We start from the raw sequence: 72,089 nt of genomic DNA on the forward strand, positions 1-72,089 counted from the left end.
TATCTCTCCAGTCATTATTGGTGTTTTAACACATACAGCATTTTCACTGTTTTAGTTTGAAAGTATAACACATAAAACATTTGCTGATTAACATAAGAGCCAACTATTTTGCAGTTTAATCTCATGTATGTATAAGAATCTGAATTACCGCTCTTGCTATCCCATCTGTTTCTCTAATTGCTGCTGGCTTCTTCACAGGGATAGAAAACAGTAATTTAGTTGCATCATTGTTAACACTGGTGATTTTTGCTGGCTGAGACCAAATATGCTGCGTTGGTAAAAAAGCCATAGTAGCTTTCAGATCCTTAGGCTTAGATGGTCATTTAATGCTGGACAAAGGTGGAAGGTGGCCAGCACTGGAAACTCTAGATAAATTTATTAAAGTAAGAGACAAAGGCTGGCTGGGGATTGGAACTAGATAATCTTTAATGTCTCTTCCAACCCTAACTATTCTATGATTCAATGATAATATAAGCTTTCATATATCACCCTGTCAATATAAAAAATATTGTTAGGAATCAGAGCCTTTAATCTCATATAGTAAAGCAATCCTCACCAGGTAATTTCACTTGTGCAGCTGTGAAGAACATCGATGATTCTTGGAAATGATCAGGAAACATTCTGTCTGGGAGCCGTAGGCTGGGGTCCTCTGATCTAAAGATATGTAAATAGGTTTGTGATTTTACATTTATCTTTAGAATGCTCTCTTCCTCCTTCTCATACTGCGTTTAACATTTTCTTCCTCTATCTCCCCTCTTTGGATTTTCTATTTCCATGCATGAAATATACTTTTGTATAGATAGAGGTTTATGGCTTGATATGCAAGTGGTAGAATGTTTAAATATTGTGATAACAAGAGTGGGCTTCGAAGTGCACAAACATAGTGCTAAGTCAGAGTGGTTGTCTGGTTCAATACAAGTCCATCAACACTGACATAAGCACTAGAGAAACTATCTATACTTCAAGGAACAGTCATATTTCAGACTTACATCCTTCACCTCAAGTTGTTTTTAAAGTTAACAACAATTAAAAAAAAGGAAAAAATTAAGTAAGCTTTTTAGTCATTGCTGGGTACTAAACTGATACTTTCTTTAAAGGGGAAAATTATCATATTCTGTCAAAGGAATTGCTCGACAGAGAGTGCATATGTCTCAAGTTGAAACTGATATACAGTGTAGAAAAAAGATCTCAAAGTATTTTTGCTCTTTCTGCCAATGGATGAAGAAGACTTACATTAGGCTTGATAAGTCTGTTGCTTGCTTTTGATATGAGAAAGAACAAAGTTGTTGATTTGGCAGTGAACAGAGCTGTTCTTGAGAAGGCTTTATCTTTTCTGTTCGAGGTTTCAAGTGACAGTTCAGATAAAAAGTTCTTTTGTATCTCATGTAAGGATTGACTTATACCTGACTTAGTCTTTTATCAGGCCAGCAGGACTGTGAAGTGTAAAAGCATCTGCTCCAGAGTGTTCACTGTGGCAGTGGCATTCACAAGATTGAGAGACCCTTACAAGAGCTACCACACACTGAACCAAGGAAAAGGTAACAGCTGGGCAGATGAAGCTCAGTCCAGATAACTTCACAAGGTAATTGGTAGGCTAGATGCTTCAAAACATAATGAAATGCAAATATTTCTCTGGGAGCAATAGTTGCCAGGTTTCTTTGCAGTCAAGCAGTAAGATTTCCAGCCCATTGTAACATCAATATACATCACAGTACATCACAGCATCAGTGCGCAAACAAGATGTGTAAAGAAGGTATTTTTCTTTTTCTTCTTTTTCTGTTTTCTATGTGACAGTGTCCTATGACCTGAATATGGTAACCCTTATCTCAAGAGATATTCTCATTGGTTTTCTGGGACTCCTGTGTTTACAGTTTTGAGATCGTATCAGAGGGTACCCTAAATGTAGGGTTTGGGTAAATGGCTTGACTTACAGCTCAAGCCAGCTTAGAAACCAAGCCAACATAAAAATCTATGGCTTCTTTACTGAATTGATTTCTCAGTGGAAATACATAACATGACAATTTTGTGCTTTGCACGAGCTGCCTTGAGACCTCTGTGTAGATTTTAAAGGTTTAATATGGATCTATAAAACCCAAAATATTTTGGTTTCTGGTTATTTGATAAACTGTTTCCCTTCTATGGTGCAGCAGGAGACAGTGAAAAGCACTGCAGTAAACTTTCTTCAGTCTAGCATAGTAAATAATACTTCCAGATCAGGGGGCCACCTTCAAAGTGGTATCCACTTTCAATGCAGAAGAGAGCCAAGGGAATGAAAATGGGGGGGAAAACACAGAAAGGGTGTTTTTTTCACTCTATATTAGCTCAATTTGTACTGTGGTCTGATACTTTGTGTAATGCAAAATTTCTCCTTGATAAACTGAGGAAAGACTGCAGCTTTCATTTCTTAAGTGCTGTTCAACATCATGAAAAAACTTGTTCATTACAGCATTTTTGAGACTGTTCAGAGCTGACCACACACATTAAGAATCCTCTGAGTACATATGAAGGACCGGGGTGCATCTATACATGAAATCCCAGAGGATCATATATGATTACTGAAGCTATGGAATTACCACTTTTTTGGGTATCTCCAGGACCAGAATATTGAACTACTATATTGGTTTTGGGAGAAATATTTTGTTTCATGAAGTCTGCTAGAATTTAATGTTACTAGTGATTTGTTAAGGATTTAACAACCATTTTGGATCTCTCCGTACTGGATTCAAGAAAAGAACCCCCAGGAACACTAAGTCATCTCAATATATTGCAGACTCCTACAAGCTGAAATGTCTCATAGACTCCTTTGCAGATACTGACTGCACCTCCATTGACTATGGTGGCAGCTCAAATACCCTTTACACATGCAGATAGTTAAATGCAGATGTTTTAGTCTCAAGCTTATTCCATGCCTACACAAAGAACATGGAAGAAGCCTCCAGAATGTGGAAGCACGCTTCCTCTATAGAAGGAAAAGCAGGTCTGCATGTAGATGTGTCCATGGAGAGAAATGAACTGGTAACAGGTTCCACATTCCTCTGTGTGGAAAGTATCATATTCCTTATCTCAAACTATTTTGATTAAACCAGAAGCTAAGATTCCACCCAGTAATGTTCATTAACAGTTTTCTTAGTTGCATAACACTTGTTTTTAAAATTAAATCAAGCTATTTTTCTCTGATGATCTTTGTTTAAACAGTAATTAATTTTTTATTTAGTAGTAACACACAACAATCCTGGGGTCTGAAATCAGATGACTTCATAAACAACTTGCTCTAACTCCAATTTCCAAGCTGCAGATCCACTACTGACAAGCACTTTTGGCATCTATAACCACACCTGCTTATGATAGAATCATAGAATGGTCTGGGCTGGAAGAAACTTTAAAGATCATCTAGTTCCAACCACCCTCCTGTGGACAGGGACACTTTTCACTAGACCAGGTTGCTGAGAGCTCCATCCAACCTGGCCTAAACACTTCCAGGGATGGAGCAACTTATTGAAGGGAACACTGCACAAATTTGGTCTCTGGATTTCAAATTACTACGGCATTTTTAATTCATAGTGGTTAGTAAAGAGATATGTACACATGGTAAATGTTCTGGTATTGATGGCATTTCCTCTCTTGGCTATAAGAATTAGGAACTGCTCAATAATTAAAATAAGTTTGTAAATTTGGTCAAATGAGACTACATGTTCTTCCATATTTCATCTTTGATTTCATCCATTTTCTCTCCTTGTTTGGAATGTAAGATCCCATAAAAGTATCTGCTTCTCCTGTTTGAATTTCATTTATACTCCTGTTTTTTTTTCATTAAAAAGGATTCTGCAGTGCCTTTAACCTTCTACTAGGATAGAAAATGCTACATTATGGAGACACCCAGCAGGAACTTACATCCTCTGCTTTAATGGGGAACCTGCATATTTTCTCTGAATTTTCAGGAAGGATTACTGGTCATAAAGCAGCTTAGGAGGTCAGGTAGGTTCTCTCAGTCTGTGGCAGCTCTCTCTCTCACTGAGTACACTTGAGTAGAAAGAGAAATCCTGAGGCCATATGCACTCAGCAGCAACAAATCACATCCTCCATCATCAGCCAGTGCAGGATCCACAACATCTGTGTCACTCTTGACACATGCTTGTCTCATCTTTCTCAAAGGTTTCCAGCCTCTCCAGAGGTCTACTGTTTTTCACCATTAGGAAGCTTTTACTGTGTTTGACTGCTTTGTTCGACTATAAATTTATGCTGAATAAACCTAAACAATAAACTGAAAGCAAGTTGCGCTACTTGTTCAACATATGCCAAGGAGATGCCTATTTTAAGTTGTTCCATATTGTAAAGTAGCTATTTTGGGGTAGTTCTCAAACTATAAGGCATTGTTTTATTTCATTCACTTGTTTTATTTCAGCCACATTCACCTCCACTTCATAAAATGCTTGATTGCTTTTCACAGACAAATACCTCAAAATGAGAATTGGTGAAGGATATTACTGTCTGAGACTGTTTGATTCATCCCTCATGTCTTGTTATCCTTTCTCACTGCTTCACTTGTAAATTGGCACAACAATTATTTGCTCATCTCTTGGTGATACTGTTATGTGTTTTCAAGACAAATTATGTATTTGCTTTTCATTCAGACATTACTTAACCATGCCACTCCTCCAGGCTGCAACCACAGAGCAGTGAGGCAGCCATTCAGTTACACTTTCAACTCTTACAAAAGTCTTAGCATAGTGGAAAATAATGCTGATAATGGAGGAGCTACAGTCTATTCATTACATCCATCCATCTTTTTTTCCAGTACTATGGGAGGACAATATTTAGCTGGAATGAAGGCCTTTATATTATGTATTGTCATTTTTATAGGCCTATATCTAATCCTTATTTCAACAGAAAATAAAAAAGATACTTTTCAAATTATCAGACTCAAGTTTCTAAATTCCCTGAAATTACAGTTGAAGCTAGCAATGAGAAAGTACACAGGACTGATATGACAGAAAATCTAAATGTGATTGTACTTGTCTGTTGGTATCTCTCTAATATCTTCATAGACCCAATTCTTATTTTCATCACCATGAGATAGTCCTGAAACAGGTCTACACACTGATCCCCTGATCCTTAAGTATCTCAAAGTTATGCATTTTTTTTAAGATTTATAAAGTCATTGCCCATTTCTTAACTTGTCTGAAGTTTCAAACCTTAAAATTCTTCTCTGACAGCGATTTCATGCACAGAGAGAATATAAAATATTTTCAAATTGTTATCTCTCCAGTGTTAGAGAGTAAAGACACCTTTTAGGCAAGCGCATTTTAATAGCTTTTATTCTATGCCATAAAAGAGCATTTTGGATTTCATCTTATTTAAACTCTTAATGATTTAGAATCTTTCATCATGTTTTCTCAGCCACAAGTTTCACTGGCATAGCTAACTACAAAAGTCATCTGATTTCTTCTCATGAAAGTTCTTATGTCACATGCTCATCACTCCTTAGGACATAGCTTCTTCTCAAACATCTTTAATGAATAGAAAAAGACTTAAGCAGGTGCCTGTCTTTAAGTATGAACATAAATCTTTTGGTTAGCGGAAACTCAAGGCTCTGGAAGGATTTTGTTCATTAGAAATTTTAGAAAGATAATACATATTTTTGCCTTGTATACCAATAACACATAAACTTCAAGACAATTAAAATAGAAATTTGTCATGGTTTAGTTAGTCAAAATTGTAGGCAAGCCTTTCTCTTTCCTGAATACTCAGCCAATAAATCAATGCTTATTTACAGCATCAAATTCTAATTAGTAGTATAGTTCTGTACTATTGTAATTACATATTATTAAAACCAGGTAAAACTTTATTCATTAAATTAATTTTCAGGAAAAATAAAACAAAACAAAACACCCTGTTTTTTTTGATACTGGGTAGCTGCTTAAATGCGCATGTGAATCCTTGACTAGCTGCACTAATTTACTTATTCTTGTCTTTGATCAGTTTTATCTGAATCAGTTTTTTCCTTTTCAAGTCATTATCTTAAAGGGATTTTATCACTGTTTTTCAAAACGTTATAGATAAAAATAGAGCATTATCTGAGAAGTTACTATCAAAAACCAGGAAATTTTCTAGTTTGCACTTTTTTTTGTTTGTTTCTCTCTTTAACCTGATTAGTTTTAGATATGATCAATAACAAGCACATCCAATTAGATATTCTTATATTCAGATGTTGGTAAAATAATTAAATAAATTTGTTTATCTGCTGATAGCAAAATGAGGTAACACAGATAGTGTTTTTTCCCTGTGCCTTTGAATGAATATAAATTAAGAGAATGGGATTCTTTGAGACATAAGTGCAAGTTATTTTTAGAGTACACAATCATTAATTTAAGATCAGCTTAATAAAACACCTCTAAAAGTTATCACTTAGGAGACATCATTAAATAGCATATGTTGGAAAGTTGGAGGGTTTGATTGTTATTTAAGGGACATGTGACATATCTGTACCCCATAAGAAAGCAGTGACTCTGAAAAGACACATTTCAAGTAGAAAATCAGTTGACAGTGAATTCCCAGTAGGACTCTGTGGAGGAATATTCCTGTACCTGTAAACAAGACAGAAGGACAGAAGAATAGAAATTAGATTTTAACCCTGAATAAAGGGGATTTAAGGAATCCAGCTTTAAAGAGCATACCAGTTGCAAGAAACAGAATCAGTTATACCAGGATGAAGATGTCTTCAAATAGGAGACTTGCATGCATTTAGGGATTTTTTTTTTAATTTTTTTTTAAAGAATATCAGGAGATTATCATATATAATGCATAAGTATAATATTAAAAAAAAGGAGGTACTAAAGGGCTACAGAGAAGATGTCAAAGCTGTTTCAGTGATGATAAGCTGAAGACAGTGCTCAGAATACAAATGAAGACACAGCCCTTCACAGTTACAGTGACTAGTCATCACAGCAGCTAACCATTTAGTTTGTTGACTCTCTATCTCTCAAAGCCTTCAGATCAAAACTGGATATTTCTGTGGAAGTCATCTCAGTCAAAACCAGACATTCAAGTCTGCAGGCAGTGAGGCGAGATGACAAGAAGTTTTAGCTAAGCCTAGGGGTAACTTTGTTGGACGAAATTTAGTAGTCTGTAGAAGATGCTACCACAATGTTAACTAACCTAGCAGGCTCCTATAAATTTGGACGGTATATATTAGGAGCTTAAATACATTGCCCTCTTCATCATTTTATAGTTTTTGGCAGGTAATGTTCACGTGTCATGGACTGCAGGATGATAATTAGACATTCAGTATCATTTCAGCAAAGAGCACTTCCTCTGAATCATTCCTGTACTATATTTGATTTGTGTAATTGGATCAACACTAGATAAAGCAAAGCCATCCTCATCCATGTGGTGTTTAAGGCACAAATGGAACTTTAGGCAAAAGCATCAGTTAGGCCTCTATTGGAAACTTTGCTGTATTACATCATAGGCACTGCTCTGAGTCTTGGGGGGTTTAAGCATTTTTTGGGGGATGGACATCTTTGAGGAAATCTGCCGTACAAAACTGATCCTACTTCTAGTCATCCCAAGAAAATTCTCGGATTGGAAAAATAATCCCAGTGGAGTTAAATTTGAAACTGTTAGAAGTTAATATGTTGTGATGTCCGGGATGTCTGAAGGTACAAAGGAAAATAGTTACAGCAAATGAAACCACAAGAACCTCCCCTTAGAAACAAGATTAAAAACATGTTTTTACGAGAGTTTAATTTACTTTTCAACTGCTTCCTGAAAGCTGTGGTATCAGTAGTCTTGGCTGATGTTTTAAAATCTTGCATTAGAAATCCCAAGAAAATGATGCCACTTGGTATATTAGAAATTATTACAATTTACTTCACTCACTCTGCAGGTAAGTAGGGGGTTTTTTTGTTGTTTATTTATTTTAGCTCAGAATTCTCCAAACCCTAATTGCTCAAGGAAGGTAATGTTAATTTATTGATCAAGGATGAAAGTGTCATTTGCTCAGTTTTAAATCATAAACTCTTCAAGCTGCTCTTTTATGAAGGAAAGCAAAAATGAGGGAAAAGAAAGTATAAAATTACTTAAAGTAGTAGATAGAAATTAAAATTTAATCTGACAGAAAATTAAAGTTATATCTGAGTAGAAAAGCAGAAAAATATGCATTCATATCTATGCTGATATTTTTATATGGAGTTGAGCTGGACAATGTATTATTTCAGGATTTTTATAAAACTGCATCTCGGAGCACTTGTAAAAGTGTATATATTCACTTACACCAACAAACTTAAAAGAAAAAAGTTATGTAGGATTAATTTTTTTTTATAGCCCGATAAAAATGCGCAAGGTATTTCAGATATGAGCCACCTCTTTCTCTTCAAAAAGTTAGCAACCTCTCCTTCATTCAACTGAGGTGAGACTTGTTTTCTGTGGGTAGAGAAATATCATCATTGATGCAATATACTGATTTTTTAAGATATTTATTTCTCACCCAGATTAAAAAGTATGGCCTAGAAACTCTTCTGGATTATTACCATTTTAAAAAGTGTTTCATGTTAGCTTTCAGGAATCTCTTTCAACACAGACCAGTAATTTCTGAAAATACATTTCTTAGTATACATGTTCAAATTACAGCTAGCAGTGGGCCAGAGCTTTTGGTCATGCAATACCCTGAAGATGCCAGCGTGCTCCTTAACTCCACAGTGTGGATGCTGTGTGTATTTGAGTACCCCAATGAGGAGGACGAGGAGCCAGTCGTGTACTGGAGGAAAGGCCTTGACTTCCACAACCAGCAAAACCTCCAGTCGAGCCCCAGCACAGGTGGGCCACAGGTACACATTACAAAAAACATCGTCAGGGGATTCTCCATCTTGAAACTCAGCAACGTTGACCAGAACGCCAGTAACTCCTATTTTTGTGACGTGATGCTAACACAGAAAATCCAGGGAAAACGTGGAAATGGCACCAAGCTAACAGTGCATGGTAAGGAGTGTTTGGGAGTGATAGAAAAAGTCTTGATGTGTGCAAGGTGAATTAAATTTTCATTCAGCCTTACCCTCTTCTCTCCCACTGCTTGCCTCTGCCAGAGGAAGGGTGTGAAAGACCAGTCTACAGTCATATGAGTAGGGGAGGGTAGGTAAGCCTTTTGTTTGAACTATTTATACTGCTGGACAGACAGTGAGTTTCTGTGGATCTAAACCAGTTCACTGTGAAGTAGAACTCTGACTATATATTTTATAGAATTCTAAATGTTTACATATCAAAATATATGGCATTTGTTAAAATTATGTATTTATTTTAAATACTTAGTCTCCTCCACAGACATTTGCTGAGTTTTTACACCATATTTAAAAACACCCAAATCAAGCCCATTATAATAATTTTTATCATTTTCTTCAGTATTTATAGGCAAATGGTCTCTTGAAAAAATGCAGTTTGTGCTTTCTCTTCCAGTTACTCAAAAGCTGTACAGTCAACTCACACAGCAGTGTGAGTGTTTTTAGAAAGAGTGTACATGACAGTAGGGATATGTGGAAGCAGAATTTTCTTTCTGTTTGATTGTAAAATTATTTTCAACAACTTATAACTTTTCCCCATCTTCTAATTATGAATGCAATTCCCACAATCTTGCTGGGCATATGACCTCAGTGACCAAGATACACCATTTCACATGAACCAAACTTTCTTCACATGGACCTTCCAGACAAAAGGGTCTAGCAAGTCCTAAATGCCACACAGCATCTCTCTCATTCCACATGTGTTTAACAATCACCCAAAGCAATTCTTCAGAGTCCCTAAAAAACCAGAGGAATCAAGGAAATTCTATTGACTATTGTACCATATGTTTGTTTTAGCTTAAAAAACAAAAGGAAAAAAAAAGTCTGAGACTTAGTAAGATAACTATCATTTACCTTGCTTCTCCTACGTAATATTTTCCCACTTCTTCTGAACTGGGAATTTTGTTCACTTTTCATTGTATAATTAATTTACAACAGATCCAAAAATTTCATGTCTGGACTAAAAAGAAGAAAAGAGATCTCTCTAGAGAAGCTTAACAAGGCTGAAAAAACAGCATAAGAAAATGTGATGAAATCAAAGGCAACAGTGCTTTTTCAGTCAATTTTCACTAATCCTTCAAATGAAATCTTATCAGAAAAGCAACTGTTTTTTTTCTGTTTCAAGTACTTAATTTTCTTTCTCTTTCTTCCAGATTTCAAATGCAAAGACTGTATAAGATCGGATGAGATCTGGTGGGGTTGGTTCCTTCTTCTTGGATACACCATCTTTGTCACCACAGTTATCATAACTTTTGGTGTAAGTAATAACTTCAGAAACAAATAATACAAACATAAAGATGGGTAGCATCCTCTGATGGAAAGAAACGATAAGCAGATTAGCCTGAATATGCACGCTTCATTTTATGTTAACTAAAGTGTTAGAGGTATAGTCCACACCCTATGAATGTTTTGAGGACACAGCCTTAAAGTAAAAAAACATGAAGCTGTGACACATAGAGAAATTATATGGTTTTTTTCTGAGCTTGCTGAAAATTGGGAAGCTATTTTCTATGTTGCTGGCTGATCTTCTTACTTTAACCTGCAAACAAAAGAGAAAACAAACGCTTAAATGATTAGCAGTTTGAAAGACATCCTGCTCCTTTCGTATTTCTGGGCTCCAGCTCCTAATTTCATGGGCTCCCCGGGCACACATCAATGTCTGCTCATCTTTTGTCTTACTCATGTTCTGACCAACCAACCAGTCATGCAAGGGTTTCACGCCCACTTCCACTCACTAATTGGTATGGGCCACTGCCGGACATTTACCTGTCCAGCAGTGCAGCACCCTGACAACTTGAAAACTTGAAAATATTTTTGCAACAGAAAAAGAAAATGTTTGTGTACAAAATTGTCTAAACCCATGGAAAGTTCTTACGCTTCCCATAGTATTTTAAAAATCCTTCTCTCTTTTCTATTTGTGGCTCTGTTCCCTACTTCAGGAAAAAACTTCATAATCATTTTAATCAAGTACTTTTTATGGAATCAAAACCTAAAAAGCCAGTTATTAATGAATAGCTCTACTTGGGAATATCCCTCATGTAAATGAAACCATTTGGAAGGAAATAAATCTGTGCTGAAGCAATCTGAGCTATGCCTGGAACTCAAGGCAAATCAGCATCGCAAGTCTTTGAAACCATGGATGGCACTGCATTCCTGCCTAACCCTCAACAGTACAATGTGCTTTACTTACATTTACAAGTAAATGTAAGTACTTGCAAGTGTAATTCCAAGATTATAATTTATATGATACCTCAAAAACTCCTTCTGCTTCACCGACAGTGTCTCTCTTTAAAGCTACTATAGAAGACTCCCTTATAAGTTAACAAACATGGGCTAAATTGGACTAAGAGGGAATAGGTACCAAACTTAACAGGCTTAGGGGAAGAAAACTTAGCTCTTAAGGAATCAACACAGTTTTAAACCATTAGCTCTTCTATGTCTAGAAAGATGGATCTTTCAGGGAACCAATGATTTCCTTCACCTTGTTCTGTCTTCCTCAGCTTGTGCTAGTTAAAGGTACTACTTAAAGGGGCTACTTCAGTGGCACTGAACCTGGCATTATGGCAACAGCTCCCTCTCTGCTGTTACTGATGCACAGCCAAGGAATTCATTATCAGATAAGACTCAGCACCAGTGACATAAATTACAAGATTACAAAGACATTTACGGTATCTGATTGCCATTCCAGGTCAAATAAGGTTTGGGTTTTGTTTTCCTTAACAACCAGTTTTTAAGTACTGTTACCTCAAAGCCACAACAAAACCAGAAATGTTCAAGAGTTCAGGCCGTAGGAGACAAGATATGAGAGAGAGATGTGATAAACAGTCAAATCTTCCTAAAACACAATAGCAGTGGAAGCCTGCCGGAAGCTGTATTGCATCTGAACATACAAAGTGAGACAAGTGAGTCTCTCCTAAAATGAGTCACTGTGAGCACAATTAGCAAGCGGTAGCAGCAGTAGCAGTAAACTGGGATGGAGTTTAACTTTCTTCATAGCAGTCTGTATGGTGCTTTGTTTTGGATTTGTGGTTAAAACAATTGCTATCACAGCAGTGATTTGGCTGAACAGTGCTCGCATGGCATCAAGGCTTTCTCTTTCTCACTCTGCTGCTCCAGAGAGGAGGCTGTGGGTGGGCAAGAGGTTGGAAGGGGACACAGATGAGACAGCAGACTCCAAATGACCCAAGGACATCCCATACCATATAATGTCATGCTCAGCAATAAAAGCTGGGGTAGGGGAAGAAGAACAAATGGATTATTTTGCTTTCGAGTTCCCCATTGCTCATGGGCAATTTTTGCTCAATGGAGGGGGTGAGTGATTTCCCCTGCACAACTTGTGGGTTTTTTGTTGTTTTGTTTTGTTGTTTTCTTATTTTTTTATTTTTTTTTTAGCTCTCTCCTTCACCTGTTAAATTGTCTTCATATTGACAAATTAGGTTTTTTGGTTTTGTTCCTCATATTCTCTCCCCAGTCCCACTCTTGGGATGGAGAAGTGAGCAAGCAACCAGCTCTGCAGATGCTTGGCTGCTGGCTGGGCTCAACCTACCACGTAGACCAACACTGAAATTCATAAAGTTAGGAAGTTTATAACTTTTAAAGGTCATTTCTTTACTAAATGACAAATGTGCCCTGTCATGAAAATGTACATTGTGTCAAAATCAGAGCGTAAACTAATGAAAGTGGGACTAGATGACTCAAAGGTCCTTTGGCCCTTACAGTCCACTGCTTAAATCCAGCATGTCATGGCTGGTTAAAGCCTTCAGGGAGCTTCTGTACAGACCTCAGGAAGAAGTCTGACTTGCCTTTTCTTAGTCTAAAATCCACTCAGCTGTTGCCTTGTTTCTTACTTCTGCCAAACTTTCTCAGGGATTTCAAGTTCAGACTAGGGCACACCAAGGCACTATCCCAACGAAACCTGTGCCTGATAACTGTGTCATTACAGTGGCACTTGGGGATCCTCCCCAAAAGAAGACATCTATCTCCAAAAAACCCTGTCTATACTACCTAAGAATTAAAAATGAATGAAAATGTCTCTCCCAGCTGTAGGGATAGACACAGTTTTGGAAGAATTTGTAATAGAAAGTTAGGAACTCTGTTTTCACTAGGAAGGCTTTCTGCCTAAACACTAACTCTTTCTGGAAAGCAGTTTCAATGCTTCCCTCCCCTGTCCCCACACAGCAAGAGAAGCTCTCAGACTCTCTGTCTGATATGTGAGAGGAGAAAGATAGCCCTAACAGACATGCACAGAGGTCTTGGGAAGGAGGGGGAGAAACAGAGAGGATAAAAGAGGCCCTGAGGGGGCAGGAACTTCCTTTTTTTCCCCTGGAGGCCCAGTGCACCGCATCCCATCGTAAAAAAGTGGTCCTTGCATCTGAAATAAAGCTTTTTTTCAATCCTTCCACTTCCTTGGCATTCTTGGGAAGAATACCTGAGCATGTTTACCTTACACAGCACTCCTATTCCCTACTGGGAATTGGACAAGCATTACATGAAATCACTGGTACACAGTCAGACATACTTTCAGCTTGTTTCTTGAGTACAATATGAATTGCCCTTACTGTGATGCCTGTAAAGGCTTAGAATTCATCATATAAGATTGTAATTCACTGAAATTAATTGATCTAATGCTGTTAGGTATTTGTTCTTAATAATTTTAAACCAAAATGTACCATAATTACTCTGCTGTATCATAATGGCACACATCTGACCATATTCCACTTATTAAGTTAGAACCAAATAAACTATAAACCAAAAAGGTATTAGTAACTTAGTTTACATATCACTAACATTTTTACTACTAATAATAATAGTAATTAATAGTCTGACAATTTATGAAGGTGTAATTAAAGTTACTATTTTCACATTTCATTTTGACTGCAATATGGATAACAACTTTTAAACCAATTCAGAATAAGCAATGGACTGCTATACCAGTAAAGGTAGCCATCTGTTCTCTAAACTGCCTAACAATATATGTTGTTGTGGACTATTGCAACAGATTCATCAATGCTGTACAAAGTGCAAGAATGAGTCAAGAAATACAGAGAGCAGTGCTACCCTGCAAAGTGAATGGATTTATGAACAGCCACCAAGACCAGTTAATAATGGGTTTAATCAAGAATATGAAGATATGTCAATAATAAGAACTTTAAGTGACACTGGAAGGAAAATGATATGAAAAAGGTGTGTGCAGTAACCAAGATATGAGCATGTGTGGTGTGTGCTACTCCTATCAAGGTAGAAAAGAAAATACCCACAAATCTCTTCAGTAACATGGAATGTTTTTTGTTCACGTATTTTTTCAAGTTAAAGAAGTTTTCACTCCATGCAGCTACGACTGAAATGGTCTTTAGTGTATGTAACTATCATCAAAATACTGTAAATGCTAAAGGTATTCAAACCTCTTGTCAATGCCAACATATCTGACCTTATACACTGGGGTTTTTTCTATTTCAAACACAAGAACACAGTCACAATTTTATTTTTACCCAGGTTAAGGCAGCTTCTTTGATTTAAAAATGCAGTTCTGTAACACAGTATCTGCCCACTGTAATGACAGATTGACAGAGAGGAATTCCTCACATGCTCCCAGTGCACTGTCTGGTTTATTTCTAACTCCTTTCATATCCCCCACATTTACAAATCCCTACAACTCCTTCTACTCTTAGCTATTTAGCCAGCTATGCCACCTTGTAATGCATGTTCCAACAGAATGAAAATACCTAATGTGGTTTTAAAAGTCGTAACTTACATGTTTTTAAAGAAATACTAATTACCGAAATAATCTTGACAGGTAGATAGGCTACATAGTTTACTGCTGTAGGGCTTAAGTTTATTGCTTATGTGTCATATCTAAGACTGTAATAGAAAGTACTTGGATCCAAAATGTGTCTTCTAAACTTGACTTACAGTGCTTAAAATAGTTGTGGAATCTAAGTAAATAACAACAATACAACTAAATTGCATAGAAGGAGATTACCATAATTTGCATAGTAATTAAGTACTTGAGGAAATGCAACCTTGGTATAGTTATGTATGTGTGACTTGAAGGAAATGAATACTTTGACAAAATATTTAAATTACTGCATTTTTTCCCCAGTCAAATATTTCAAGCTGAATACTGTGTTTCAAATTTGCTTATCACTGTAAATATATTTTGTGAACGGAAACAGTTCATAGAATAAAATGACAAAAGTTACAGCCTTATACATTAATTGTGTAGTATGAACTGGGTATACACTGCTCACTGGATTCAACTTCATCACTAGCCATTTTTTGTTAAATATTTCCTTTCCCCATCAGTAAAGATGCCAAATAATTACAGGAAATTGATCTGACCATTTGATTGCTTTTGGTGAAAATGCTGGCTACTACGCTTAGAGTGAAACATGACTTTCAAAGGGACAGATAGGCTGTGTTTGAACATCTGGATAGAGGGAAAGTTATGAAGAATTTTTTTTTTAATTATTATTATTATTATTTTTATTATTATTTGGACATTGAGACCTAAACAATGGTCTTCCCTCCTCCTCTACCTAAACTGGGAACTAACTCCATCTGCAGTCATACATATTTAGGTTTCCAGAATGAGTAAATCAAACTTTAATTGTGGGTGTAAATACATAGTTCATTTCTTTTCCAGCAAAAAGAAGCACTTGAAATTTCCTTCTTTGAAACTCTTTTAAAAATAAAATCCTTACTGCATCCATACATGTCTCTTAATTTTAAAGGTAAAATTATAAATTGGGTTAAATATTAAGGGGTTAAATACAGGGAATGTTTATATATTTAACATAGAGTTTTAGAGGGCAAAGATACAGACATTCCATCCTTTTAAATGTGAGGTGTGAACTCCATCTGAGCCACAGATGCAGTTCTGTGAAGAACTGAAGGCAACAGTCACTGAACCAAAGTCACCTCCAAGTACATGAAGCACAAAGAGGTCAATGTATTCAGTAAAACCCTTCAGCTCTGACCTTTTGTCAAAAAAACAAGAAGAATTCATACCTAATCTAGCAGGCACAGCTAGAAGGTGCATTTAAAAAACCATCTAAATTCAGATAACATATATACTTAGATTTAGTTCTTTTCTTTCCACTTTATAACACTGCCTCCACTTCAGATCAATGGTCCTTCAAATGAAGGTCAATGGGATTTCTGCAGTTTTTCACACACTTCTCAGAAGCAGCTGAAAGCTGCTTCCAAAGAAATTGGACATAAACTTCTACTCTGAAAGGTTAAAGATTCAGACAGTTCAGGGGAACTGAAAAGACATATTATGTAATATGTTCTACCACCTAACACCAACAGCATGAAGACATTATTTGTCATGTTCCAGTCAGCAATGCTATGGATTTTTATGGAAGCCTAGCACAGAATGAAACAATAGGACAGAATTCAGAATGAGTTTAGAACACAAAAATTCTTAATATTAGATGTGTGAAATATCCCTTTTTTTTGATTTACACTTTTTGTTTTTTAAGTGCACATTGTAGTGTTAAGAAAACTAATATTTATATGAAATGGGGATCCTGCAATAAGTCAAAGAATCACAGAACTACTGGTTATAGGGGACCTATGCAGATCATGTATTCCAACACCCCTACTGAAGATAGAGTAGGTTGTCCAAGACCTTGTTCAGGCTTTTGAATACCTACAAGGAAGGAGATTCCACAGCCTTTGTGGGCAACCTACCCAGTCACTCTCACACTAAAGTGTTTCCTGATGTTTTGACGGACTCTCTCTTGTGTTCCATGTTGTGCCCATTGCCTCTGATCCTGTCCCTGAGCACCACTGAAAAGAACCTGGCTCCATCTTCTTCAGGTATTTATACAAATTGGTAAGATCCTCTTGATCCTTCTCTTCTCCAGGACACACAATCACAGCTCTCCCAGCCTCTCACATATCAGACGCTCCAGTCCTTAATCATCTTCATGGGCCTGCAGTGGACTCACTCCAGAAATTCCATAACATTCTTGTACTGGGGAACGCAGGACGGGACAAAGCACTCCAGATGTGGTTTAGCCTCTTCCGTGTAGAGAGGAAGGATCACCACCTTTGAACTGCTGGCAATGCTCTGCCCAAGGCAGGGCAGATACTGTTGGAGATGATAATCTTAGTAGGACTCAAGTTTACCTTCAAATCTCTTATATACTCTGATAGGAAACATGTAGAAAAGCTAAAGGAAAATAGTAATTGAAACAGTCACTTCCAATTACTTCATCTGATATTAAGGATTATTTAATACATCCTGAGCTAGGAGTTCAACAATAATTACAGATTTCAGGATGCATTGTGTACAAATTACATTAGAGTGTGGAAAACTGGACAGAAAACACTTCACAGACTTATTGGACCTCAGAAAAATATATATGATAATAGCATGCATGCCATATAGTTTCCCTAGAGAAATGAAAGAAGATGAGAAAAAGGATTGAAATTCATCTTCATATGAAGAGGGAGGTAGGAGAAAGGATGGGTATTGAAGTTCATATGAAGAACTGCTCTTGAAGAAATAAAGTACTTGTTTAGGTATCAGATATTTATAGAAGTACCTACCTCTGGATGATGAGCATTACTGTTTAGCCTAGTACTCACAGCCAATTGCCATCTGTATTAGCTAACAAAAGAACTGTTGCATATTTACAGTGATCTTCATTTCCAATCTCTACACACAAAGGTGACGAAATTTTTCAAGGTCAGAGCACAGTTCAGAGTCGAGTCTTTTTAGGAAAACAGAGCTCTTAGAAAATACAGTACTCCTCCTGAATATCCTAGACAGAGCACTGATACGTTCACATAAAAATTCATGGTATTTCTGAAACATGAAAATTATGAAATCCAAGAACACAAGCATTAATTGAATGCTACATCCCAACCACTATCCAATTTCCACACAGGAGTGAGTTTCTTTCATTTCAAGGACTGAAGTGATCTTCCTCAATAGCTCTAAAAAGAGGTGAAGCTGTTCTGTTTGACTCAGCATGCAGAGAGTGAAGTTTTAACTGAAGACTTGGGCTTAGTACACCTGGGCATGCCCTCTTTACCTTGTGTCATGAAAAAGAGCCTAAATTAACTTCATCAGTTATGGACAACACTAATGGCTAAAGACAGACTTACATGGTCTTTAGAGTACTTCTACGTTTTTTTCCTTTCATAGTAAGTTTTTCTAGAATTTACTTGCAGCTCCATGAGGAGAGATGGAAAACTATTGTATTTTCCTATTCTCACATTGAAATGCCAATTTTCTAGTCTCAGTAGGTGTCATGTTGTCTATCCTTATCAAAATTATAATTAAAATGTAAGGCACCAAGTCCTACACAGCTGTCCAGTTCATAAATCTGGAAAACCATTTTCTTAATGCTTCTCCATCTTTCCCTAGTACAATTATAATTGCACAAGTTCTCTCCTTTGTCAGTATACAAAAAATCTTTTTCAAATTTGCTGTTCCTTTGTTGCCTATGAACATAAAATGGTGGTAACTGATCTGTCTAGAGGAGAAACAGTGTTGCCATATAGCTTGCATTCTTGAACACAAGTCTTTCTTTAAGAAGATAAGAAATTCTCTAAGAAAAAAATTACTCCCTGACCAAATAATACCTAAATCATGTGAGACACATCTCTGGAGTATAACAGGATCTCAGACTAGCTTCCTAAAATCAATAAAAGTATTTCAGCATAGAAGGATCTTTGCTGCCTAAAGCAATCTTTATAGATCAAGAGAGAAAGATACAGATGCAGCACAGAAATTATATATTCTTAATAGTCTCTTAGGATTTGTACATCTTACCTAAGTATACTTCAGCACAGAATAATTAAACAAGAAAAAGTGTCTTAGCGTATCCTTAGCATTATCTGAAGTAATATCAGAACAGATATTAACATCATGCTTTGTCATTAAAAATACATTCATTCTCATGATAAAATATTACCTTAGCCCATCTCATTTTCTAGATTTGACTATTTGTACTAATGATTTTCAAAAGTATTCATAAAATCTGAATCAAAAACCCAAATAAACCAAAGCAAGGGTTTCCCAGACAACATAGCTAGAAGAGCTAGCAATGTTTCAGCAGAAACAGAACCTTCTATTCAAATTATAAGTATTGTTTGCAATTATATTCATAGCAACACTTATCAACAGCATCATGGTACAAAGTAGGTAAGAGTTTTTGCAAATTTCATTTCCCTCAACCTTCTAAGATATTTGTAACATATTTTTGAAAAATAGTTATGCAGCCTACTTGTGTAGCAAGTCCACCAGAAAATTCTGATGAGTGCAGGTTCTGCTTTCAGCCACACAAGGACCACACCTAAAATGAATCTAAAAGAAGCAACAGAATCTATTTAAGAAGTATTCTTGAAATTAAAAATTCATTTATTTCATTGGGGTATATTTTGACAAAAAGAGATCACTAACTGATTTTCAACTCCACTTATTTAGGACTTGTTAAAAAGGACTTCCTAATACCTTAGGCTTTTGTGAGAAACACAAGGTAGCAAGGATTCTTTTTCAGCACAACTGATTTATGATGTTCTAACAGAAAATTCTAGTTACTAGTCAGCATAACTAGCTAGAAAAGAGCCACAACAACTGAAGAACTTGCAAAGTGGTAAAAACCTCAGAACTTCGTCCGTTCAAAAAGGCTAATATTCACTCCCTGAAGAATATAACTACTGTTGAAACAAAGCCTAAGCAACTTTAATCTTGTTGGATTTCTCACTGTTTCCCTCAGTGAAAAAGAGTTGTTTAAAGATTCCACCAGAATTCCAAAACAGTCTCTGATTCCATTGAATCAGAGACTTCGACCGTAGCAGAGCAACACGAAATAAGAGAAATTTTTAGCAGCATTATCTACGATTGCTATTCATGCTGAAAGTTATCCTCTATAAGTGAGAATGCAAGTGAGCGAGGCACAGGTGCCTTGGTAGACCGAAGGTAACTTATTGCAGCTTTACATGCAAAAATGCTGTCCTACAGATGTGCAAATCACACAAGCTATCCTGTTTTCACTGTATACAGAATCTCACGCATCCAGAAAGAGTTGCTGTTCTAAAATGAAAGTAAGGGGCCTTACATCAGCCTTTTCCTTTTTTTAATTTCTTTCATTATCAAAAACAGTAATAAAATAATTCAATCCCTGCTCATGAATCCTAATTTGATGCAATCTACATATGAATATAAATCTGGTGGTTGCATGCTGAAGAGGCTTTCAAACAGCTATAGAAGGTTTTTTTTTTTCCTTAGCCACAGGTTTTTCAGTTGTTCTTAGGAATTCTAAATTTCATACATGCTTAATTCAACCTTCATTTTTTTTTAAATTTTTTACATATTACTAAACCAACTTAAAATCCATACTTATAAACCAAACACTCTTTGTTTTTAAATAAACAGTTGTGAATTTTAGCATTTAGACATTAAGACTGAAAATCCTGAACTTAAGGTATAGCATTCCAAGAAACTTATAAATGAACTCTTGACAAAAGATTCAAGAAAATATATTTATTCAATTTTGGCAGAGGAAGAAAACGTAATAAATATGACAATCTGACACCCTTCTTTACAAGTTATTTTTATATCACACTTCTGCTACAAATTTCAGTGTTTCAAATTTTAAAAGAACACATTCACTGAAAAATTAAGAACTTTTAATGTGAAAAAATATACAAAATAAGAGTGCAAATGTTTTATTTTTTGCGGCTAGTGCTTAATCTTCAAGTCCTTTAGAACACTGCAGGAAATGCTTTAGATCAGTAACATTGAGAGCATCCAATTACTACTCACAAGTATGTTAAGTGAATAATATAGACTGCAATTTTTCATGATATGACATCAATTTGTCTCTGAAATAACATTGAAAAAGACTTTTCCAAATTTCTGTTATTATGATAATTTTACAAATCCCCCACTGAAATCCCCAGCTGAAGCAAAATGAATCTAAGTGGAACCTCCTCAAAACAAGACATCCACCAGGCAAGCACTATTTCCATTCTGACATGTTTATACAGTTCTTTGGAGTGCAACTGACACCTTCTCAGCAGAAGCAGATTCAAGTCCATTAGGATTTTTATTTTCACAAACAGCAACCGAGGCAGCAATCCCTGAGATTCTCCATGAAGCCTGTAGCTGTGTTTTGACAGCCATCATGTCTCACTACTTTTTTATGTGCCATCTATTCAAACCAGTTTTCTTTCAACAAAAAACGTACAGCATCGTCAAAGCCATTTTGGTACAATGATTCCATTTTCTCCTGGTCTGGTGGGAACAAAGCTTGATTAAGTCTTACCAGGTTGGCCAGTGACAGCTGCAATAGAGCAAGAAGGTACAAATTAGTTTGTTAAAGCAACTTATCTAGATGTGACTGTTCTGTCACGTGTTTCATGTAGCATATGCAAAACCAAAAGAGCAGCAAGGCTGTGTCTTCACCAGGAAATTAACCACGTCCAGGTTCACTGCTGAGCGCCAAGACAAACTGGCACAAACACCACATACACACTATTAAACTCACAGCATCCAAAACAGACTGTCTGCCTGTAAAACTGTCCAAAGTTTTTGAAACACTTTAAGTCTGGAAACAATCCCAAAACTGTCTGGCAGAGTGGTAGCTGGCACATGCTAAACTTGTGCAAGGAATAATATTTTGACAACTTACTAGTGCAAACAACCACATCCTTGGGAACATTCCCAGGCAATGTGTACATATGAGTATAAACGTAGCTTGTATTACCAACAATTAAGGACAACTCAGCTTTTTAAGTGGTCACTCCATCATGTATAAATATTTTGGAGCTTTATTCTTGAAAACAGACTTTATTAAATTATGGCCAAATAAAAAATATAATTAAATTCAATAATGTTCTGAACATTTTGTTTATAAAATTAACTTAATATTTTCGTCACATACTTTATTATACACAATTTTGCTAAACAATATCAACATCATCTTCATTATTTAAAATAAGCAATTACTCAAATTCATTCTAGAAGATGGAGGAGATTAAAAGAGACAAAAAATTGTTAACATTCCAATATAGATAAATGAAGATATACAATTCTTCAATTTATGAGGATTACAATATTGCTGAAAAAAAATGGTTCTTAGTGATCATTCTTACAGTTTTAAGAGCTAGAGATGCTTCAAATCAATTAGTTTAAAATGTTTCTGAGATTCTGCACAAGTCTGCACATGCATGACCCCAGAAGCAATTAATTTTCTACTCTAAACTAAACTAATCACCAAATAATTTTTCCTCCTCTAGATACACTAGATATTAGATACAAATTATGACCAAGAAATACACAGGAAGTGATTGTGTATATTTTCGATATATACTTTATGACCTTTTGCCAAGCACTACCATGCTTAAAATCTCTCTGCGAAACATTATAAAGATGCAGAAACTGGTCCAATTTAGAATGACATTACATAACACTAATTTTACTAAAATTAAGAAAACATTAAAAACTGTCTAAAAAGAAACCTAAAGTACCAATTATTGTTAATATTTATTGTTTCTTTCTAATGGAATATTGTTGACCACTAGGTCTATCATTATTCAATATTTTCTTTCATCATGTCAAAAGAAGCAAGACTAGTTAAAGTGTATGAGACAAAGGTTGCAAAGACAGAAATGTCAACAATGAAAAGGAGGCAATAAAAAATAGTCTTATCTTATATCTCAACATACGGAAATGTTTCTGAAACTTCTAACAAGACTTCTGCAAAAGTCTTGTGGTCACAGGTGTTCACAAGCTCTCTTGAGCAATGTGGTGACAAGTCACTGCATACCACTTCAAATGTAGAACTTAAACTTGTATTTTAAATTCAGTTGGAGCAATAGAGTTCAATAAGTATGAAGAAATGTTCTGGAGTTCTCCTTTACTGAGGTATTCAATTTGGTTTTTTTCCTATAAACACTGTACCTAGCCATAGACTGATGATATGTAAAGCAAGCCTAATATTATTTACACTTAACAGCCTGTTATAATGTGCTCAATTTTGTACTAGATCAATGATTTTCAAACTTCCTTCTTTATTCTACATTTTCCTTCCCTTGTGTCTAAGAAAAGGTTTAACCTCCATTTGCAAACCAGAAAATGCCAAAACTTTACATAAGTTGATATATAACACAAAATAGACACTTAAATATAAACATAAACTTAACTGCAGAAGTACCTTTTATTCCTTTTAAGGTAATTAATAAACAAGTAACTCACCATCATATCTTGTTTTGCTAATTTAACATAAAGATCCACACGTCCTTTATCTTGTGGACAGATATCCAATCGACCGCTGAAAGGAGAAATCGTCACAGTTCTTCCAAAAGGCAAGATAGGAAGGCCATTGGTAAGGCCACCATCAACCCACTTCTATTGGGAAACAGAAGTATTTTCCAAGTTACTCTAGTACAGTACGATCATAATGGAATACTTTTTCCTTCTTGACCTTGCCTCCTCCAGTCCACTCTTAAGAAAATGTACCGGTTTCCTTCTAAGAATACAATGGATAATATCGAATATGTGGCATAAATATCAAAGAACTGACAATGTACACACAGAGTTATGAATCAATGACCATTTGACATAATGTGCATATTTGTGTGTAATGTATTTATCAAGCTCTGATAATGCTCGTTGATTAATCTAATAATAAAATGCCCCCTGCAGAATTTTTCTCAACACACACATGAAAATATAAGACTTTTAATATTACACATGAATCACATTAAATGCTGTATATTCCTCTAGAACATTATTCTGATTGAAACGAGGAGCTGCACAATCTGTAGGTGCAGGTAAACTGACTGCACAAGCAAAACCACACATCACTCCTACCCTCTTCTGTGATTCTTCTTCCAGAGCCTCATGTCTTACATACACTACACAAGACAGCAGCAGCTGGAAAGTGGAGGGTAAAGGTGGGAAGGAGTTGAACAGCTATGACATAGGAGGGAGCAGACAGGAGTTAAGTATAGTGAAGAATGAGATCTAGAGGCACAAATCTGATCTTTAGAAGGACCACGGCCAAATTCCATTCCAGTATAAGCAGGACAGCTGTGATATTTCTGGCTAATATATTTTATATCTTCATATTTCTTTCTATGCTTACATGCATAACCCAAAACCCAACAGCCCTCTGCTGGTTAGATGCATTCACTAACATCATACATGAGGTCTGATGACCAAAAGCATCTCACTGAACTTTACACATCTAAATTCAGCTAGTAATTCTACACTTCTTTTATCATCCAAGGGAGAGAAAACAGTAACAAAAGTTAAAAAAACCCCAAATCAACAAAAAGCTCTCACAAAAAGTATATGATTAGGAAGTTTTTTATGACATTTAAATGTTTGCACAGTCTCCCCACACCACCCTCCTTCTTCACTATCTCAGATGAAGTTTATGTTCCTGATTTCAAAATATAAGCTATAAATATTAACATTCAACAGTTTCTATGGTCCTTTTCATCCTGTTACTTCATTGTATGCTTTAGCACTTGACTCTTGACATTACCTTATGTCAGCACCCACAATCCATCACTGAATTCCTTCACTTTGCACAAACATCATATTTCTCAATGCTTAGGATTGAGATTGTTTTGTCTTAGAAAATAAGGCAAAAAAAGAATAAAATTCCAGAACGACAGCTATCTTTCAGATTTCTCAAACTTCTATTACAGCACTGCTGTGATAGCTGTGAGTAGAGCTGCAATATACCATAACATTTCTAACACCACAGATTTTTGTGTGTATCTATAAATAGTAGTTTATTATTGATTCATATGCCATGTTCCTTGTAGTAGCGAGTGGCTTTTTGTTGTATTTCCTACCGTGAAAAGTACAGTGGATGCCCTGTCTAAGCCATGTCAAAGAAAATGTAACAGATGACATTATTAATGTTTTTCACAAGTCTAGCTTAGCACTGCTACAACTTAAAAGTTCTCACACTTTTAAAAATTTTGATTATTTATTTTTCTCCCCTCTCCTCTTATGTAACTTCAATATTTATTTGAAAACCAAAACATTTACTAGGGCATCTCAGTAATTTTTATTTAGCACTAATTTCTATAGATTCTGTTGTTTTATTTTCTTTCAAGCATTTCGGAGAAACTGCTTTTCAGTCAAAAATACTTTATCTCCACAGTCCCTTGCGTTTCATAGTTATAAAACATTTATTTACTGCAGACAAAAAAAAGTGATGTCCCAGCTTCTTTTAATTTCATTAATCAGTTCTTGAAAGATGCTTCTTAGCTGATGAGACAAATTCCTGGTAACTTCTGAATTAGCGTCACTAATATCTAGTACAGTGTAAAGACAGAGAAAGTTTTGAAATAACGTGCAATGAAAACCAAACCAGCCAATGAGAACAAGGATGTGGGCTTGACCTAACACAATCTACCCGTTTATCAGTTTGGTTTTTACAAAGCTGTTCCATAATAACTACAGTCACACAAACTACAGACTCATCATCAAATACAGTCAACTCAATCATCTGCTCATCTTTATCTGTCTTAAAAATTAACCTTGTCATGTCAAAGGACACCAAACTAAGTCAGAGAAAGATAATTTCACACGGAGCAGGTTTGCACCGGTGTTACTGGAAGCCTAGTCCAAGGGTACCTGAAAAACCCAACCCAGGTAATAAACTGTTAAGGCCACAAACAGACAATAAATTCTCAGATGTTATCTGACACTTCTTTCTTTGTCATATTATTTTTAGGCTCATCAAATCAGAAGAAAACATAATATGAAGAGATTAATGTTATGTTCACCATAACATGAAATTTAGCTCATACATCTCAAGATTGTAGCCTGCAAGCATGCACACTAGCAGGTAAACTAGCTAAACCCAAAGTGAAGCCAAATGCTCCCCAGAAAGTATTCTTCCTAAAAAGAAAACTAAAGTGCCATGAACCGTAAACTGAATCCTAGGGTTCAGTCTCCGTAGGCAGTATGGGCAGGCTAGCAAAAGGTTTGGTTATTTTCTGATACTATTTCAGCAAAAGTGCACCATACCTGCTTACTTACTTACTTACTTATGATGCATAATGGTAGTAGTAACATAGCAGAGGTAATATAGTGAAATACATTTCAAAAACACTCCCAGATGATGTGGTGCTATGTGTGCAGGTGATATATGTAGCTCAGAGAAGATCCAGATCAACTGTTCTAAAGCACAGACAAGGCCTGTAGACTCAGGCACCTAGCAGGCAGTAATCTGAATTCCATGCTACCAGGGACTTATGGCCTAAGGAATTTACCTCCTGAAACCAATGTAAATGCAGACAGATAGAGCTCTGGTCTGTTACAGTCAAGCTTTCAGGAAGCTTGAAACATGATGCTATATGATAGGTGACTGTGCAGAGCCAAATCAATATCCAATCTATCTTACTGACTTAGTGCTTACCATGCCTGGAACATGATGTTACATGCCATGTATCTGGTTCTACCATGTGTGCTTCTGGGCCCTACTACACACCCACATATCCTCATTCCAAACCAAGGAAATACTACTGCAAGAGAGAGCCCAAGGTTTTGTTCTTATCCCGCTCTAAGCACTTGGGACTAAAGAATGGAAGTCACAAGCATCTACAGGTAACAGTTTTCTCAAAAAAAAAAAAAAAATTCAATCCACAAATGCATTGTTTCACAGAATATGAGAAAAGTCAGTGTAGACATGCAGAACTAATCATTCCAAAAAATAACAATAAATGAAAGCAACCTCATTCCCAGAAACTCTTTTCTGCATCTCACTAAAGGGGAGCAGTAAGAAGCTTTGGGAATGAAAAGAAGCTTTCAACTAAGAGAAGAATCAGTTTCTGTGAAACTTTCATTGATTTAACTTTTGAATGTAAAAAATAAACATAGGCAGCAATGAGAACTGTCTCCTAGAAAAAAGGTTGCAGTAAATACTACAGGGCTAAAAAAAAGGTCTAAAAAGGCTTCAGTAAATATTAAAATACCTATTCAATCATAATAGAACTGTTCATCCAATAAAATGGGGTTTAAATAAGTTTTGGACAAAACTCTGGGCCAACTTTTCAATTTCTTAATTGAAAGGATACCACAAAAAAAATTAACAATGACACTTTTTTCCCTTTAACTAATGGCAGAATGAACCTAAAAATCCAAAGATCCCCTCTGAAATGGCACAAGCAACATAGAGACTCCAATCAACAAAAAATTCCAGACCCTGGGAAGCTGTAAGCAGTCTCCATTTAACTCAAAGAGTCAAACAATACTGATTTAAACCCTTCAAATATTTCAGCTGATATGTATTGTCATATATATAATTCTCAAGCTGAAAAGCTTTCTGACACAACAACTATTAGCTAGGGGAAAATATATATGGTTTTGTGTGGCTTTTTGGCAGGGTGGCTGTGAGGATTACAGAGGTTTGAGAAGAATCATTTGTATGAATACAAGGAAATAAAGGAAGAAGTATCACGTAGTTTTTCTCAGAAAGAAATAGCTATTTTCATGCTATAATAATTTCATGCTAGAATAATTTTCTAAAATTATTCTTAGAGTGTTAATATATTTATGTAAGATAGACAAAAACGTTCTTGGAGCTAAATTAAGAAAACTGTGAAAAGGTTTTCTTATAATAGTGTACACCCCTGAAAAGTTTATTCTTTAAATGCTTTTCCAAACGTAAGGGATTTGAAGGTACCTGGTAAGCACGTAATTCTATACAGAACATGAGAACAACATGCATGAAAACGCATGTACTCCAGTAGCATCCAACTTGCCAAGAACCTCCCCTATCATTCCCTCCATCAAACAGAAAAAACATTGGTGGTCCTCTAAACTGCAAAATAAACCATTTTAAAGCTGGTAACACAGGTTGTGGTGAGAAGAATCTTTAGTAAAACAAGCTTCTTCTCACAGTGTCAGACACTATCTTTAGAAACAGCTTCACGTTACAGACATCATTTCAGTCTCAGCACCCACAATTTCTGACACAACACACGAGCAAACTCGTATTAACTTTCCTGGTGTTAATCTGCAACATCAACAGAAACAATAACTATCTTACAAAATACAGCACTGCAGTTGCTTTCCCTTAATATCAAATAGTTACATCATAAATAAAGAACATATAAAAAGAAAGTTGGTAGTTGATGAAAAATTACCTCTCCTTTATATTCCACTGGTTTAATTCCTGCATATAGTGGTATAAAGCTACTTGCTAGCAGGACCTAGAGAGAAGAAAGCAGAAAGAATAGAGAAAAAAATGAAAGAAAGGCATCAAAGTAATTTTAAATGAATACATATCTTCATACCTATTTATATATATTAAATAATACAGCAGTAACCACTCAATATATCGGTTTTACATAAACCCACTGTCATCTCAAAATGTCTTCTTGTTGTGGTATGTCAAAATGTGATTAAAATTGTTCAGTATGGTTGGCCTTTTTTTATGACTTGACAGTGACAGCTCTTAAAACAAAATATCAAAAATTAACTCATTGACTTATGTGATTCAAAAGAGTATAAGCTTAGTTTTGCACAATGTAAAGTATGTCTATAGTTTTGCAGAAACTAAATATGCATATGCTGGAAAAAAAGCAATATATTGTCAAAGAAGAAACTGACCCAGTCATTCTATTAGTATATTAATATAGTGCCCACTCTTCTAATAAATCAGATTTTCAAACTTTCAAAAATATTATAAACAACCGAAAAATTCACACGTATATCTTTACCAGTATCAGTACTTTGCATTTAATACATTCAGTACTTAACAAATTACTATTTCCCCTACTGTAAGCCTTCATTGCTATCCACAGCAGCTCTCAGTTTGTTGGTTATTTTTATATTAGGACACTGTTCTGTCATGTACAGATTTGCACACACACATACCTTTCTATCCATTCATAGCAATACCTGTGAGAGAATGTGTGTTTCTCTATACCTATGTATCCACTCACATATATATATAAGCAACCAGTATACAGCATTTCAAAGAGAAAGTGTAAATGCATGGACAAAGTCCAATATGTCAGAATTTTTCATAGGGCTAAACAGGGTGAATCCACGTGCTTGTGTGGCGGCATAAAAAACCAATTTGGGGAGTAGAAGCGGGTCCCAAACTGGTGTATATACTATGTGAAAGATCAGATGCAGAAAACCTCACAATCCACGGAGATTATGGAATAAAATGCCTGATCTTTTTTGGATGGAATTACACTTACTTTTACAAAAAAATTAAGCTACTTTCAGTATTAAGCACCTCTGCTCCCCTAAAATTTTAATTAAGACTGCATATATGTATATGAAGTCTTCAACTTTCACTTTGAGAACTCTTCTCTTGCCTATTTCTCTTCCCAGTGATGTAGAGGACCAGAGCTTTGTCTGAGCTCAGATAAAAAGGTCTTCTCACTTTCCTTATGAAAACTGCAGCTATTTCTCTTTTCTTTCCCTCAGAAAAGCATAACATAGGACTCCCAAGTTCCCAACATCAGCATCTTCCCCTGCCCAACTCCCTTTCTCCTCTCTACTTCAACTCCACCTCAGTAACTTTGGCCCTTCTAAAGGGAAAAAGGTTTAGTGAAAGAACAGAGTCAAAACCAGGTGACCTCTGCAAAACTTGAATTCTTTTCAAAAGGACTGAAGAAAGCAGTTGTTTTTCCTTCTAAAGTCACTTAGATCTCAAGAGTGAGGAGAGGAAGGACAAATTTGAAGAACACTTTCAGTATTTTTCTACCACTAACAGACCACTGTGGACTTCAATACACTGCTCCCACCTTTCCAAACTAAATACAACAGTCTTCAGCGCCCTGCTCCCTCACAAACACACAAATCATGTCTCTCTTCCCCGTCACCTCCAGTTTAAGAACTGCAAGTCTAGGAATGCTGATACAAGATCACTGTCTTCACATATGTAAAGACTATTTCAAATGTGGGAGATTATTAACTGACCTTCCATGTCCACTGGGAATAGCAAAAAAGATAAAAGCTTAAAACTGTAGCAACATATACTCAGTTCAGCCATTTTGAAAAATTTTGGAAACTGTGAGGCTTGTTAAGCATTGAAACCAAATGCATATGGAAGTTGAAAGATTTCTGACAGAGGGTACAGAAGTTTTGCTGTTTGTAAAACAGTTTGCTCAGCAGTATTTTTATCCAGCCTTCGATGTAGCAGGTCATGTCTAGGCCTAATACAATCAAATAACCAAACAAATTCTACCCTCCAAGCTACTGCAGCAGCCACCAACACTCAGACAGCTGTACACACGACACACACAGAGATGAAGGTATGCACAAAAACATGTATTATGAGCTGCATTGAAAAATCAGACAATATGAATGTATTCCAGTGAGCAATTATTTGTAATTTTATTGCTATTATTCCAATCCATTTTACTGCTACCACAGAGAACAAAAGAATAGAATAGAAATGGCTAAATCAACGAGAGAACTATGGAAATACTAATATGTTCAAACTTCCGAGGTCATCCTAATGCTTCTAATTCTCTTCGGGTTAGAAGTTTTCCCTGCAAAAACACATATACCTACAGAATAACAATCTCCATGCTTGTCACTGCTAGTTATTTCTATAGCTAGAAATTACAGTGCATAATTTGAGATAATAAACTTTTTGCATAATTATCTTTGCATGAGGAAGTCTTAAAAATTATGAGAACTAACATAATAGGATCAAGATTTTTTAAAATACTTTAAAGGCAAACTCCCCATGTATAGTTTGAGATTCTGTAAACAAGTGTGATTTTTTTAAAGCAATAACTGTAAAGAAACTCTTATTTGCTCTAAGCATCCACAATGATAGCAAAAGGAATTCCTCCTTATTCTTTTTCCTCCTTTATTCTGCTATATCTTATGATAATCTCCACTAAGATACAATCGATTACTAGAAAGAACATGCTTTACATACATCTGACTTCCTCCTACAATTTCATATCAGCTTATGTATACAATCCTGATCCAAATTTAAAAAGTGACATTCAAATTAAGAGAAGGGCACAAAAGATATACTTTCCAGTACCAGATAAAATACAGATTACATACAGGACTTAACACTACATGATATCTATTCCCCACAAAGACCTATAGGAAGTGTTGAGTTTTTTTTAAAACTTCTTTCACTTTCTTTTGTGATGAAACTTAATATAAATAGTGTCAGTGAAGTAAGAGATGCAAAAATTATTATAAAATTTCGATATTATTTTATTCTCACATACTGCAACCATGAGTTACCCTATTACTTTTTAGAAATATTTTGCCTACAAGGTAGAATATACCTTAATAATAACAGATTAAGGAAATACACACAAGCAAAAAATGAATTTTAGCAAAATTTGTGAAACTGTAGGATCAAATTCTGCTTCCATTGTTTATGTTATGGTTGTAGCACCACTGATAGTATAAGTGGTTATTTGAGTAAAACAGTGATTCATTGTACAGCTAATAACATACTCTTAAGTCTTGAAGAAACTCAAGCATTTTTATTTAATGCAGCACTATTCAACTTCATTACCTTAATGAGGTCCTCCCTGGAGGAAAAATTTGAAACCAAGCGATTTTCCCCACTTTTTGAGTTAGTGACTGACACATAGAGCCGGTTCTCAGCTATCTCATGAACATTAGCAGGAAGAATAGACTCTATGCCCTCCCTATAGGAAAGAAAATGCTCAAAATTACTCATCATCATTACATAAAAATGTTGCAAATACATTAGTGGTGAAAGAAAGAGTGGTGAACACTCCACAGTATAGAAGAAATATGCACACTCTTCATTTGCATTTGGAGAGCCCAACACAAAAGTGATCTTACAGAAGTATTAAGATAGGTACCTAAGTGTTTTCATAAAATCATAACCAGGTGTTACAGCACCGAAGTTCAGTTTTCTGACTTCCTCTGCAAATCCATAGGCAAAGTGCTTACATTGCTAGAAATGAAAAACATTAACCATTAAGGATGTTTCAGTGATGGGAAGCATGTTCAAGTGTAGTACCTAAAACATACTAGAGGTTAAAGCTTTAATCAAGAGAGAGCTAAAAGAGCCAACTGAAATACGTTCCCATATGTGCTTGGTTTGTAACAAGATATGCATAACAAAATATTGATACTTTTATAAGGACTAATTTGTAAGAAAAAAAAATCCCTAATTAAAAAAAATTATAAACTTTCACAAGTATATTACTTTAACAATCAAGGAAAGTTAAAGCTTATTTTTCTACACACTAGCACTGATAAATAATCAGCTGCCTAAACCATGCCCTTACAAAAACAATAATTTATAATTCAATTCTAAAGCTACCTTTTATTTTAATAACTATTTCAGTACTAAAACCAGACACAATTACCTTATGATGCTTTGTCGTGGTTAAAAAACTAAAAAAAAACTGGTTAAAAAAAAACGTGGTTAAAAAAACTAAAATTACTACCATTCCTTCTCACCAATGGAAAAACCAAGTCACTAAGAAGTATACACATGAATACAATACTATGGAACTATTTAATGAACAGAATACTATGATGGATGACACAGGAAGAAAAGACACCAGATAAAAGTCCTGCACAGGGAATCTCTTTTATAAAAGTTGAAATGCCCATCATTAATGGCTACAGAAAAATAGCTTGAAGTGTGATCCATAAGAACTCCCAAAGGAGAGCAATGGAATTGGTAAAATTTATTTTTTAGTCATAACATGCTGAAACAATGAATTGTGATCCTGAGTGCTTAAGACTCAGTATTCAGTATTTGCAATCCTTTTTTTATCCTTTCATGCAGATTTCCCTAATGATTTTAAGGACTTGGGAAAAAACTAAATTCAGTCTTATGCAGCCTTATGAAATTGGTACTCTCTAAATATATTACACCCATATTCACCTACATAACCACATGAAAAAATGATAGTTTGGGTTTCCTGGATTATTGGCTCCCTGCATGAAGAACAAATATGTTGCTAGTAGCAAGATAAATTATTGAGTGACTGAAGAAAGGCAAGCAAAAAAAAAAAGAGAAGTGAATGTGTCCTACTGGGGAGCAGGATAAAGGATTTGATGGAAGGAAAACCAGGAAGGAGTTGGGGGGAGGATTAGCATGAGATCAGGATCAGGCTGACTAAAGCATTTTAACTCCTCACATCACTTGAACAACAGAGCACTCATCTAAGAGAAAGACAGAAATGTAGTTCTTGCATCCACTTTCTTTACATGGCATTCGAATAAATGTATTAACGAAGTTCACTATGAGGTTCATATCTCTTAAAGAAGTGATCATCATAAATATTTGTGCTAATTAATTTCACATAGGTTAGATCTGCACCTTTAGCCCATGAGGTACTTGCCATTGCGAGCTTCAAGCCAATTAAAATATATAAAACCAGTTATTAAGCCTTTAATTTATTTTACAGTAGGCAGTTAGGCTTCTTCTGTACTCAATCTGCTGGAAAGAGGCATATTCAGACACATCTCTCTTTAAACAGAGAAGAAATTCACAAAACCCTACAAAGAAGTACCTTAAAACTACCATCTTTATATCTAAGAAGCTTTAATAAAGCGATGGGGAGCTAAGAGTAACAGGGAGCTGGATGAACCCAAATCTAGTTGAATGACAGAAAACTACATTCCATATTACAAATGCTAAGAATAGACCATACCTAGGATCTCAATTCCTGTTCCCAAAAGGAACAACTTCTTACAACTATGAATTATTTTAGAATTTTATTACTAAAAGCTTTAAACAATACATCTAAAATTTAAATAGTGACTGAGGACATGTTTAGAAATTGTAACTATATTGACTTAAGCAAACTTGATATCAAATATTATCAAAGTACTTTTTTAATAAATAGGTATTCATCGATAACTATATATGCCTCCCTGGAATTCTGAAGTCCCATGCCTTTTCAGCAGCGATAAAAATCCAAGATATGACAGAAAAACATTTGGAAACTGTCTTATTAAAACAGCAACAGTCAAAATAATAAATCCTCAATGTTATATTCACTTCAAGATAAGGACAGGTTGCATTAGAGCTTTGAGACTAGGAGATGCAGAAAGTCCTAATTATGGCTTGTCTAACATTGCCATCTCCGGGGAGAGAGGAAAAAAACAGAAAAAAATAATTAAATGATTAAAAGCTATATCTGTGGATATTAAATATTTCAAGATAGAAATGTAGGAAAGATAATAATATAATTATCGTGATAGGAAAAGTTAATTCTATTCAGTACACAACACTGCCTTTACTTAAATTCCATGAGAATTAGAAAGAATTATTCCCCCTGATAAAATAGCTCTCAATTTTCCATTTAAACAATATAAAAGAATAACTAAAACATACTTAAAAAAATCAAAGGCACTAAAAGTTAATGAAACATTCTTTGGTTTGCAATAAAATGACAAATTTTCAAAGGAAAAATCCATCAGATTCAATATAATACAGCCTTAGTTTCCACAAACAAAAACTAAAAACTGCTCTAATATTTTTACTTAGAAATATCTTTGTAAGTTGGACCAGGCTGAGAACAAGTGCTCATACCCAGAGCCTACAATAAGCAGAAAAATTCCCTTGGGCTAACAAAGGGCTGCTGTGCTCACCACAGAGGAAATTAAAGTCAGAGGTACCCATTATACCAGGCAAACTTGGGATTGAACCACCAGTCAGAGGTGACAGAAAGGGAGTAACACCTGAACAGGATAGGAGTAAGGCTCTTTTCACACCAGTGTAACTTGCCTAGTACCAAATCATATAAAGAATGCACCTGAGGGAGTCAGGTGGGGGAAAGAAGCCAGGGAAGAACCTACTGATTCAAGCAACAGAAGTATAGCTAATGCTGCAAGCTGAATTCATATCCCAGCAGAAATGACCAACACACAACTAACAGAAAGGTCAGTGGCCAAGTGTGGTTTGGCTGGGACTGTTATTTGAATCAAATGCAGTGAAATAAGCAAGGCCTGGAGAAAGTTACCCAACACTCACAGAACTGAAATGTAGGAAAGTGTACTTAGACCAAAAATCTAACAGCCTGTTTTCCCCCACAATAAGACATTAAAGAAATATTAACGTTTTTGTAATACCTGGTCCTCTACATATATTAATGCAAAGTCACTACAAGCATTTCAGAAGGGCAAAGCAGCCTTAACCTCTGGGGAAAAATCAAACAAAAAGCAAAAAAAAGTTATGCTCTCCCACAGAACCTGTAACAGTGCAGTCATTAAATAAAACTCTGGCGTCTCTACGTGACACCATATGCACAGTGAGAAAGGAGTGGCATCTCTGGAGGAGAAACAACCCAGACACATGCATGCAGTGTGTGAGAACAGAATGCTGCGAGGGTTAATCCCCCCAGGAAAACAGTGGGGGCTACTGCTGGTGAGGAGTGGGCTGTACTGAGTCTAAAGAAGATGCACGAGCCACTTCTTATGCTGTCTAATGGAGCACAGGCAGCAAGAAAAAAACTGAGCAGGTGTGTGGTGTTTATGAAGATAGACTCCATCTACCATTTTCATGTCCTTTCACAGAAGGATGAAAGGATGGTGCTATGCACTTGCTTAACAAAGCCTATCTCTAGTCAAGGAAAGAATGATTCACTTTGTAATATACCACCATTAAGTAGATATACATTTTGGTATATTAAACTATACCTGGTTGCCTACAACTCAACATTCACACACATAAGATTTCTATTTATGTAGCTTAAAATATAAAGTTTATATGAAATAATTTTGTCATAAATGTTTTTGCCCACAAGTCACAGATGTGGTTAATGAAAAGACACACAAGAGTTCTGTTCCTAGCAAATAGCAAGAAGAAAAAAACAAGAAACTTAATATTTTAATAAACTTAACTGAAGACTATTATATAAAAAAATGTCCTTTGAAAATTATCATGGCCTATACCTACGAGTTTACTAATTTACCTCTATATTTTCTGGCACTGCTAACAAGACAGCAGCAGTCAGAGATCCCGCAGAAGCTCCCGCAAAAGCTTTCACATCTGTCAGTAACTTCTTACCATGCCTGTAAAAAGCAGCTGCTGCCCCCAAGTGGTAAATTCCTAGAAAGCCACAAGCTGCAAAGGACAGGTTGATGTGTTTCATTTGTGCTGTGGAAATAAGGTGTCACAGTAAGCAAAAAGGATGTGTTCATTTCGTCTTGTAATATACATCTATTCTTTTGGCATAGAACACATAACAAACCGTATTTACATAACAAAAAGCAGTTTATTTAAAAGCAGTAAAAACTTTGGATTCCTAAATACATCAAACAAACAGCAGTTAGTTTAGTATCTCCAAAACTGAAAACAACCCTAAAATAATCCTTAGCACAAATTCCTTTTTAAAATCAATCAAAAATATATATCTTTGTGTACACATTTTCATCTAATTTGTCAAAGAAATGCAAACGAAAAGTAGCTAGTCAAAAGTGATAAAAGAATGCCTTTGGAGAGCAAACATTGCTAGCCACCTTGACTAAAAAAGTCAAATTAATTATAAAACTGCTGGTTACTGTCTCATCACGTAGTAACAGGACAAGTGGAATGGATTCAAACTGAAAGACAGTAGGTTCAGATTAGATACTAGGAAAAAATTCTTTACTGTGAGGGTGGTGAGGCACTGGAACAGGTTGCCCAGAGAACTGTGGATGCTCCATCCCCAGAAGTGTTCAAAGACAGGTTGGATGGAGCTCTGAAAAACCTGGTCTAGTGAAAGGTGCTCCTGTCCATGGAAGGGGGGTTGGAACTAGATGACCTCTAAGGTCGCTTCCAACGCAGGGTATTCTATGATTCCAGGATCATACTTCCCTTACACACGCAGAGCCTTGAATCCATTATAATTCTCTAAAAAAGGAATTTTTTCTGTCACCTCTGAAACTCATTTACTTACTAGTATTATTGACAAGTTCTTAAAGTAATTGCTAGTTTAGAAAAGAAAAACACACAACGTATTGTTGCTACTATTTAAATAAGAAGGAATCAAAAATAATCAAAGTAAAATACAAAGCATTAAATGTATAAACACACACATAATATGAAGATGTCTAGGGCAGAATTTAAAATTAAAAAAACGCAAACAGGAAGTATTAGTTCAGATAATTAGGGATGGTTAACTAACTAAATAAAATATAATGCTGTACGTTTTCTTAGTTCTTCTGTTTCTGCAAATAACCACAATTATGAGAGCAAGGTATTCCACAGGTTATATTGTACAGATATATGAGATATTGTACACATTATCTTAGTATTGAATTAAAAATAAACTGCTACTATATTTGGGTACATCTCAATATGGAAACAATCAGTCCTGATGAAGAGAGGCAAACATGTACAGCAACATATTTTGGTTAAAGATGCCTCTTCAACTCTGAAATGGGAAGTGCAGGAAAGATAAGGGTAAGAAACAGCTTTCAAAAACAGTAGATAAGAAGACATGCTCAACTCAGCTGCTTTACCCATGGCATGATTACAATCAGACCTGATGGTCTAACCAGGTTTCACTGACATGGAGAGAGAAAATCATAGTGCCAAGGAATATTTGGTGCATCAGTCATTCCAGTAAAACATTACACTATCATAAAGTAGTTTATCAGCTGTACTTTACCCCCTTTGCACCGGAAATGCTTGCATATACACCTGTAAGTAGGAATACTTGTAACAAATATAACACACTTGTACTCATAGAAAGTTTTAGAGGTTGGCTCTTGCTGTGACAATATGAGAAAAAGGCATTAGAATTATGCAAATGAAAATTCCTTTATTATTTTTAAAAAGAAAGGATCTTTTAATTTAAAGAAAAGTCACTGTACTGAATAGAAGATTTAAAAAAGTTTACTCAAGATGTTACTGGAATATAAAGAAACACAACCCTACTTTGATTTTATTTTTTTAAATAGAGTAGAAGAAAACTAAAACAGCCTTTGAACTTTGAAGTATGATGTCATGATGTATTTTTTTCAGTCTAGTTAAACTCTTGGGAGTTTAACCAACTGCTGCAGCTTTCTCCTTGCCTTCTACAAATTAGAAACAAAGGTGCCTTTGCATCACAGGCCACTCTGACAAAAAAGTGAAGCTGGTTAAAGCAAATGCAGTATTATGTAGGTATAAAAGCAAGCATGGGAGAATCAACTCCTATTTCTGTCCATAACAGACTTCAAGGTCAAGACACTATTAATATGAAACTTTATGTGAAATAAGCACTACATTTACATTGCTGATTGGTAAAAAAAAACATGAAGCATGAGTTCATAAATGCAAATAACTACATCTAAGGGACCTATAAAATATAACTAAGAAACACAGTGTAAGATAATAGGGTTATGTAAATAAAAATAAGCACGTGGATGCTTATGTTCATGTATATACACATCCAAATCTTCTACAAGGCTAATACTCCAAAAAGTATCTCTCCCTTCTGGAAAATAATTAAATGTTCACAAATCAAAAAAATATGAGAACTAAGAAGTATCTAAAGCATAGTTACAGCAAGAAATTTTAGATTGAAAGATTTTTTTCAAAAAGAAAAAATTCTCTACAAATACAGAAACCCACTTCACTGTATACAGAACTGGCTGGCACATTTTGTCTAAAGTAAGAACAGAAAAGGAGGCCATGTGAACCGAAGAAACTATTTGAATCTCAGACCAAAAACTAAAGTCAGATATCCATGCCTTCTCTTACATGGCTTCATGAGGAAATTGTAGCTTCTTATATGAGCCTTAGTCCTATCTAGTTATCAGTCACTGGGAGTAACCACTGTTCCCTTTGAGTGTCTGGATACCTGGCATTCATTCACTCTTTGATGAGAGTTAATTTCTTAACACTTAGATCCCATACTTCTCTGCCTCCTTCATTTCCCTACCCAAGAGACAAAAAGAGAGATTACTGAATGAGTATTCACATCAGTTATTTGACTGACAAAAGCACTCAGTCAAATACACACAAGAAGAAAAAAGAGCACTAAGATTTCAAGTCAAGGAACACTGTTCAAAAACACTTTTATAAGAATATAAACTTTCCCATTTCTTTTGATTCTTGCAAATATGCCATGGCATTACTTGATTTGCAAATTATAATGGTGTATTTTAAAGACAGAATGATGCTAAAATGTCTTTTGCTTTGATGATCTAGTAGATCACTGCTATTTTGATCAAAAAGAATAGTAGAGTTATAATAACTCCAAAGAGGAAACAGAGAGAAATTTAATTAAGTCTGCAGTATGACTATTCCCTGACAATTTCTAACAGAGTAACAGAAATAGGAGCACAGTCATGTCTGGACACAGACCACTTCTTTGAGCTGCCTGCGCAAAGAGCAGAAATCTTTGTATCTTAGAAGTGGTATGAAACATCTGTTCTACAAAACTTTAGAACAAATATTCTTAGAAGGTTCAACATAAATTGTGACCATTAAAGATATTGATACCTAAAATGCAAAATTATCATATTACCATGTCTTAAGAAAAAAACTCATTGAATCTTAAAAGATGCATAAGTACATTTCAGCTGGACAGTACATATACTGTAGAGATATGACATAAACAGGATATAGCAAACACTTTTGCCACTGCTTTTCAAAAATGCTGTCATTTTACATGATTGGCAAAATTCAGACTATGAGGACTTCAACTGGCTAAGGGAATAGGAATGCTTCTGTTGGCTCCAAGAAAAAAACCAGAAGCGTAAGACAAGATATGTAAAAGAAGAAATGAGAACAACACTGGGGCAGTTCAATCTCATTACTTTACAGATAATGCAGGAGCATTCAGGGATAAACATAAACCTCAGAGTTCTCTTTAAAAGATTACCACATCTCCAGGGAAAAAATAAATTAAAAAAATTCACCGATGATTAAAAATCTACTGGAGGTTGGGGGCATTTCTGTTTGTTCAGCAGTATCTCATCCATTTGTAATGCAAACCTTCAAGAGAACATATGTAAGGAGACAAGACTATAGACAAGAATTACAATACAGTACCATACAGATTTTTCAGGATGGGTATTGTCTTCCTGATTGTCATACAAGAGAAATAGCACAACAGTTTCTCATGTGGCTGTTTCCCGAGCAACATAATTACATTGTATGATCTCAGGGTCTTAACTTGTCATAACTACCACCCTGTCACTCCATTTGTAAACAAAAGCTGAAAATGCCCAGAGCACTTGAATAAAAAAACCTTTACAAACAAAAACTAAATATACATAGAATGCAAATGACCAAATACCCTGAAGCACAGGAGCTAAAAAGTATGATGCATAACAGCACATCTGAGGATTAGTTATTAGTGAAGAATGACAAAACAAGCAAAGCCACAGAAAGAACTCTCTAGCTAGGCAGCATTGCTAAAATAGAGGTCATAAGTGTAACTACTGATTTACCTGAATCAAAAATCAACATTGACACAGAAATGTTTAACTGTTTTTTCACATTTATAACAGGAAGTTCACTAGCATCATCACAAACCATTTATAGTCTTCAGTGGATATAATAGTTTGATGAAATTGAAGCAAAAAACATTAAAATAATGTTTTATTAAGCCATTAAGAAACAGGAAAATTACATGTCTTCACAGACTATAAAAATTGCATATAATCTCCTTAAAATTAAAAAGAAACACATCACATGATATTTTTCAAATTAAGATTTTAGACCATGTTGACCCTTAATACAAGTTGGGTCTACATTGGGCAGGGAAGGCTGACTTCTTAAGAAGAGGGCAGCAAAAGGTTCAATACCTTCTAATGAATGATGACTTCCATCATGTACTCCACTGGAACTTTTTTCAACAGGTATTTTAGTTCCCTCTGCATTAGCAGCCATTCTTCTATCAACTACTGATTGTTTATCATTCACCTTGGAAACCTACAATCATACAGTCAAATATTATTATTAAAAAGAGAAAAAAGAGCAAATATAAGATGACATTATTTAACACTAAACAGATTAATAAAGTCAAATAAAATAGTTGTAAAATCATCTAGATGAATTTCTCAATTGCTTAGCCCCCACTAAACTAGTTTAAACCACAATGTTCTGCTAGTTGCACATGCAGCTATTTATATTTTAAAGATGAATTTCATTAGACGTTGAAAAGGGAAAACATTGCCACTTGGAACAGTGAGTGTCCAAAATTAGTTTTATGTCTTTTCCCACTACTTTTGTTTATCATGGCTAGGCTTCACGAACGAAGATTTGGGAAGGACTCTACCAACGTTTGCTACAAGCGCACTGGTGATTAAAGAGGCCAATGCCTCTTTAGAGATAGACAAGTCTGGTTGCAAAAGGCACAGCAGAAAGACTCCTTCGATGGTATCGGCAAGACATATATAAACCCATATGGGTTTATATATATATATGGGTTTATATATATATATATATATATATATATATATATATATATGGGGTTTTTTACAATCAAACTCTTATGTTTTTATCCTCCCCTACCAATCCATTCCCCCCACCTTCGTTGCACAATATTGCATCAGTAAGTCATTTTCCAGAGAATTCTGGTCCTATTTTTATCTAAACGACTGTCACTCTAACTAATCAGCCTGTCAGTTATCATGCAGTATTGCCTGGAGTGTAATTTGAAGAAAATTACCACTTCTCCCCAACTTAAAACTATCAGACACAAAAAGTTTCTTCTGAAACAATGGTACTCCAGCACTTGTTGCTGCGTGCCCCTTTATACAAAACTGAAGGCATCTTCACTTCATAAATAACATGCAAGATCAAAACCTTAGTTCCGTAGATTCTAAAATAAACTATTTTTTCACTGTATTGATGCACATCACTTATATCTACAGAGCATCACAAAAATACTTATCTGGAATTTAACTCTGGTACGTGGTGGTCTTACAGTGCAAGAGTTTGGAATTCCAATCCAGAAGTGATGAGTTTTGGGAAAGGTGCAACTATACAGTCGGCCTTCTTTCAACCGGAGCAACAGTATTTGAGCACTATAAAGACTTTTAGCAGTCCACATTTTCTTAAAAGTGACGTCTGGATCCAGATGATGTGGTAACCAAACTGATAGTCTTGTTTTACCATAAAGTTACAAAGGAAGCATCAGTACATGAGCTTGGATTCCATAGAAGCAAATGGCAGAAACCTTCTTCTAGGTATAACCTGTTAAAAAGACATTAGAGAAAAAAAAAAGTGTAGTTGAATGGTAAGTTGCACATCAAAACCCTGATACTGTAACAAGGTCCTCTTCACACCCCTCTCACTTAAAACACACAAATGCATTAACAGCTGATTCACTAGACAATGGAACAGTTCCAAGGAGAACTTCTGTTCAGCAGCTTCTCTCTTGCTTTCACCAGACCCCATCTGGAACCCTGTTGTTCACTGCTGTCCATGAAGTCAATCGTTCATTTCAGAAACAGGAAGGATTAAAACTGAAAATAATGCAAAAAGCAAGCAAACAAACATGAATACAGTGTCCCCTTCAACTTCTGCTGAAAAACGCCGAAGGACTGATCCTGAAACTTCAACCAACTTGTTCACAAAAAACAAAGTACTGATGTCAGAATTCTAGTAAGAAAAAACCCACAGCAAGCTGGCTGGCACACGGCAAGCCTTGTAATCTTCTATGCTACAAGGATATAGCAGGGGTTACTCACAAACCCAGTGTAAGACTGGTTTACACCTAGCCAGACTTTAACCATAAAGAATAATGTGCGGAAATATTCTCTTTTAGATGAAAAGGAGGTTCTCGACTAAGCCCAGTACAAACAAAACCGGTGTGACCCTGAGCAGACCAGATCTGAGCGGAACTGTGCCAACTTCCCACTTCATCCCAACCAAGTAACCGAGTTAGAGGTTTTCTGTTTCATCTCGTGCGCTATGAGATCAGACCTACGCCGCAGTTGGGTTTTTCCTGTCCCCACTCCTGCCCAGCAAACAGCCGATACAAACAGGCAGAACAGATCTGAAAGGCGAGACAAGTTCTTGAAAGGTAACGAGCACTGAAAGTCCAGTGACAACCGCGGGCGCACAGCGCCAGGGGCAGTCCCTGCGCCTGGCAAACTCAGAGCAGGGCGCTCCCTACGCGGGACACGTCCCTTCGCACTCAACATCCTCAACCCCAACTCCGGTCTTTCCCTGTCTCCCTCCCCGCAGGCTCCTGCCCCAGCCCCTCCGGGGGGGTTCTCACGCGGCCTACGCAAGGCAGAGGCGGCACCCTGCCCGTCTCGTCCCCACCTCCCCCGTCAGCGGCCCCGGAGACAGCCCCAGCGGCGGGCAGCGGCGGCTGCCGGCGGGTCGGGATCGGGAGCAGCAGGTCGCGGGAGGTCGCGGCGGTGCCGCCCGGCCCCGGCCTTGGCACCGCCCCCGCGCGCCTGCGCAGCGCGGGCCCGGCGCGTGCGGGCACCCCGGGGCGCCCTGAGCGCCCGGAGGGGCCGCGGCTGCGGGCGGGGCCGTGCCCGGGGAAGGCCGTGCCCGGGGAAGGCCGTGCCCGGGGAAGGCCGTGCCCGGGGAAGGAAGGCCGTGCCCGGGGGAGGTGGCTGCGGGCAGGGCCGTGCCCGGGGAAGGCCGTGCCCGGGGGAGGTGGCTGCGGCCGGGCCGTGCCCGGCAGAGGAAGCCCCGGCTCGGCCCCGCCGCCCGGCCGGAGGCCGCTGAGTGTGGGTGTGCCGGCGGGCCCGGCCCGGCCCCTCCGGGGGCTGTCACTGCTGTCGTGCGGGCGGGTGTCCGCTCCCCCAGCACCGCCTCTGTGCCGGGCCGCGCGCCGTCTCAAAATGTCCTGGAGCTGGCGGAGTGACCTCAGGGTGGCAATAAAGATTAAATTTTTTTCCCCATTTTTTCATAGAATCGTAGAATAGAATCATAGAACAGAATCACAGAATCAGTTGGGGTGAAAAGACCTCTGAGATCATCAAGTCCAACCCTTGATCCACTACCACCACAGTTACTAGACTAGGGCTCTAAGTGCCAAATCCAGTCTCATGTTAAAAACTTCCAGAGACGGAGAATCCACCACTTCACTGGACAGCCCATTCCATTTTGTGAGTGTTTGTGACTGTGTCATTACAGCCTTCTGGTGGGCAAGAGCCAGAGCAAACATGGCTCACAGCTTCAAGATGTGGTGGATCCTGCAGCCAGCAGCGGATGAAGGAGGCACACGCTTTACTGAGGGAGAACAAAGATGCCTGTGGGAGAGAAGTGATCATGTCTGAACTCTCCCTGGAGTCTGTCGGGTTAAAACTAAACTGGGGAAAAAACCACTTTGTTATATTTAACACAGATTAGGCTCTTTGACCCGTGCCATCCGTTGTCCTTGCTTTTTACTGGTATCTGGGATGGATTTGGAATAGAAGGAGGTGCAGCTGTTTTGGCAGGGGAACCCTGGCAGCTTCTGTTGTCTAAAGCGTTTATGCAGAGTTTACCCAGCTTTTCAACTGTTAAAGAGCAATAGTTACAAAACAGAGCCCTGGGATTGTCTTACAGAAACGGTCTCATCGTGGAGTTACTGTCTGCTCTTTTACATCATCCTGCACTCTTCCTCCATATTTATAGGATGAGCTTTTAGGTGAGAATACCAGATAAGCCCTAATGGTGAAAAAAAATCTTGCCTTAATTATAGCCAGAGTTCTAATTTGTAGTGGTCAGTATTATCATTAGAACTACACTTGCATCTAAATTAATACTTGGTTGACAGCTGTGGGAAGTACAAAGATCACAAACACGGGAGGAGGACCTTTCTCACGCTTTCAGATGTGTACTCAAATACATTAGTTAGCCTCTTGTTCCTTCTGTACTGTGTCTTATCTATTAATGAACTGGAAAATGGGTGATGTAGATTAAGCTTTCTGAGTTTCTGAGTTGATGTAAATTAAACCTTTAATCATGGATAGTTACAAGTATAAACAAAGCAAGTCATTGCCAAGGACAGCATATGAGATGGTGTCTCAAATGTAGCAGCTGGCACTCAGAATCACAGAATCATTAGGTTGGGAGGAACCTCTGGAGGTCATGTAGTCCAACCCCCTGCCAAGGCAGAGTCGCCTAGAGCAGGTGACATGGGACAACGTCCAGGTGGGCTTTGAATGTCTCCAGAGAGAAGGACTCCACAACCACCCTGGGCATCTTGTTCCAGTGCTCTGCCACCCTTAACGTAAAGAAATTCTTCCTCATGTTGAGGTGAAACTTCTTGTGTTTTAGTTTATGTCCATAAAATTAAATACTTGTGTCTCCTTTGGCCTAAAGACTTCTTAAGGACATTGAGGTGCTGGAGCATGTCCAGAGAAGGGCAATGAAGCTCGTGAAGAGCCTGGAGCACATGGTCTGTGAGGAGCAGCTGAGGGAGCTGGCATTGTTTAACCTGCAGGAGACTCAGGGTGACCTAATCGCTCTCTACAACTACCTGAAAGATGGGTGTAACCAGGAGACAGTTGGCCTCTTGTCCCAGACAGCCAGTGACAGGACAAGAGCAAATGACCTCAAGCTGTTCCAGAGAAGGTTCAGGTTGAACATCCGGAAGAATTTCTTCATGGAAAGGGTTGTTAAACATTGGAATGGGCTGGCCAGGGAGGTGGTGGAGTCACCATCCCTTGGAGGTGTTTAAGGAAAGACTGGACGTGGCACTTAGTGCCATAGTCTATTTGACATGGTGGTGTTTGATCATAGGTTGAACTCAATCTCAGAGGTCTTTTCCAACCTAATTGATTCTGCAAGTCTGTGATTCTTTGGCTCCCTATCTCAACTCAGTCCTTTCTCTTTCTCATAGGTAAACTCAATCAGACCCTTATCCTTTGAGTGTCAAAGCTTATTTCATCTCCTGCATGTTCACATTTAGATAAATTTATCTATATTCAAAATTTTTATACAATGACATACATATTTCATTCTTTGCTCCTCTAGTTCTTTGTGATACTCTGACATTTTCTTAAGAATAAAATGTATCAAAAAAGGCTTACATGAGTTACATAAATGTTTCAATGATTTTACAACATGGTATTTGTCAGAACAGGTATTTTGGAGCACCAGTATAGTTAAGTTACAAGGCATTTGAAAGTGTGTTTAAAATCGTTTCTGTTAACAGACTAAGCTACAGAAGCAAAAGACGCTTCTAGTAACAGCACTTTATTATATTTTTGGTCGGCACAATTAACTTGGCTAGTGTTGTGACTACTGTAACATGTCTCTGTCAGTAAGAATGAATTCTCACTTCACAGATTTAAGACCCACATGAAAAATAAGGAGACATATAAAGAAAATCATCAAGAGTCAAACTTAACTTGAGTCTTCTTTTATTACTGACAAAGATTTTATCTCCATAATTCAGAAGTATATATTTTAAAAATATGTCTCTTTTCTATAAACTCTGCATAATAAAATTTTAGTTGGGAGGATGGAAGATTCTTGTTATGGATAGCTGTCATTAAAGGATTTAATACAGGTTTTTTTGTAACATTAATTCAAATTGACCTGTATCCAAATGCTGATACATGGATTGAAATGTTCAAGAAAATGTAATGATTTATGGCAGTATATTAAGATCTGCAGAAATGTATAATGGTGCATCACAAGGAAAAGGATAAGCTTTTCTTATGGGATAAGCATGAGAATAGAGCTTAGTGCTGAGCAACTGATACTCAAACCTAAGGATTTGACTGGTGACCACTTAAAACTAATTAATTTTCTTCATCTCTGCTAAAAAAGAGGAGTGTGACTCCTTCTGTCTAGGAGTCCATTCAGGTGTCTGTGTCTAAGGATACCAGATCCATTGCTGAAGTTACCCAGGTACTTAACCATGACTCAGACTTTTGAGGAAATTGCTACGTTGGGGAGTTGGGGTGAAGCCATCAGAATGTCTGAAGAGGACGTTCCTGTGAGATGAGAAAGCTGCAATTGCAGACAGGGTAAGACAAGGGAAAACACTGAAATGGGCAAGTATAAAATCATCAAGAAAGAAAGGATGTCAGAAGGAGGCATGGTTGTGGCTGTGCTCCAGGGAGCTGTAGGAGCTGCCCTTTCTCCTTTCTGACTTTTGCTTGTCTGGTTAGCAGGGCAAAGTATATGCTTATGTCTTATAAAGGTGGTGAGCACATTAATGTCTAACCTAATAGTGACCATTTATGTATGATAACCAATAAATATTTTTTATACTTCTAAGCTGAGTGTGTCCTACTCACAGAATCACTTTGGCTAAGGTGTCCAAACAGAGACTCAAAGAGGACTGATTACAGTTCACAGATAAAGCAAATGTGGGAATTGTCACCCAAAAAAGTAAGCTCAAAAGAACGGAGGTACTTCCAGACAAAAACCATCTGGTTTTGGAGGGAGACCAGCGACTTCATAAGGTGGAAGACAGGTGGGATTAGTTTGGAACTGTGGGGAAAGGTGTTAACAAAGCTGAAGATTTGTTGAGGCTCATGAGAGAGCATAACATTAGCACAAGGTTTTCAGAAGGCAAAGTTCAACAGCTATCTTGGAAACCAGCTATGATACTAATGGCCAATTTTGTGAAATTAGATTTAGCAACCTCTAGTAAAGATCTCCAAATTTTATAGACAGAATACTGAAATATGCAATCAAAAAGGGAAAAGTAAAAACACAAAGAAGTTCACTATGTTGAAAAGCAAGGTTCATCACTGAGTCATGACTGGAATCTTTATAAGATGTACTTCCATATAAGGTGTACAAAGAGAATTTTCAGGAAAAAAGTACTTTTTAAAAGATATGTTTTGTGAATGATACCTTCAAAAAAACCCCAAACCCAGACAGTTTGGATGTAAATAAGTATGAAGGTGAAATCCTCATCTATTTCGACTGAACAGAGCAGCATTATTTAAGTCACGCTGATCAGATTTTGTCACTTAGATACTGTATAGGTCAGCCTTTGAGCAGCTTTACATCTCCCTACAGCCTCTGAGAGTTTATGTCTTGTCTTTATGTATTTATATTATCTATTTGTAATACTAAAGTTGCTTTCAATATTCATTATCATTGTACCACTGATACATGAAGTAAGACGAGAGTTTGCTAGTCATTTGTGGCATACAGCTGACCACTTCAGACTGGAAAAGAAAGCTAATCTGTGCTTTTCTTTGTCACACACAGCAAATGTGCCAAGAAGTTTGTTCAAAATGATAAATATAAGAATGGTAATTTTTCTACCCAAAGCAAAAAATTGCAGGTCAAGGTATATTTTATTCTGTTAAAAGCAAATATAAATTTTAGCATTGCTCTGGAGTGAGAATTGAAATTCTTCATTTTGCATGATCCATTTTTTCTGGATTATTTTTTTATTTGAAAGATCAGGTTTTCCCGACCTATTAATTTTGGCCAAAATCACGCTTTCATTTATTTGTTTAATGTAAGCAAACATTGACATTCATTTGCAGTAAACTGAATCAGCTTATATTGTATCTTAAGATGAAGCAACTCACCCACTGAATGACTTCTCTTCTTTCAGGTACCCGAGGTGGTTTAATTAGAAGCCTCACTGTCAGGTGGCTTCAACAATTAGCATGTATCCTACATTTAGGGACTCATATATTGCTGGAATGTTGTAATCATTTTACAAGAGGGATGGGGAATCTAAAATTCCAGCTTTCTAGAATAATGTCTCCAAGAGGCCCTGTAAGGCTTTTTTCACTGGTAACGATCTCAACAGAAAGTTTTGTAATAGGCTTGTGTGTCTATGTGTACATGTGTGTAACACAGCTGACATTTGAGAGAATAAACGAATTAAGCAGTGGTTGGTTATCTGTTGGGTAATACAAGAGTAAGGTAGTTAGTTGTCATAAGTTGGAAATATATTCCCACTCTTACAAATGGCCATTGCTTCCCAAAGGACATACTGACTTTTTCTTTCTCAATCCCATTTGCCCCACACTTGTTGACAGGGGCAAGGGCTTGGGGTAGAGCAGGGAAGTCCTCACCAGGGCCTGATGTGTAGGCTAGATGCACCTTCCTGTCCTGACATCTGTGGTGGTGGGCTCAGTCCTAGCAGGTGCCCTGCAACAGCCTGACACATGAACGAAATCAGACTCCAAGATTTACTGAGGGGTTATAAAGTTCTTGTGGAGATGGATCCCACTATCCGTACAATAAGAGCTTCTGGATACATTACTAAACATGTCAGCACAAACATTTCCTCCAAATAAGATATGCTAATATTTTGTGTGCCCTTTATCAATTTATCTGGAAATAATATTATTTTCTGAAACTATTCTGTATTTGTAGTTAATCTGTATGTGTAATTATTTTGTAATTATTTTCTGTAGGAGAACAAATCATAAATTTCAGGAATACCTCAGTCTTCAAGTCCATTTCATATGTGTATTGTGAGTGAGTGTGCATACAGAAAGCTCAAGTGAACTGATACATTCCAATATAATATAACAAATCAAAGGACTGTGAAATCAGTTGCTTTCCCACTTTATCCTTGTGCTGGTTTAAAGGTAAACCAGCAGGGGAAATGGACTCAACTCAAAAGAGAGATTATAAGTCAGAATAACAATTTAATAAAATAATACAATAAGTACGATTATACAGACAAACAATTGGTTTTAACCCACATAACCCAAATATATAACCCAGCACCCTGGGGCATGGTGCTCTTTGGTGCTCTTTGGGCCCCCTGAGTCCAAAGTAAAAGGAGAGGGGAAAACCTGTTGGTGAGAGTGCTGTTGCAGTCTGGTCAAGAGTGGTGATTGCAGTCCAGTCGAGAGTGATGGTTGCAGTCTGATTGAAAAGTGGTGGTTGCAGTCCAGTCGACAGTGGTGGTCTGCAGTCTGGTTGAGAGCGGTGATCTGCAGTCTTCCTCTGGATCCCACGAGTGGTAAAAAAGTTCCAAGACTCCAAGATTATATATATTCTCCAGTTCAGGCAGGAATGCTCAGTACTTTCCTCGGGGCGGGGAGTTTCACAAAGGGTGTGAGGAACAGGGAGGCACCCTTCTATATCGCAGGCCTCTTAACACCTACTTTGTAGCCTGAGGAATCAGGCTGCTCTGGGCAGAGGGTGTAAATAGTCTACTGAAAACAGTTTCTGGGAAATGGCATGAAAGGCTATAGAATCATTTCTATGATTGGAATAGTTTGCATGAAAAAATAAGATTGAAATGGAAGATAGTGATCTCACTCATTCACAGCTATTTGATTATAATTTTGCTTTTAAACTTTTTTTTAGGCTACATTGTGTCAGTTACAGAAAGTGATTCCACTGTAAAAAAACATAAATGATGGACCAATCTAGCCCTTAGGAGTTTCTATAGTTAAAAAGTCTGAGCAGAAGGTGGCACTGCTATTTGTCTAGTCTTGATAAATCAATATTATCAACAATGATGGTATTTTCCTTTTTCAGTTCCCACTTCCATAGTAACCTTGATCTAGTCAAGGAGTTGAACAGAAATCTGAAATGAAAATATTTCCTGAACAAAAAAAAACAAACCCCAAACCCCAAACAAATGAAGAAAGTTCAATATTTCCAAGAGATTAATTTGAGGCGGAAAAAATCAATGAAAAAACAAACCAGGAAATCATTATAAATCTGAAAATATAAAGCAGATTTTTCTCATATGTTGAAAATTGTCTTTAGAAATTTCCTGGTAATCTTATGACCTATTGAACGGAACATGGGAATAGTTATTGAAATTGGGAGCAATGACAGGAAGGGTAGTGGTTTGCATTTTTGCTCTTTTTTTTTTCTATTCTGTTTTTACTTGATTTTTTTTATAGATGAAGCCAAAGATCAAAGTGACAATGAATATTTTTTTCAGGCAATCTAGAGTTGCTCTTGCTTCTTTAACATCCCCAAAATATAGGGGTTTTTTTTGCATCCAAAGGTATACGTGTGGTTTTATATTAATAGTTATCTTTTATAAGTGTCCATACAGTTCATAAAAGGCCCAGCAATTTTTCACTTGTTTCATCTCATATAGCCAGACAGTTTGATACTTTTCCCTCTCAGTTTTTGACATCTTGGGTGGGATTTGTCAAAGGAATGCAGGCGTGGGATACAGTCTAGACATGGGTATTTGAGCTAGTCATTCTAAGCTGCTTCAATGGTCAGTGAAAAGAAATAGGCATTTTTGGATAGGAATTGATTTCAACACAGAGTAGACTTTTGAAATATGTTAAATGAATCATTCTCTAAAACTGCTTATTTTTCTTTATTGACGTTTAGGAAGGTCTAAGAAGACCACCTCAGAGGTAAATTATTGAAGTTTTGCAGAAGTAGCCTCTCTCCTGGCAATGCTGTAGAGTCACTTGGCTGCCAAATGCTGAGTCCTCCATCACTTTAGATTCTGAGGTGAGATGAATTACTGTCTGGAAGCCAGAGACCAAAACCTGAAACCATCCATTAAATAGAAAACTCAGTCAGAAAATGTACACTATGGAAGGGGAATGGCATAGTACTGTTAAGTCACTCCATCTGCTCACAATTTGTCTCATTTCACTTCCTAGCACATCATTCAAAGTGTCTACTTTTGCACTTTATGTTTTTCCTCTTGTCACAGCCTCTGTGGATGCCTTCGTTCAGGTTCACAGCTGCCATGCCCATGAAGAGGTTGCCCAGAAAACTGTGGATGCTCCAAATCTGGAAGTGTTAAAACTGTGAATGCTCCAAAAGTGTTAAAACTGTGAAGGCTGGGTTGGATGGGGCCCTGAGCAACCTGGTATAGTGGAAGCTGTTCCTGCCCATGACAGGGAGATGGAATAAGATGATCTTTAAGGTCTCTTTCAACCCAAACCATTCAATGATTCTGTGATTTTGTTCCTCTGAAAAGCCTCCTGTAGATGTTGGTTTGTTGTTTCTTCTTTTAAATAGGAGCTACTGGAGCTCAGCACAGGAATGAGAAGAGATATGTTTGTGAAGAGTAAGAGGACATAATCATCACTGTTGATTTGTAGGCTACCATTCCTTTCCAGGTTGCAGCTTGATATGCAAGCAGTTAGGTTTTTTGCATCTTTCATAGTCTTTAATACTTAGCTTTAGCATATTGATAAGTTACTACTGATGCCGTGGAATGTGTTGGTGCTAAAAAATCTCTGGAGCAGTTAATTAGGGGTGAGATAAGGAAAGGGTTTATTGTGCCAAGGCAAAAGATGTTACACAGCGCGTGCTGGCTGTGCCCGAGATGTTACATTTTATAATACCATCTATCCAATCCCAAATGTGTCCACCCTGTGGCCTTTACTCTGGACCGCCCCGGGTCCACCCCCTGAGAAATGGGTCTGGGGTCTTTTGGGACCACCTCTTCATCCAATCTTCATCTTCTTCAGAGCACAAAGGGTACATAGTCACCTAATTCTTGACCGTGTTCTGCGATTTAGGCCAAGATACAAGCATTGTCCAATCACTCTAGGCCTTGCCTTGACAAAAGACTAAACATTTCTACTGGATTCAGGGGTAGGAGTGATATGGGGTGCATAGAATGGGGTAAGAGGGTTAAGGAATGTGTAAACTATTTGTACTACAGGGAAAGGGAGTGGAGGATGCTGCTTTTAAAATCTACTTTTACTACTTATAAAACTTATAAGGCTTACGAAAATTAGAAAAATAAAAAACCATTAGGGGCTTAAGGCATCATTACGTTTATGCCCAATTTCCTATGAAATTATCTTTTTTTTCCCCCAGTCCTGTACTAGCTTTGAAAAAAATAAATTTTATGTGGCTTGACAAAGATTTTAAAATCTTTATACTGTTGATAAGTTCCCTTTATTGCATAATACATTGTATATGCTATTACCACCATTTCATCTGTTTGGGTTTTTTTCATCTTCTTGTCATCTCTCCTCTTTCGAGTCTTTATCTCACCTTCCCACTGTTTTATCTTGACTTCTTTATATTTCAGGTGTTAAAACTATTCAGTGGCAAACATAATGACTGTGCTTACATCATATCTCTATATGAGTATCCACTACATTTAGCATGTGATATTTTTAAAAATAGTGCTGCTTGTAACAACATTTGTCTTTTGGTGACTAATTAAGCAAATTGTCACTCAGTCTATTTTTTGTAATGTGCTTTCTATCAACTTACTAGTCTTTGTTAAGCTTTTGCCCACATAGGTATAAATATAGAGTGGGTTAGTTAGGCCCCATTAATTCTTTTTAGCTACTGATTCAGAATCAAAAAGGCCATAGCTGAGTTTTTAGACATAAAAAATGTTTAGATATTAAAATAAAGCTCTCAAGATATATTGAAGCATTTTCGTCTTTGTTTTCTGTTTCTCTGCATAAAAAGGTAAAAAGAACAGATAACACTTTGATTCCTGTACTTAGATGGGAATTTGATCTTTGTAAAAATACAAAAAAGTAATTGAGGAAAAAAAACCCTGAGTAAGGACATAAATGATTGCTTCAGCTTTTTTTGGGCAACTTTTGATCTTCCTATGACCTATTATCTCCCCTCCATGTAGAACCACAGCTTCATATTTCCATGCAGGCAGTTTGCGATGAATTGACACGGCCTCAAAGGGCTCACAAATGGCATTTAGTAACCAAAGTGATTTGTCTGCTCTTTCGCCACATAACCCACCCCAAGAGCGCATGATCTCTTTCTACTATCTACAGATACTATTAATTACACTGTTACTAATATTTAACTGAAATGTCTCCTTTACTGGCGACAGTACTAGACTGTGAGAAAAAAATTATTTGTTGATTTGCTATGGCAAAATATTCTTTTTTATCTAAAAATAACCTGTTTACAGGAAATTGTGGCAAGTTCAGTGAAAAACAAGATAAAAATTACTGAGCAGGGCAATAGAAAAGGGCTTTGAGTAACTGAATAAGAGGTTCTGTAGGCAGAAGGCAATAAAAGATAAAATTATCTCAATTCCAATTCATATTTTGATCTGTTTTGACATGTATGGTATTGGGTAATTTCTTAAAATACCAGGTTTTTTTCTGTTCTGAGTTCTGCTTTAGCTCCACAGCTTGTTCAGCTCTATATTTCACTTTATATTTTATGCCAGTTATCTTTACTAGCCAATATCATCTCCACCACTGTAAAATGAGTAATGGACATTATTGCACTGATAGTTGTCAGTATCATTAAAAGCTATTGAACAACATTCGCATAAGACAAAAACTTGTTAATTAAAGCTCTTTCTACATCAGATAAAGGTCAGATTTTATTTGTACTGTATGATAGAGATAGAGTGAAGCCATAAATATGATTAGTTTGTATGACCTTTACTTTCTTAGGATTCTGCAGTCTGATAGAATGACTGCACTTTTTTAGTAATTATGTGGTTAAATTACTTGGAGTTCTTGTAATAGGTGCATGTGCATAAATACAATATAGTCATACAAAAAATAGTTTTAGAGGGGGGCAAAGTAGATTTAACATTTCAGTCCTTCAAAGCAACCTGCCTGAAGTTCATGTGGTGAATGATTTGTATACGTCCTCCACTTTCCAACCAAGACTCCAAAATAATAACCTTTACCAGACTCAAAGGAATTTAGTGAGGAACTGAAGCCAGACAGAAGAAAATTGTGAAATATCCACAGTTTAGTAATGTTTACTTTAAACTACTACTTGTTACCTGATGTCTCAAAAAATGGAGAATTGAGTCTGCAACTCTGAAATATCTTTATCTAACCAAGACTTCTGTAGTAATATTTTCTGAATAATCACTAATTGGGATTATTTTGATAATTTTATCTACCAGGGGTCAAGATTTTTAGGCAGGGATTTTGATAAAATTGTATCCAGTAATACTGTTTTCTGTCTCACTTAGTATATCCTGAAACAAGTGGGAAGCATCCTGCTGGGGAATATAGGGATGATGAAGCTATGACAGTTTAAATCAGTATTGTATGAAAAGGATAAAAGAACTTTCTGCTTTCATCAGTTAACTTATGTTATCATGATAGTGTCTTATAAATATTTCTAGGATGTGAATTTTAGACATAAAAATTCATGTTTAGTCATATTATTTTTCATCTCCCTAATGTGAATTTGATACGTGAATTTAACTCAGTAGACATTTAAATAGTTTAGCTCCAACTGAAACAGTGGAAATATACCTAGGCTGAAACAGCTAAGTGATGAAAAGCTCATCTGAGTTGAAATCTGTTCCAGATGAGGCAGAGCTGGGTTTAGAATGAAGACCATTATCTAAACGTGAAATCACTTGGTGGGAGGCCATTCTCTTCTACCAGAATTGCCATCCTGAGAATTTTTTTAAGTAAGTCTTCATTTGAATGGTTTTGCTCCTGTAGGTAGAAAAAATTGTTTGAAAAATTCCAGTGTCTTTGCACGTCAGTCCTGTCTGACTATAATTTCTTGCTGTGTATCCTCAGGAGCCTTTGCAGAACCTTCATAGATAATGCATAAGGAATATCATAATTTTTTCCACTGTAGTGCATGGAAAGGGTCAAGTCTTTTTCAATTCATGTTACATGTGGCAGTAAGCAGAAGGAGCTGCCATGCAGTGACAAGTCTCTGACTCTGCTTATTTGGAATCTAGCAGGAGCAATGATGTCTGCCCATGATCTAGGATTTCTCACTTCTCAGCCCAGACCCTTCTCATACAGGGGCAGGTCTTGTCACCTCTGTAAAGGCTGGGGGAGACTGGAGAACTTTGGGAACAACAAAATAATTTCAGAATGCAGGAATTCTTACATGTGAAATCAAACTAAAAATGTTTCTTTTCTTACAAGCACACTTTAAAATATTGCAGTACTTTCAGTGCAATTTACTATTGTATAACAGCTTTTAAATGCTATAGGAAGTTCCTGGTGACTTTTGGCCTCAATGTGTTCTAAGTGCATGATTTCTGAATATGCCTTAATATTGGGATATTTTGCTCTCAGTCACTGGCAGTCATCCTTTTAATTAGGTTTTCACATTTTATAGTAACCAAATTTCCAAGCAATCTAATGTATTAAATTTTTGTTGCAAAAAATGTCCAAGTTTGTAACCCACAGGTGAAATACACTATAATAATAACCTTCCAGAACTGGTCATAATTTCAGAAACTGTATTTTAGGATAGTTCCTATTAGTTTTGATCATGAAAAAAAATCACCTTATATATTCATTAAATATAATAATTGGTAAAAATAGCATTTTACATTAATTTTTCTGTAATTTAGAAATCAATGAATAGATTTCCCCAAGCATTTGTTGGAAAGGAATGTGCAAATCCTTTTCTGGAATCATCATTAGCAAAGAATGATAATTTCCTTATGAATAATTTGAACATAAAATGTTGAAAGCATCATATAAATTCAGATAGTTAAATAACCATGAAACTAACTATTTAAGCAGAAGCATTTCATTTCAAGCTTTTCCTTTGTCCTTACTGGACAAAGCATTTCTACTTACTGGAACTGTTAGTGACAAACCCCACAAAAAATCCTCTCCTGCTATTGTGTTGTGAATGAATAACTTCTATTTTTAAAATAAATTACAATCTTCTTGATCACAATCCTCATGAGAAATGCCAGTTACAGGTAAAGATTCCTACAGAATATGCAGGAGAAGTAATGACATCCTAGTGTTAGTACCTCTGATGAACTTCTTATACAGGTTGTGAAGGAAAGAAAATATTTTTACGTATATTTAATGGAAATGTAAAAGAAGCTTTGATTTACATGCCTTTATCATGTACAGAATAGGTGAATGCATAGCTCCTGAGTTTGGAAGATGTGCTGCGTGGGAATACACACAACCTGAAGAAGAAAGGCATTGCATTTTTATTTCCTCTTGATCAATCAATGCAACTGGCAGGAAAAGTACATCTTAAGATGTTTTAATAGGTAAACATTCTTCAAATACATATCAAAGGCTCATTGAAGCATCATGTTTCTGTAAGCAATATAAAGTTCAATTTGATTAATAAGTAAAAAAATTGTAGCTCAAGAATTATACTATATACAGTAATCACTCTTTGCACTTGTGTAAGTGTGTAAACTCCAAGAAAATCTGCAACCAAAAACTACAAGGTAAAACTTTTGTCACTGGAGAATCATAAAATTATAGAATGGTTAGGGTTGGAAGTGACCGTAAACACATATAGTTCCAATCCTTCTGCCATGGGCAGGGACACCTTCAGCTAGATCAGGTTGCTCAAAGCCCTATCCAACTTGTCTTTGAACATTTCCAGGGATGGGGCATCCACAGCTTCTCTGGGCAACCTGTTCCAGTGCCTCACCACCCACACAGTAAAGAATTTCTTCCTAAAATCTAATCTAAACCCACCCTCTTTCAGTTTAAAGCCATCACACCTTGTTCTATCACATAGAACACAGCCTTGTGAAGTCCCTCTTCATCTTTCAATAAAGGCAATGGTTACTGTCATTACCTGGATGAGACCTTCATGAGCAAGGCAGTGATTCCTCTCTGTTCAAATCAGTGTATACACTGACTGTTATTTTGATAGGCGTTAGATGAACCTCTAAAAGGAATAGCCTTTTTCAGTTGGTGTTTAGTTACAATTTCATAGTTGTCTTCATCTGTGTTCAGATAATATTCATGCAACTGGAAGTTTTTGGAGTTCAAGCTGTCAGATTTACCAAGCCGTAAATTCACCATGTAGCCATACAGACTTTGCACTGCAAAAAGGTTAAGTTTGTTCAGAAAAAAATTTGTGACAATCTTGCAACTATCTGGGACATAAGTCATCTTCTTTTTGTATATTATCTTTTTTTACCAGAAGTAATCTTAGTACTTTTTGCTTTAGGCTTTTTTACTACAAAAGGATTTTTCTTATCATCCTTTAGAGTCTGATTTATTACATTTTAAATTAAGATTAACAGATTGTATTTTGACAGTTTCTTGATGTTTATGCTTTCCAATCCAGTGAATCCAGGAGGAAATAATTCTTATATCGTAATCCTGAGTTGTATAAAGTGAAGAAATTTACATATTTCTGGCTCAATCTGTGAGGTATAAAAATCCTCAAATGGAAAAACCTCTATCATTTTATCCTGCTTCTGGAATAGTTCAAACTGTAGTAATGTTCTTGGGATAAATTTGATTGCAGGTTTGCATACCTCCAATATATATTCCTTTTCTGTACAATTAATCTCTGCCTGCCTAATTTCTAATGTTTAGAAATGAAAAACTTTTATGACACTGTAAATTTGCAAAATATAAGAAAAACAAAGTTTGAAAGAAAACAGAACTAAGTTGTAACATTCAATATGTATCTGTCTAAAAAAATAGTCCCTAAATAAGAAGTTCAACTAAGAGCAAAAATAAACAGCAGTTATTTCATTTTTTGATGTCATAAAATTGATCTGGGTATGACACACTTGTAAGACTGCAGTAGAAAGAAGGAAGACTGTTTAATTTAAAAATATGACTTCAGGGCTATATCACTGGATGTTCTGAAAGGGTTTTTACCAATGCATAACCTTTACTGAAGTTACAGTTTTCTCCGCTTTCCTATTTTGAATAAAAAATTTGTATAATAATAAATTAAACCAAGGAAATGTTGATATGGAATTAGATTTCTAATTTTTAAGAAAGTAACAAACTCCAAAATGCCGATGCTCTTTGATCAAATTAGAACAAGAGTCCTTCTTAGTCCAGTTCTTATCTTGAATGTCAATCTTGATATTCTACAGTTATAAAGCTAGAGTGAAACACCTTCTTAAATGTTTGATTGATTTTTAACAATTTCAATCAGAAAGAATGGATAGATGCCTTCAGTCTAATTTCACTCAGATGTGTTACATTTTTCGCTAGTATGTAAGTGTCTTTCCTAGTTCAGCTGATGAAATGAAACAGCCTTTGAGCTGTTTGTAAGCAACAAATCAGCATGTGACTTATCAGGATGAAACTTTTTTCCTTTTTTCTTTTTTTTTTTTCAGAAAAGTATTAGAACTTTATGGAACCTGTTCCTGATAGCACATTAAGTACCCTTGTCGTTGCACGTTCACCTTATGCTCTCATCTTTGAACATCAAACATCATCATTGATATCATAAATGTTTAACAGAGTAAAAGCAGTGATTAGCCTAAAATATTAATATAGGCCCAAGTTTTGGATTTCCCTGGAAAGAAAAAAGGTGGCCTGTATCTTTGTTTCGCTTTCAATCTTTCCCCCTTCCATATAGTGTTAGTTATTTATCCACAGTTTCTGAGTACTTTCAATTATATATTGAAGTGGGAGACACTTTTTGCTCTCTAGATCTAGTTCCTTGCAAGTGGAAGCCCATAGCTAGAGATTTCTGTAAAAGTTGCATAGATATGAGCTGCTCTTGAAAACAAAGTCCCTCTTCCTCTTCTTCCAAACTCCTACATCACTCATGATCTAGTCCTGCCAGTGAAAAAGAATAAAAGAAAAGGGTTTTTTTCAGGCAAAGCTGTTTCCTATTCCAGAGGCACATGATTACATGTAATTATTCTATGTGATTAATTTTACAGTATTTAAATAAATATAGCTGTCATTTATTTCTATGGTTTAAAAATTTTTAATATAATATCCTCCTTTCAATTTTTCTATGCTTAATTCACTAAGTAGAAGTGTATGTATGTTGTCATTTTTAGGCAACGTTAACTGTTTTATGTAATCATTCTCTTGTCCTCTTAGTCTCATAGAACTTTTTCAAATCTTATGTAACTCCTTCCATGCATCCATGGTATATTCATTTATTCTGATTATGTAATGATCTTCTTTAACACTTAAGGGTCTGTATATCTAATAGTATTTACACATTCTTCTCTATGAGAAAAGTCCCACCAAAATAGAGAAACCACTGTGTGCATTTGTATCCACTCCTTGCTTCAGTTGTGCCCTATCTGTTGTCAGGGTGTTGTAGTTACTTCATGGATCTTATTGCAGAGTTTGATACAGTAGGGAACATGACACTTTAATACAACCCAATATTACCTGCCAACAACTGTGAAATCTCCTTGCTTTCTCACTTGTTTTGTTTGTTTGTTTTTTTGACATGCTTCTTTAATCAAGCTGCTAGCCTGTGAACAATTTCCACCAACCCTTCAAACTACCTAATTTTAACAATGAACTTGGGATAGAGCAGCAATCACTGTAATCGTACCACCACAGCTGCTGTTGAGGGGCACCCGGCCCACACCTGGGAGTCAGAGATTTATGTTGCCTCCTCAGTCTTTTCAACTGCCTGCTCCATACCTCTTTGTCTGAAACCTGTTGAAGAGATATGATCATCCATTATTTTTTCAAGTGTCTTCTGCAAGATAATGGTAATCACACAGTCAGTGATCTGGGTTCAAGCTTAACCTATATTGGTGCGGGTGGATAGTTCATGTAATCTATCACCCTGAGAAAATTCATTTGCTTTTTCTCTTGTGTTCACCTAAGAAAAACAGTAACAACAACAGTTCATTTAAATAATAACAACATACATTTCATTTAAAACTGAATTCAGAGGTTTTGGACTCAATTTTTTTTTTGGAGGACCACCATATTCTTCTCTTAAGGCTTTTGAGACATACAGAGTACACAAATTTTCACTAACCTTTGCAAAGTGGTTTTTTTTTCACTGTCTTACACAGTCTTTTCCATTTGATATACAGGATATATCCAGTTGGCGTTTTCCCCTTTTCTTTCTATTTTCTCTAATATGAGGGGGAGTGTTTAAATTTTTTTTCTGTGATTCAAACAATAATTTGTGATTAGCAAGGGTTTTGAAAGTCATGAGTTTGTCAGATGAGATGCTCCCCTCAAAGAGCTAAAAAAAATGCTATGGAGAAACAGAAGATCTGTTATACCTGCAGGGGGCATTGCAATACAAAGAAAAGGAGCAGTGAAAGCTACTTAGACTTTTTCCAACTAACTTGTCAGATAACATTTTATAACATTTGACTGTCAGGTTTGGACTTCTTTTTGTCTTCTCTTTCAAAAAGTGGCAAGCCATTTTGAAGATGTTAATGATTTTTTTCCTAGTGGTTTTGAAATCACATTAGGAAGATTTAAATTACATTTGGAAGGATATTTTTCAATGTTCTTGCACTTACTGATATTGATGAGGAGCATTGGGATAATGATATTAAAATCGGATATAAAATGCCAATGATAGTTTCTTTAGTATAGAAAAAAAGTTTTCAAATGATCCATTGAAAACATTGCAAACTGCTTCACTAATTTAATGTTTCTAATTAATCTGTAAACATTATCTCTCTCTGTTTTTTTATACCTACAATTCTATTCATATAGAGGAAATGAGGAATGACATCTAAAATGGCCAGCAGTTCTAGTAAAAAATCTTATCTTTTGTGTTATGTGCATATATGAGAGTGATGTTGGATATCTTGTCATTCCTCATAGAATTCTTTAAATATATCTTTCACTAAGTATTGTCTGTAGTAGACTTTTACTGATTTATAACCTATACTGAGTGCAAACCAGCTGATATGTAACTTCTGCTTCACAAATGATAGGTGGACACTTATAGACATAAACATTGGGTATTATGGAATCACACTTCTAAGGTAGCCAAAATATCTACATATATTTCTGTATACAGCAGAATATGATCATCAAATGGCCTGATATAGATTTCGTTGCTTTGTCAACAGTACCTCAACCTTTCTCTGCTTCTCAATTATGGAAAGTCTTTCTCCTTAGAAGCAGACAAAAAAGCTGTAACTGTCAGCAAAAAAGGGAAGGTGACCAGACTTGAGAGCTGTCACTGGAAGGAAAAACATGATTAGATGGATTTATTAGCCACCCATAAGGGGAAGACTAGACACACTACTGAAGTAGAGTAGAACAGCAGAACAGCTATAATTGCATGACTGACTAGGTCTATGCAATTTCAGCTTATTTTTACCACCTTTCACTCCTAAAATGATATTTTTTTCTGTTTCTTCCCTTCTCCCACCAGCAGTCATGTTATAATGAATTATGAGGTTTAGTTGCAGTGTGATTTATGATAGCAAACTGTTATTTTTTCAAAATGGAGTCAGTCATCTTTGCAAATTTCTTTGTATTCCATTATACCCAGGGAAAATAGAAGACATATTTTGATGGTAAAATAATCATAGATTAGAGACTTAGCTGAGAAGAGATCATTTTATGTCCAGGATTTATCAGTAAACTGCTTATGAATGCTATTAATTTGTTGACTGCTTCTTTGCAGTCTTAAAGCAAAGATTTGACACGGTGTTCCTGATATTCTGCATTTTCTGATACATCCCTTCATTGCAGTAACCGTTGTGTTCTTGCAGCAGATCCTTCTCTCTAACTTTGTCAAAACTGAGCGCAAGGCCATTAGAAATCACTTGTTATATTTTTTCCTGCATTAATGTTCAGTACTTTTGTTTGCACTTTCTGTTGCATTGTAAAGAAGAAAACAGTGATCTGTTTTTTGCCATTTTGTTGTCTCTTTGACGTTGTTCTAGGAAAAAGAAAAACCAGAACTGGGGCTGAATTACTGATAGGCATGGCAAACCACTCTAGCTTCATATAACCACCTCAAAAAGAAAAATACATTAGCCGCACTAATATGGTGACATTATCTATTTCAGATGTGCATTTAATTTATAAAATTTCTTAAGTGACTTAACTTCCACATTTCTAAGCCAGTTGTGGAGTTTTCTTACAGATTTCCTCACCAGTTTGTTCAGGCAGGGCTATATTCTATGTGTAAGTACTTAGTCATCTGTATTGTATTAATAGCCCTCTAGACTGAAAGCAGATGTATTTTTTTATCCTTAACAGAGCAACTGGTAAGCCTCCTAGTTGTAAATGTCATGATGATCAAAAATAGGTTTCTATGATTATTTTTGAGGTATTGATTCCAAAATGAGAAAAATGAGCAGTCACCAAATGTTAGCATTCACCAAATAAAAGTTAATCAAATAGTGAACAATATGAAACAGCTAAATTTTTAATTAATTAAAGATTTGCTTGCTTCATCTGGACATCACTTGTTATTGATGCAGTAATGCTTATGTTTGGGAGGCACAGATACTGCTAAGTTCCTTAAGATGACAGAGAGAAGAGTCATCACCTCTTGACACATATTTGTTGTAGTTTCCCTTTTGGTCTAGGAAGTGTTAAAGGTCAGGACTCTGGCATTCAGACTGAATCCCAAGAATTCATACTTGAAGTTTTGGATTAAAATACATTGTCCACGTTTACCACAATCTGAAAACCTTTGCAAGGGTTATGTGAATGAGATGATTAATTCTTTCTTCACAGGGAGTTTACACCATCCAAAACATAGAATTTAATGGACTATAGTGATGAAATAGAAGACTGCAAATATATATATGTTTATTTCCATTTTGTATAATTCTGAAGGTTTCCAGATCATCTTTTCTCCTTCCATAACAAAAAGCTGTCAAAGACATGTCAAAAATAAAGTGAAGATAGAAAATATGCATCTTGTCAACTGTGTTTACTTGTAAGTTACATAACACATATTTCAATATTCAAATTCCTTTTGCTAGAATGACATCTATTTCAAAGGTACACTTATCAGGTAAGATGATTGGCTTGGGACATTAACAAAGTCATTCCTTTATTACTGAATGCAAAAAGAATTTGAAAGCTCACATTATAAAATCATCATGTCCTTGGTTAGCTATAAAATATTTGATCACTTGATGTGGAGCCAGATATGTGCATTCCTTGTTCCTTGCCCTAGTCTCAGATGGTAAACACACAAAAGCAGCTATGGATTTAATTTTCTAGTGAGAAGTAGTTTATTACTCCTAGATACTGCTCTAGTATAATGTATACATAGAATAGCAATGTCAGAAAACAACTTTGGGAAAAGTGGGTTGAACTTTTAAACCTGGAGTTAACAAATCAATAACTAAAAACTCCCCATCTTAATACTACCAGTGCTCTGGGACAGATTCTTTAGTAACATCACACAAAAAGATCTCTTACATTCAAAAATTGTATTTTGTTCTGTCTCACGTTAGGCTGAGGTATGAATCTTATTGCCACTTTTTCAAACACCTTATTTAACAATTTCCATACCATTGCTAATTGGCAAGGACCCCAGAATTAGCCACAGTGGAGAAAAGTGATTTTCTGCAGTGTTTGTTACTGACAGCACTTTGAAATAACTACTCTGCCTTGGTGGTAATTGCACAATCTGTTCAGATCCTTAGTTCTGCCAGTTTTCCACATGCTATAGAAGGTAGCTTTCATTCCCAAGGTAGGGATTTAGCAACTCCAGTTTTTCTTCATCTTTTCTGAGAATTAAGGACAGACCTGAAGCTGGAAAAGGTACCCTGTGTGCCTTTAGCCCAACTCAACCCACTGAGTTTATTACTTCCTTGATACACTGCGTTGCACTAGGTGGTGGTGGAAGCAAAAAGAATATCTCTATCTTCATTTAGTGTAATAAAACAGCCTAGTAACTTGACTAAAGAGAAAGAACATAAATGAAAAGAACATTTAAGACACCCATAAACTTTCTGCTGAAATTTTCATTTTCTTTTTGTAAGCCCTCAATAGCACAGGTCTTCAGGATGTGATGAAGTCAGAGGATTGTGCAGATGACCAAACGCTGCAACTGGTTGCTCAGAGAGGTTGTGAAGTCTCTTGAAGAACTGTCTAGATGCAATTCTGTGCCATGTGCTCTAAGTTGACCCTGCTTGTACGGCGATGTTGGAGCATCTGATCCACTGTATTCCATTCCAACCTTACCAATTCTGTGATTCTGTCATTCTGCAATTCTATGACATGGCATGAGGAAAGGTGAGAACTACCAAGGGCTTGACAGAGTTAGGGCATGTCAGATCATGAGAAATAGAGAAATTCTTTCTTCATCCTAGTCTTTAAACCAGGGTGGAATCAAGGAAGTGAATCATTCAAGAGACTCTTGGGTACGGAGTTGTTACAACTTTCTTGGTGAAAGCCATTATTTTGTAGTTTGGTGTTGATGAGAGAGGCAAGTATAGACATTCCTGGAAAGCCAGCCTCTGGCATCTTAGATCACGACAGAAGACAACCCCAGTCTGCATAGCTCTGACTATTCATCTCTAGGCAGCTAAGCCCTTCAGTTCATCAAATTCTCTCTCATTCAAGGGGAGAATAAATAGAGTATCCCTTTTTTATTATATATTTATTAAAAAAAAAAAAAGGAAGCCTCTCCATTAATTTCTCTTATCTTCTTTTCAGTTTTCATTTAACCCATTCCTTAGTGCACATAAAGAGGGATCCTTTCTCTCAGATGGCGCATTCCCTGAAGAAAGAGCTACTACCATGGTACAGAGTTGCAGAAATGTTTCAAAGGGGTACTACTGGTCAAGTAGAGGTCCAAGCACCAGGAAATCTAAAAGGTTGTGTTTGGTGAATCACTTTTCAAGGTAGTAGTGATTCATCCATTCCACCAGCAGAAGAAAAAGTACCTTGTGACTGGAAAGTTAAAGTGTATATTGCAAGGAGATTTTATATTTTAACATGAGACATATATTCATTCCTTTAAAAAATGTTACTAGATACTTCACAGGAGAAAAATGAGATTTCTCTTGTTCCTGGAATATATAGTCCCTTATTGGCCTTAAGAGCCTTTTCCTCATGGAGTACCAAATTGTGATCACATTTCCAAAAGACATTCTTAAAACTTACAAAACTGTAACAATTATGTGGTATTTGTCTTGTATGCTAAGAATTTATGCACTATCAACTGGTGACAATGTTCGTAAGTAAAGAGCTGAGTTGTGACAGGCATATTATGAATAAGTTTGCCTGTCTATTACTTGATCTTATATATTAAAACTGGAACTATTTCCTCGGATGGTGAGGGACAGACACAGAAGAATGCAGTCAGTTTGTGGTTATGGATTAGAGTATTCAGAAGAACAGGATGATCAACAATCACACATTTGCATGGATGGTGTCACCTTTTAATTCTAATTTTCAGGAAGACTTTCTCTTCAGAAAGGAGGTAAACCTTACTGATTGCTAGAAACAGACATTTTGGTAATCCAAAATCATAAATAGCATTTCTTGAGCATAAAGTTATGAAAATAACAAAATCAGTTGCATTACTTAAGGTTGAAATGAAGAGGAAAAATCCTTATTTTTGAATCTTCTAATTCATGTTTTAAAAATGTTTCACACACCACAATTAATTTAGGGAAGTGTTAGCTTCATTGCTTTGTCCAACTTTCTAAAGAGAGACTTTTCAGACTAACAACTTAATTAATATTTTTCATTAATATTGAACGCATACATACATGACAGCAGAGAAAGCAATTTCTAGTTAGAATATGGCTGATTTAATTTAGAACGTGTATAAACTGTAAGGGTATTTATTTTCTGAGATTATTTTTACAAAATAAAAGATACTATGGAATTCCAGAGATCCTAGGTTCTTATGGACACTTAGGCCTTTACAAGCTTTGCTATTGAACCAAGTGAAACAGTAAAGGATCTGAAATATATTAAGGACTTAAAACTTCTGTATTCAAGTGACATTGACTCTTTAATTCGTTGTCACATTACAAGATTTTTTGTCATTTTAAACTCATGGACATATCCTTGCCACTATTTCAGCTCAGCATAAACGATGTTGATAAATAAAAGCTGCATCTGGCACCTGTGATTTAATATGAGGGTTTTTTCTCACCACCACCAAACCAGAGCCAAATACAAAATTTAAGTAATGCTGCAGTATTAGGTTTTTTTAATAGGTAAACAGAACTCATCCATATGACCTCTATTTAATATACAAATGGCCTCTGTTACATTCTCCTTACTAAAAGGAATGCTTTCTTCCTTGATGCCATTTTCATAATGCCAAAAGCTCTTGCCTTCAAATTAAGTTCTTATATTTCGAATCCTTCCATTTTACATGACATCCAAGTTAGTTATACACCTGTACACTTCACAGTACATTCACTCTGACATATTCTCAGAAATAATTTTTTATTTCCTTATTTACTCATATTGTCTGTATCTTAGAGGTTCCTGTGGCATACTGTGTGGTATCTTTTTGTCCTGAGCTAAGAATAAGTATATGAATGTGTGTGTGTATATATATATATATATTTATATATATATATATTTATATATATATATTTATATATATATATTTATATATATATTTATATATATATATTTATATGTATATGTGTATGTGTATATCTGTCTGTCTGTCTATTTGCCTATCTATCTATCTACCTATCTATCTCACAGCAACTTCATCTTTCTAACTTGAGTTCTTTTCTGAATTTTACAAATTAATCTTTAATTCTTGGTAATATTACCATGTGTTTCAGATATACTTTCTATATGAGCAAATGATGAAGCAAATTACCATGGGGACAATAAACATCATCTTCTTTATGAGAGAGTTTTGGCTTTGGACGTTTATCTTTTCTTGCAAAGATAAGAAACCTTTGGATTGTTTTATGATGCATTTAGAGCTTATGCATCCTGAAACTTATATTACATGCATTTGCTCTGAAAAATGTTTTATATACATTGTGGGAAATTATATGGTCTATTTAAGAGAAGTATGCTTCCATGATAACCACATATTATACATCCTATTTTCAAGAAGTGGCATTTCTAGGCAATAGTGATATGTTGAGACTTTGTTAACATCCCGATGTTGCTGAAGAGCTAATGTAGTTGTAACATGTGGTTACATGAACCTTGGTTAGAATGAAGTTGGTGGGCTCTAGGGGTGGACTTCGCTGGGCAGGTACCCCCCAACTTCTCATGCCCTCATGACCTCCGGCCGCTCATGCACCACGGCTGTTCTTGGGAACTTGGTCACAGATTTAGCAGCCGTAGTCTTCAGGTTGGTAACTCTTTTTTTCTCATGACCCATCGACCTTTGGGTCTTCATGCGTTATGAGTATCCATGGGAAATTGATAGGCTGTTATCCTCACACAGCACTTGGCCTACAAGATTTCTCCGAGTAGTTTTGAGCAGTACAATATGTTCAATGCTGAAGCTTAACTTACCTTTCAAAATAGAATTATATGCCAATGATAGGATTAATTTTATCATGTCTAATATATTGATGATATAAGATGAACTTAAGGCAATCCATATCCTAGAAGTTTGGTATTTTCTTGAGCAACATTGAATATCCCTGCTTACCTCCCTAGAAAGGGAAGAAATCAGCTTTCACTTTGGAAGAAATAAGACTCATCAGTGTACTGTCATGATTAAAGCACTAAAGAAGAAAATAATTTGCTTGCTTTCCAGTTTTTCACCCATCTTATTGAATATTATGACGTGGGGAATGAGCCATACTACACTTTCAATTAACATTTTGAGAGGGCTATTGCTGTCTTAGGAATGTTTAAGAGTTTCAAAGAAATAACAAAACATTTTTTACACAAATTCTGAGAGATATACCATTTCCATTGTCTGTAGTGAAGCCATTTTAAGTTCTGTGCTTTTCACTAAGCATTTATACTGTCTGCAAATTGTAGGTTCTGTTAGTCATCTCCATTTCATTGCTTATTTTTACTCCTGTGGCATTAATTATAGACCATAATATCTACACAATAAACTATGGTAAGACAAAAAGGACTTGTTTTGGATTATTGACCATGATATATGGATGTGAGTTCTTCTTCACTTCCAGTTTTAGAAAGTGATTTGAATGTTAACAGCACTTTATCTTCATTATTGTGGAACATATAAATTTAAGCTGCCCTTTAAGGCTCCTGTGATGTTACACCTAATCTAATGCTATTAACAGTGGATATATTTTCACACATCCTCTTGCTTTGGCAGATGTTATTTGATTTATGTTTGCATCACAAAAGTTCTGCATGTTGGATTAGGCAAGGGAATGAAAGAAGAATTGTATTCTTCAGTTCTATATCCTGCAATATTGCAATATCAGTTGCAGCTGGCTTATTGGTTATTTTCCAGTGTGGGAAAATACGTGTGTTTTTCTGAAGCACATTTTTTTTTCTTTTGAGAAAAAGTCCAGAAGTGGGGAAAAACCTGTATTTGAGAATACTGATAGTTTTATAATGTTTAAATTGCCATTAGCAAAAAGAATACTGAAGCTTTGAATCTGAAAAAAAAATATTGTGTGAAATATTCATTAGAAGAAGCATCTTGCACATTATTTTTTATTTCATTAGTGTTGTTTGGTTTCCTACCACTGTGGTGTTGCATATAGAGTCTTTCAACTAGCTTCTGATCTTGAATGTTCATTTCATTAAAGACAGGCAGTAGATACTCTTTAAGGTTGTAGGTGACCACAGAGAAATGAGGTTCTCTTCAGGAAAATAAAGGGGATGGAAAACACAGGTGCTTGAAAATGTTTTTCCAGAATATGTTGTCCTGATCCTATATTTAGTTTCTCTGAAGATCAATAATTATTCAGGTGCTAATGTCTGAGGAATTTGGTCCATTATGTGTAGTGGAAATCTTCCACTGCTTTTTATTGTATGCAGGAATATGTGTAAGAGGAAGAATTGGGAAGACTGGGGTGTGAGGATGAAGACAGATGGAATGAAAACTATACAGTATGGATCCAGAGCCTAAAGCCAGTGGGCATATATCCACCAGCTCCACTGCAATTATGATGAATGACGCCAATGGAGACTTTCTATTTTGACTCTTAGGGTGTACAAGGTGAAAGTGATTGAAAAATTTCAGGTCCAGTATATTTTTTGTGGTTATCATTTAATATTCTTTTCTTCTTGGAATTCTTTAATATTGAACTTCTTTTCCTCATTTAAATCACAGTATTTTCAATGCTGAAAGGAGTAAAATTGTCTAAGAAACTTTAAGAGATGGTTATAATAAATATTTGGTGTCTGTGCCATCCATCTTAATATATGGCTAACAGGTGGCCATTACACAGCTGAGATATTCCATTTTAAATACTTCTTTTTTACTCTCTGGTAGAACCAAATTAACCTTTTGTTATTCAAGTACTTTTTCTTGTCTGTCATTTATATACTTAAAAAATTAGGTGATGTTGCTCCAACTTATTATTGAGAAATAATTCATCAAATGGAGACAAAATATTCAGTAAAAAATAGCTGAGCTACTTTAATCTATAATCCTACTCTAGCTCCTAGTATGTTGAAAAGTGTTTAAACCAATAAAATACAAGTTTCTTAAGTAACTGTTTCAATTATGTGTTAACAGTCAATGGCTGCCAAGTGGGAAAACTGCGAAAGTGATCAGACACTGTCTCAGGCCCAATAAAGCTTCAAAGGCTAACCACATTATTGAAGTGATGAGGTGTTTAGACTTTAAAGCCGTGCTCACAGCCTTCACCATCAGTCTCTGTATTAGATTTCTAATGGACCTTTCTGTAAAAAGGGACTGAGGAAGCGAGGTCTAAAAAAAAGATTAGTAAGAGAGAAGTAGGTGAGGGAGAGATGAAAATATAAGTGGTTTAATCAGAATTATGTGGAGTACAGATTAATTTTGATGTGAAATATGAAGATTCATACCAAAGGTCAATACCAAAGGAAAGAAGAAAATTATAGGAACATTTGGAAATAAAATATTGTTTTACACATTCTAAGGATGTAGCACATCAATTATTGCATTAATGGTTGCTAATCTGGCAGCTCTTAACATAAAACAAGCCCATCAGAAGCTTTGCCAAATAACCTCTGGCTCTTCTCATAGAATTTTTAAAAACATGTATAAATTATGCTTCATTTACAACTCTCACAGTTAAACAGTACAGCTCTATAGCTACTTCTTGCTGGGTTGGTAGACTTTTCCACTGACAATTCAGTAAATTATGAAATTGCCATAAAGCTTTAGTTCTGTATTGAAGTTGTTAAAAGCTCCCTTCAACTACTTCTCACAAAAGAGTTTTCATGAAAGGAAATTTCAAACAAGATTTTGAAGAAATCTAGGGTCTGTTTTTAAGTTAGATAATACAGAAATATGTTTTCAGTTCTCAAATTATTTTCTCAGTTGTCATTCCACAAATAGTTGGGTTTAAGAGTAATTTACTGAGTAATCACTACTGTGTTAAAAGGGTGGGGATCGCATGCCTGAGATAATTTTTAGACTATCACTCCCTTATTATTAATCATAACAAAGGAAGGCTAGGCTAAAAAGCTCATCAGATTCAATTCAGCTTCACTCAGTGTCTCAACCATTTCAATTGCTGAAAAAACAGAGTAAAATAGCCAATATTACTCTGCAGGATCAGTTCATGTCTGAGGTGTAATTCTGCTTGCCATTTGGTGGGAGTGAATAAAGCTCTTTGCTGTCAGGATGGTCAAGAGACAGAGAGTCTGGAATAAAAATAAAAGGATTTATTCCCTAATTCTCTTTGAAAAGTGGGTAAAAAAGGGCCTGACTCCGAGAAGTGGTTCTGGCAACAAGGGACATGGTGTGGGCCAGCATCTGCTTGCAGGTCCTGCCTTAGAAAATGGAAGAGGAACAAACAAGAGACAGGGAAAAGATACATACTGCAGAATATGTTAATGCAAGAAAATCTGTCTATTCAAAATTGTTATCACACATTTCTTAGACAAATTTGACCCCCTGGACTACTTTTCCCATGTGACCTCAGCACTTTTGGTGTGGTCCAGTAAATTTGGATTTACTGTAACATCTGACCATAGCCTCTATTTCAGTTCTTCTTAATGATTGTCTCTTATATTGATTATCTTCAAGTCAGGTTAAACAGACACATTTCTTAGCCGATCTGATAGCAGGAATATACTTACTCACACTCAAGAGAATAAGGTGTTAATACATATGGTATAAAATACAGATCAAGAGCCATGAGCAGGCTATTTCAGCCACTGCTTTGGCACTTCACTAATTTTTTACCCTCTCCCCCCAGAGCTTAAGCTCTGAGCCAATTCCTAAATTATACAAAGTATAATAGTGTCTTTACTGTTCTGAATCCTAGAATCTAGACTTAAAATGGAACCAGAAACCTTAAAGATTCAAACACACTGTACTATGTCACTAAATAAATGTTTAATATACTTAGCTCTGCAACTTATAGACACTCCTTCCCCTTCCACCCCCCAAATGATCATCATATTATAAATACTTACTAGAAATAAAACTTGATATGGTTAAGACATAACATATGGATATGATATAGAAAGATGTCTTACTGTGCTTCACTGGTTTCTTGAATGTCACTCTTCTAAAACTTCTTGCTTGAGGCTGCACCAAGCCACTGAACACCTTTCAGAAGTTCTGCGCTAGATACATTTTCCTTATTATTCTG

General features: G+C 36.2%; 1 protein-coding gene across 5 annotated transcripts; it reads right to left on the reverse strand.

Moving 5' to 3' along the window:
* Positions 1-10,373: 10,373 nt before the first annotated feature.
* Positions 10,374-43,328, reverse strand: PNPLA4 (patatin like phospholipase domain containing 4). Of its 5 annotated transcripts, none has more exons than XM_064646562.1 (9): positions 43,229-43,328; positions 41,850-42,151; positions 40,759-40,885; positions 35,949-36,133; positions 31,872-31,966; positions 31,556-31,691; positions 28,188-28,253; positions 23,269-23,421; positions 20,539-21,355 (listed from the first exon to the last, which is right to left on the reverse strand). In XM_064646562.1, exons 2-9 carry the CDS (start codon positions 42,006-42,008, stop codon positions 21,224-21,226), a joined length of 1,053 nt encoding a protein of 350 aa, XP_064502632.1. In that variant the 5' UTR covers positions 42,009-42,151; positions 43,229-43,328; the 3' UTR covers positions 20,539-21,223. The 5 variants fall into 5 exon arrangements, with proteins under 5 accessions (XP_064502635.1, XP_064502632.1, XP_064502633.1 ...); XM_064646563.1 differs by lacking the exon at positions 43,229-43,328 and adding an exon at positions 42,884-43,037; XM_064646564.1 differs by lacking the exon at positions 43,229-43,328 and adding an exon at positions 42,888-43,009.
* Between the last annotated feature and the right edge of the window lie 28,761 nt (positions 43,329-72,089).

The sequence above is a fragment of the Pseudopipra pipra genome, chromosome 2, assembly GCF_036250125.1.
Source record: "Pseudopipra pipra isolate bDixPip1 chromosome 2, bDixPip1.hap1, whole genome shotgun sequence".
Classification (NCBI taxonomy): Eukaryota; Metazoa; Chordata; class Aves; order Passeriformes; family Pipridae; genus Pseudopipra; species Pseudopipra pipra.

Excerpts from the sequence above, each read along its gene's own strand:
- PNPLA4 (XM_064646562.1), bottom strand. The coding sequence starts at position 42,008 with ATGTGGACTGCTAAAAGTCTTTATAGTGCTCAAATACTGTTGCTCCGG. Across the intron at positions 31,692-31,871 it reads GATTTTATGAAAACACTTAG|GGAGGGCATAGAGTCTATTC; the intron begins GTACCTATCTTA and ends TCTTTCCTATAG. Across the intron at positions 23,422-28,187 it reads CAGTGGAATATAAAGGAGAG|AAGTGGGTTGATGGTGGCCT; the intron begins GTAATTTTTCAT and ends GTTTCCCAATAG.